Source organism: Liolophura sinensis, chromosome 6 (genome assembly GCF_032854445.1).
Source record: "Liolophura sinensis isolate JHLJ2023 chromosome 6, CUHK_Ljap_v2, whole genome shotgun sequence".
In the NCBI taxonomy this organism is placed as follows: domain Eukaryota; kingdom Metazoa; phylum Mollusca; class Polyplacophora; order Chitonida; family Chitonidae; genus Liolophura; species Liolophura sinensis.
In genome coordinates, this window is record NC_088300.1 from 40,990,406 (window position 1) to 41,062,494 (window position 72,089).

General features: G+C 39.1%; 1 protein-coding gene across 1 annotated transcript; it reads right to left on the reverse strand.

Moving 5' to 3' along the window:
- Nucleotides 1-24,139: 24,139 nt before the first annotated feature.
- LOC135467210 (growth hormone secretagogue receptor type 1-like) lies at nt 24,140-37,682 on the reverse strand. The gene is made up of 2 exons (XM_064744974.1): nt 37,304-37,682; nt 24,140-24,987 (listed from the first exon to the last, which is right to left on the reverse strand). The coding sequence occupies exons 1-2, from the start codon at nt 37,680-37,682 to the stop codon at nt 24,140-24,142; spliced, it is 1,227 nt and encodes a 408-aa protein (XP_064601044.1).
- Nucleotides 37,683-72,089: the final 34,407 nt, after the last annotated feature.

The following is a 72,089-nucleotide window of genomic DNA, read 5'->3' on the forward strand; positions in this document are numbered from 1 at the left end:
TCCTCGGTTTATGGAATACCCAATTCCCATCAACCTTTAAGGCAGTTATGAAGCCAAATTGCTTGCCGATTCTATGTATTTATTTCTACTGGATTTCTTACTAGACAGAATGAATTCAGATCCTTAGAAGGTATACACGTGATGTGTTTGTGAACTCTCATAGTGTAATAAAATCCCACAATGTACATTATTACAACACTGAGTATGGCAACGGCTACCCACATGATTGTATTGCAGGTACCAACAGTGAAATAATTATTACATTACGGGTTTTTATTACGCTGTGGGCGTTTCCAGTGCTTGTTTTACAGCTCATCAATTTCTTTTTGATGTTAGCCTAAAAACAAGTCGTTCATTTCGTCACATAACACGAGGTTATGCAAAGTTTGTCCAGAATCGTTAATCATTTCACAGTTGAAGTAAACCTTGAGAAGGAAAACATGCAGCAGGAAAACTATTTTTATCTACTTCGGGCAGGTTTAAGAGTTTTTGAAAGCATATGGTTAACTCCACTCATAAAAATATCTTATCCAACACTCGTTGTTCTAGGAGCCCTGTAGACAATAAGCCGTCAACGATGCTCGCACAGTCGTTTGCGCAGCGTAGTCTTCGATGAAGATCATTTGTATCTGATCAACATAGTGTGTATATTATTGTGTCACATGTGGAAAGTCCGTCAGTAACTTGCTAAGTGTTGGTGGTTTTCGCCGGGCACTACGTTTTCCTGCACTAATAAATCTGACCACAATCGTGTAAGTGAATAATCCTTGAAGCAACAATCAAACAAATCAGTTAAGAAATAAATACAAATATTCATAATTACATACAAATATAAATGTCTGAATAATTTGCAAGAATTTTAGACAAGATTCAGCTTGCTTACACATCATCATCACAAGACATAACTAGTCCACATGTATAGGTAAGTCAAAGATTGGGAATATACCTACATGAGTGAAAAATTAGTCCAATACTACTAGTATTACCTTAAGACTTGCATTCTTCGTGGTGCTTTCATGGCGAAATCCCCTTTAATATACATGTACATTGAAACAGTAAATGAATATATGTTTTGAATAACGAGTGGCATCTTAAATACACATTTCCCAAACACTGTTTGGGCTTTACCGACCCGGAAAAGTGACAAATATGAGAAAAAATTTACAGTAGAACACACACACACACACACACACACAATTTTTAAAGTGTCAGTTATGTTTTGCTTAAGTCGTGCTCGCGAAATAATAGACCACTAGAAATACACAATTATGTTGTATGCAGGAGATATTTGTTAAGTCGTGCGCGAGACTTCATAAAGATTTGAGGGCTGTTTGTTAAAATGGGTCGTAACGTTACCCCTTGTCGTAAATAGTAAGACGACGGATGTGCCGTCATGGTGATTAAGCCCCTTTGGGAAGCATTCCCCTAGTACGCACGAGGTAATTGCTATGTCGTGCGCACGCCTGTCATCAAAATTGCCTTCGAGCTGTGAAGTCGGAAACGTTCCTAATGAGATGACATAATGGTGGCTCTACCCTCTCAAACTCCAGACGGCGCCAACAGCGTTCCTGGTCTAAAACTTTCTAGTTGATGTCTATATAGAGCACAAACTTCACAGATCTGTACCATTTCCGCGTTGCAGCTCTGACTGATACATCTGAAAGCTTGTGTTTACCTCAGAAGATAAAATTGGCAGTTTTCTCACTTACTTACACTCATTCCATTGATTCTTTTTATTTGCTTTACTCATTACCAACATTTAGTTGTTTATTTGTATATTTTTTGTTAGTTTCCTTGTTCTGCTTTGCTGACGGCGGTCAGAGTCATGGGTGAAAAAATCTAGACAGAGCCCAGAGAAATGTTAGAGTATTTTTCCTGTTTGTCTTTTCTTAGCCGTTGCTTTTTGTTAATATTCTTGTATAATATCTAGCAAATCAAGCTAGATGTTCCTGTGCTTCCTGTGTATTAATAGAATCAAAGTGATATGTCGACATGAAATAACTCGACATATCCATAAAATTACCATAAATGTCGATTAGGATTTACTGATGTTTATCTGATGTCATGGTTGCTTTGAAAATAGGTGTAAGTGTTGATTGAGAACAGCCTTTTATGCTTGACGACTTGCACAATAACATCGTAACATACATTTATATATAGCAGACAGCAAAGCATCGCCAGACAAGTAAATTGCTCAGCTCCCAAAAACGGGGCAAAAGTTTTAAAACCGTTAAAAAACTGCATTTTAGGATTATAATGAGGTACTACGTAACCGCGACAGAAAATGAAACTCGTCGGGAAGACCACGTTGCGCTTATTTTGGTTAGTCACTAATTTAGTCCGTAGCTGTCGATTTCAAAGTCTCACGTCTGAAAGATACCAACCCTTGTCGAGCTTCATTTTTTGCGCCTTTCTCTTTGTGTACTTTAATACTTAAACTATCAAACCTATAGAGCTTTCGGCTTATTTATTGTGAAAAAAGCAAATAAAATAAGATATGCCCCCAAAAGTGAGGACTTTTTTTCTTTTTTTTTTTCGCGGTATATTTCCTAATAACCTCTCTATGCAAATTTTCCGTCAATGGTCGGTAATATTCGGAAGTGACGTCATCCATAAACGCTGCAAAACGGTATTTGTTGAAGGTTTATAGCTGGAGCAGAACTGTAGAACTGATAGAACGGATCTTATGGGCCAAACCGTTGTTTGGATCTTACGTACCAAGCCGTTGTCTCGATGGTATGAACCAAGCCATTGTTTTGATCTTATTTACCAAACTGTTTTTCTGATTCCTATGTAGCAAGTTGTTGTTAGAATTGTATGTGTCAAGGTAGTATCTAAACGTCCGGAAGTTAAGGAGTAACGCGATTGCACACTTAGAAAATAATTTGTAAAAATAGTAGCATTTTAAAACATGACTGGAACACTAAGCCTGCAGAGCGGTTTCAAAGTGCTCCCTGTTGAAATGCGTTTCCATTTGCAATCTGAAAAAAGAACAACTTTTTTCCATATATTCATCATTTCCTGACATAAAGACTTCGGGAGGTTAAAACCAGTTGGTTTAGGCATCAGCCACGCCTTCAGATGCATTTTAAAACGTCATGTAGAGGGGAAGTCCGCGTGTCTTTTGACCTTGCTAAATGGGTACCTGTGGTTGGTGTTAATAGCTCATGCACCAGGCCTCGTACTGCAATTTGCCAAGTTTTGAATTAACATTTTTTCCGCAAATTTTAATGTGGCACAAATCATTAATGATAGCGAACAGATGTTTGAAACTTGCTAATTGAATCATGACTCACAACACATTTAAATAAATTCTGTTAGCACGAGCTCTGAGAGGATGATTGAAGGGTACCTCTACCTTGGGAAATATTATAGAGACAAAGGTAAGAATGATGCCTCGAGATAGGCGCACTGGGAAAAGAACGGACATTTTATCGATGTGTCCAAATAAATAATCCCGGAGGACAAAATGTTGTGTTCAATGGCCCAGCGAAATAGTCAAATGCCATGTATGAAATAGTGAATAGCAAGTGTGATTTCAAAATTCACTTATATTGAAAACACTATTTACATGCTTGACAGAAAACCACAACACCTACAATACAGACAATGGGAAATGCTCATGTGACAAGTCACAAACATCCGCCATCATGTGTCAGTGTCTAATAATGCCACTATCTGCACCGTTTTGATGATACTCCATTGCTGTAAGTTTAGAGTAAATTACTTCCATTCCCACGTACCACTGTGGTAGATAGACAGACGGAATGACGGAGTTATCTCACCTCAGTTGTCCCACACACGGGACGAAATTAAGTTATGGTCCGCAAAGTTGTGGTAATTGGTACATATTACTACGCTTCGTAGCTCAGAGCAGTTTCATAAGAACGCATCACGATGACAGTTGTGATAACACTTTTCACGCAAAGTTAATAAACGCAACACCCCTGTGACTCTAGAGGTGCCTTTGTTAGTTGTTCCCTGGAGCAGCTAAATGGCCGTGACCGTCACAGGTGTTACTGTCCCGTGTATGTATCATGGCGACTGTGATATGTGTTACTGTCTTCTGTATGTGTCATGGTGACTGTGATATGTGCTACTGTCTCCTTTATGTGTTAAAGTAACCGTGGTATGAGATTATGTCTTGTGTATATGTCATGGTGTATGTATCATGGCGACTGTGATAGGTGTTACTTTCTCGTGTATGTGTCATGGTGGCTGTGATAGGTGTTACCGTGTCGTGTATATGTCATGGTGGCCATGGTGGGTGTTAGTGTCTCGTGTGTGTCATGGTGACCGTGATATGTGGTGACCCTGTCTCTGTGTATGCGTAACAATGTCTGTTAAAGGTGTTATTGTCTCGTTTCATGCGCCATAATGACTATTATAGATGTTACTGTCACATGTATGTCATGGTGGCTTTACTGTCTCGTGTATGTGTCATGGTGACTTTACTGTCTCGTGTAAGTGCCATGGTGGCTGTGATATGCGTTACTGTCTCGTGTGTGTGTCATGGTGGCTTTACTGTCTCGTGTGTGTCATAGTGATTTTACTGTCTCGTGTATGAGTCATGGGGCTGTGATATGCTTTACTGTTCCGTGTATGTGTTAAAGTCATGGTAACTGGGATATGTGTTATTGTCTCGTGTATGTGTCATGGTGACTGTGATTTGCGTTACTGTCTCGTCTGTGAGTCATAATGTCAGTTATAGGTGTTTCTGTATCGTGCATCTTTTAAAGTAACCGTCGTGTGAGATTCTGTCTTGTGTATGTGTCATGCTGACTGTGATACGTGTTATCGACTCGTGATACGTGTTACTGTCTCGTGTATGTGTCATGGTGACTGTGATTTGCGTTACTGTCTCGTCCATGCGTCATAATATCTGTTATAGATGTTATTGTCTCGTGTATGCGCCATGATGGCCGTCATAGGCGTTACTGTCTTGTGTATGTGTCATGGAGACTGTTATAGGTGTAACTGTCTCGTGTTTGCGTCAAGATGACCGTTATAGATGTTATTGTCTCGTGTATGTGCCTTGGTGGCTTTATTGTCTCGTGTATGCGCCATGATGGCTGTTATACCTCGTGTATGCGCCATGATGGCCGTAATAGGTGTTGTTATCTCGTGTATGTCCCATGGTGGCTTTACTGTCTCGTGTATGTGCCATGGTGAATGTGATATGTTCCTATCTCGTGTACGTGTACGTGTCATGGTACAGTACAGCCCACGCCCAACGGCATATTGGGCGCGCCCAGACCGCTGACAAAGCTTGTCCAGACGAGCGATCCCTGATCAGGGATGTAGTTCTGTACTACCTGTAGTTATACAGATACAGCAAATCGCCTAACATCAATGATCACACTTCACGTGTCTTGTTCTTTTATCGCTCTGCTGTAGGATAATCGATCAGATGCCCAACCACCACCTCTATTATCAGGCTTTCCCAGGCGCAAAACCTGGAATACAAGCCTGCATACGAATATGTCATTCAATAGACCATGTTAGGTCAGACCTGTGATACTGCGGGATGATATTTGTCCGCTGAATTCACAACAGAGTCCAGTTGAGACTTCATAGAGATGAAGAAAAATATACAGGTTGGTTTTACTATATACTTCATACATAACATAGATATATACCACCTTATCATATGGATTTAACCACATGGTTTGTAAAACTAGGGATACGGTTCTCACCAGATCTCATTCAGTAAAGCTACTGTGATTCTTGGTAGGATCAAATTTTAAATTAATGTCACTGGTAAGGATGTTCACGGCGCGTTGCGCGGTTGTCCATCCGTCAACATGTCCAATTACCCGTCCCAATTGTACCCGTGGGGACTTTTTCTCTAATGTCAGCGATATCTGGTTGAGCTGACCACCTGAATCTGTCCGTGCCACATGTTGCCATCCCCGTCAACACCCTGGTCAATGGTTTGTTAGAGAGTACGGAAATTAGTTTAGAGAGTTGGGCCTTCGGAGATGTCATTCAGCTTTTAGACGCCAAGCGACCAGGTCTGAATTGATCTGGCCTCACTACTACTACGTCATGGTGCATAGCCACAGCTGTTAGAACTAAACACAGCACCTCTGACAAGATTTTTGTTCATGTGACAACATAATTGCCAAAGCTTTATCTATGTACTGGATACTGAGAACTACTGTCTTCTCTTATTGCATTAGTACAGATTGAAGTATGATTAATGTTCAGGTATTACACGTACCGAAATAGTTTTACCTGCCTAAGGTGTGCTTTACACTGGTGCTTTATTGATCCGAATCATCAAGTACTGCTTGGTTAAAAATCTATACACCTGACCTTTTCTTGGAAATGAGATAAAAATGGCGCGAGTTTTGTTCGGCTAGGTCTTTGGTTTGATATGATAAGAGTTTGCCACTTTTTGAAGTATGATCTCTTCGATAAACGAAATACCAAGTCTGTTCAGATAAAATAATGAACATGAATTGGGCAGTGAAGGTTCAAGCAGAATCATTATTCTAATATATCTATTGTGATGCACTTGATGTTAAACAACCAGAATAGTAAAGGCCATCTACATTAACGCATACAACAACTTTTCAGCCCATGCCTAGAGACACAGTAAATCAGTTATACGTTACAATAAAACAACACAAGGAAACAAGTAACAGAGTGAGTGAGTGCTTGAATTTTAACTTGTTTTCAGTCATTTGACGACGAAGGAAACCCTTGAGTGCATGTAATGTGCCTCCTTGTTACAGAAGAATTTCCACCGCTCTTTTATCTAGTGCTGCTTCACTGGGAGGCAAGTAAGCCAATTTCCATGGACAAAAACACAGTGAAGTGGAATTAAAAGTAGCATTGAAATTCATTCATAATTTACATATACTCGCTATGCTGCCTGTTCAAATCATAGAGATATCACCGATTTCATATCACTTTTTGGATGACAGTAAGCTGGACACACCGGCTCCCTCCAGCCATGCAACTTACTGCAGTTGTATCAGTGAAATATTCTTCAGTATGATGTTAAAACACATTCCAATACTCTGTTGCCCACGTTGATTAGATTTTCTCAGACCCAACCTTAAAAGCAAAGAAAACTGTAACGTTACGAGCATGACAGATGAGAAACCATTAAACAGTGTTCACAAAAACAGTTAGTTTCATTTTTTAGACATTTATCACTCCAGTAAAGTACATTTAATCAAATGCATTTAATCATCAAAATATCATCTCGGCGCTTGAGGAATATGTTAAATGGTCAAAAGGGGAGAAAGTGGATCGTTCGGTACTTTACGATTGGCTTAACATTGTCAAAAAGAAAGTTAGTTTAGCTATACACCGTATAGACATTGATGCTCTACCTAAAGTTAAACAGGTTCTGAAGGGTCCCACTGAGCAAGAAACACTCGCTGACCTTCATAGTAAATTTGTCATCACTGTAGCAGACAAGGCTCCTAATAACGCCATCTTTATTTGCAAGAATTATTATTATCAAATTCTATTATCAAAACTATGTACATCTACAACAACATCCACATATTCTGCTACTAGATGTACTCTGGAGGAACTATTTAATAAACAAAATACCTTTCTTAAAGAAAGGCGCCCAAATATACCTACCAGTCATACAGAAATACCACAACTTTACTGGATTCCTAAAATGCATAAATCCCCATACAAGGCTCGATTTTTACCACCAAACTTTTGTTAACCCTACTTACGAGAGCGTTACAAGAAGTAAAGTCATTTTGAATAAGTATTGTTGTGTCATGACAAAAAATTCATGTGGCAACTGCAGGTGGATTCTTAACAACTCCAAACGTGTTACAGGTGTCAACTGCAGGTGGATTCTTAACAACTCCAAACGTCTCACAAAAGAACTTGATGCTCATACGCATATACGTAAGACGTATCCACATGGGATTTCTCTACTCTCTATACTACAATTCCTCACAAAGATCTTATTGAAAGAATATCGTTGTTAATTGTCTCGACATTTACTAAAACAGGTCACGTTACATGAAGGTTACCACTCATGGGATGCTACATTATTTATTGAATTACTTGAATTTCTCATTATTTAACATCTATGTGATATTCGGGGATACCCTTTACCAACAGTGCATAGGTATTCCAATTGGTTCCAATTGTGCGCCTCTTTTGGCAGACGTATACCTGTTTCCATATAAATACTATTATATGCAGAAATTACTTAAAAGAAATATCTTTACAGCTTGATCCTTTTCATTTACCAAGCGGTATATTGATGATCTACTGGCGTTAAATAACCCCCATATTGCTGAAGCGGTGAAGGAAATCTATCCGCCTTCATTGGATTTAAAGCAGACAACAGATAGTCCTGATGGTACATCTTATTTGCATCTATATCTGTACAAAGACGGACAAGGTCTCCTTTAATGCCGCCTTTACGACAAAAGTGATAATTTCAATTTTGATACTGTAAATTATCCATATTTGGATAGCAATATACCAAAGGGCCCTGCATACGTTGTATACATATCTCCCCTTGTAGCATTTGTCAGATCTTGCGTAAATTGTGATGACTTTAATCTGCGTCACAAGTTGTTAGTTCAAAAACTAGTTTGTCAAGGATACTCCGTCAAACGCCTTCACTCTAAGTTTGTCAAATTTTACAATGGGTATAACACTCTCGTTGGCAGGTATGGACAGAGCGTTCAGAATCTCTGGCGATCTGCGTTGTGATCAGCCACATAGACGGCGCTGTTATCCTTATGTAAATATCTATCGCGTACATGGCATTTAACAAGATAGATGGCGCTGCTTGCCGAGTGTAACCATCTATCTTGTAGACAGCTTTCATACAAACCAGTATGTCATGTGTAACATCATAGATGGCGCCTCTTGTAGTATGAGATTCTTACATATTAATGGGAAAGACGTAATCGTCCGTTACTTTTGAATCACAATCTGTTCGGTTAAGGTCTGTAACGCTCGTCATTTTCGAACTGTATCTAATACCGTTTAACGTGGGGCTGAGGGCCGTAAAGGCAGCCATGCTCATTACATCTGCATGATGCCTTTATGAACAGTTGCAATCAAAGCCCCACTGAGATACCTTGTTTACTTGTTATCTGCCCTGGAACTCATTCGTGGACTACGAATTTGAGCGTTGTTTTGGAAATGGATCTTGCGATTATCGACTTGGAACGCCCTTTACGGACTATAAATGATATACGAATGTCGGATATGACGCTTATATTTGAACATTTGGATTCTTTGGTTGCTTTTTCTAACCATACTAGGACCAGTGACGTCACATCAACTTTCTTTTACAATATTCTAAATGTCGATACGTACAGATCTTTGAATGTATTCGCCGAAAGGGCCTGCTAACAAACTGTTTCAAGCAAAAACATGGAAGAGACGTCACTGATACCCTCTACATCATTATAGACCACAATAAGGCCTGCTATTTTAAAATTATTTTACTCGGCTGGAAAAAACTTTCGTGGACAGTGTTTATTGGTCTTCCATCTGAAATATATTTCATTATAGGGTTTTCTTTACCTTTAAAACTAATTACTCTTAAGGCATAGTAATGATTGTATAGTGTCCCTACAACCTAAGGGAAATGAATTCATGCAAAGGACCTGGTACGGTCAGGTAGAGAATCGGCCTCAGAGAGGTATGATAAGAGAGTGCAAATTTCAAAATCCCAGCACAATTCTGTAAATTTTTAAATCAGACGTACAAAACTTGGTTGAAGCACTCATGAAAGTTCTAATGCCATAGAGGAGATGATTGCTTAGTAATAACCCTCCAAAATTGCACTCTCGAACAATTTTTCGTTCAAATGAGGCACTGTGTTCTTTATGGTCAGTATGAAGATCAACGTTAACCAGTAAATATCTTCACTGAAGCCTTCCTGTGTGTATTTATACATGCTGTCAAAATTTCGTTTTCGTTAACGTTTGTCTTCATATGTAAAAAATAAATTTTATAATGGGATCAGTTTTGTCATACGTTGGCAACTTTAAAATTTTTATTTCTGCCAGTCTGTCTGGCATCCTTTATAGTACAGTGAACTAACGATGCCAGTAAGGAAAACAGGCTGTACCTCGATGGAGAGTTTGAATCTTTGTGGGGTTCTTTTTTCTCTGGCCTCATACTTTTTGTGCGGGTAAAGATATAGGCTGTATTGCAGTAAATAAGTGTTATCATGAATTAGAGTGGATTACATTTGTTATACATGTATATGTATTTAACTGATTGGTGCATAACTGTGTTTCCAAGAACTCTTCAGAAAGTTACATTTGTGGCGCAGTGATTTTTCCCATTCTACCCTGTCTAATGCAAAAAAAGATATTTCAGTATGACTGGAGCAGGCTACCAATTTTCCGATTTTATGAGTTATGCATTGCTTCAAAGCATTCTTGTCATATAACAGGCAAAGGGAAGTAAAACAGAACTGAAAAAAGAAATAGCCTTACGAGTATGTCAACAGCTGTCTATCACAGCTATGATCAGTTTCGCTTCTTGAAGTGCACAGTTTCTTGCACTGGGGCTAATTCCGCGCCTTACAATACCAGGTCCTTTTGAATAATGTGACAGGGCCTTATGTTGGGAGCTATAAAAGAAAAAAAATGTCCTTGTCCTTTAACATTCTCCAAGCCTGTGAGCCGGTATTCATTATTCACTTAGTGTTAAGTAGCCCTTATCTCTACAGCGTATGTTGTTATTGTAGTTAAGATCAAACATAGTTAAGTGCTCTTCATGAAAACGGGGATTAAACATTCTGGGAAACCACTGCATTCCACGCGCAACAAGGGTTTACGAAAACAATTTTCGGTTTCCAGGTGACAACTCTAGGCAACACATGCATATCAGGGCTGCTACAAAGTTCGTAAAAACTTAATTGTGACCTAAATACACCGTGATATGTTTGAAAGATTTATTCTCTAAAAAGCGGTGAAAATATTTTATTCCAACTTTAGTGTCAACAGTGCACTGAAATAAACTGACATGTGAGAAAAATCCAATGTAGGAAACACGTAGGATGTAACACGTATCATGTAGGATTCTTGTGAACATTAAACGGTGAAGAATGAGTCATGTGTTCGAATCGCGTGACTGTTAGCTTGTCTTCGTTTTATCTTGCTTGCCGTATGGCGGTTTGTTTTGTACCTGACGAGGTGCTGTAGCGCTCTTCAGTAGCTGTCAGGCTCCCTTCGCAAATTATCCTATAGCCGTGTCACTGAAATATAGTTGACATCAGCGCAAACTAACAACAGAGCAAGAAACAACAAATCTCTTAGGGCTGTGCTGATAGCATGTCCATGCTAATGGGTATATGTTTTTACTTTGTCAATCTTGAATATTGTTGATCACTTTTGAAGCTTGGTGTTTATGGACACAAGATGGCTTGACAAATAGCTTTGTTGTGATCAGATGTTTTTTCCACGAGAAAGTTCTCTTGTCGGCCTGAAATAAGAGCGATAATGGAAACTTCTCTACTTGCAGCAACAACCAGAACACCATGCCGCAGATTCGAAAAACGTAATACAAATAAAAAGTATGATAATATTTGCGGTGCAGTAAGTGATTGACACCTTGTCCTTTTTGATGGTCTTAAATACTGCCGTGACTGTCGTCACTATCGTCGCTGCTCTCGTTTGCTCCGCTCTGCCTTCCTTAAAGATGCTTGCGCTATTAAAGATTGAGCTCCATGTTGGGATGGAACTGATTTTTGTCAGTTACACTTCGAGAGTCTGGTTTACCACTCTTTGCTGTATACATGTAGCTGAGAGACTAATCACGGCCTTGTATTAAAGTGAAATATTCTCGAGCACGCTGTTACACACCGATCAAACCAAAATGGAAGCACAGTCAATCGTCCATGAGGTAATGCTATAAAGGTTAACTACAAGAGACTGATCGATCCTGATAAATGTTACGACGAAAAATAACTTCTTCACAGTGCAAAACGAGTTACTTAAAACCTTAAATGAGTCACCAAAATTAATAATTGCTTACTTTTGGACTTCTCGCAGTTGAAGTGCTCATATGATGTTTGTATGTTCTATTTAGGTAAGGTATACAGTGGGTGAACGACGGTATATATTCAGCGGTCGTTGACATGGATAACTTCCAGCGCCGTCTCGTCAAATTTCGACCCCTGTCAACTTTTGGTGAACTTTGGTACCTCGTCAGGCTTGCCAACCATCGATTACTAAGATAAAATAGAAGACTGTAGCCCAAAAAGTAAAACCTGAGCAGCGGCCACAGTCGTTGATATCCGGCCTCTTTTCAGGTTACCCCTGTGAGGGTTTCATTCTAACAGTTTATGTAAATATATAAACAGCAGCAGCTAATAGATCCTCTAGCACCCTGCTTAAGCAGAGTTAGGCACAAAGATATACAGAGACAGTTGTTGTAATTTATTTGACGTCACTGGTCTAGGATTACCCTCCTACACTCATGATCAGGCTCATGTATCTATACTTGTATTACGTATATATGTACACAAATTGCCCGGCACACACCATCATGTGAGAAGACCTACCGATGGTTTTAAATATTATGGGCTGTCTGTTTTATGTTATGACTGTGAACGGTCAATACTTCAGTGGCATACACAATTACAAGCACGTTCGTATTCCACACATATATAACCTATGTCCAGTGACATTCCAACTCTCTAGTTTAGTGCCACTTATATTCATACCCATTGTTTATCTTGCCTTCCTTCCATCATTGGTTACTATGCTGTTCACGTAGATTTGCACTATTAAATTATGTCTCTACTGATTGAATTTATGATTTACGCTGTACAAGAGAAGTTTTATTCAAACAAGGGAGAATAGTTTTATTGATGGAGACAACCGGACTCCTCAGTGACAATCTGCCGTCTTTGACAAGTAAAGTGTAAACCCAAACTTTCACATAATTAGCACATAAATGTCCAGAGCGAGCTAATCGTGTACGTCATCTTAATGAAAGGCTATTGGTCTGACAAACATAAATCATCTAAGACCACCTAATGAGATCAGCGTACGTTTTGCCACGAAGAATAGCGGAGGCAAGAGAATCCAAAAGTTCCCAGTCAGAAGCAGGAAATAAACCGCCTCGCGTGCCCTACGATTTAAACGGGCATCTTAAGGTTACACAAGAGTATTGATTTCTCTTAATATTTATGTAGTAAATCTGTAAACGCTGAAGTAATCTCTGAAGTCGTACTACTCCATAACCACGACGAGTTCTTTTCTCTACAACATATAAATATTCAGTTTATCACGAACTAATCATGTTTTGCAACAGGAAGAGTGAGTGCTTAGTCGTTGAAGGAATCCTTTACGGAGCACGTGTGCCTCCTTGTAGCAGGACGGATTCCCACCGCTCTTTTATTTAGTGCTGCTTCACCGAAACGCCTTATCGAAGGCAAGACAACCGTCCCATCTAAGCCATTATACGGATTGGCTCAACCAGTCGTTGCACTATCCCCTTAGTGGTGAACGTCAAGCGAGGAAGCTACACTTTCCTCTTTTAAGGCCTTAGGTATGACCCAACCCAGGTTTGATCCTGGATTTACCGTTCCTGAAGCGGTAACTGAAAGAAGCAAAAGGCTACACAGCTTTAAACCACTGAGTTAAAGGCGTTTCCTGAGTTCCCTGTTCGGAGGGAAATCTTGAGGCCAAACGTACTGATTAGCCCTAGCGTAACTGTAAGATATTTTACTTACCACATAATCAAAGACTGAAATTACTGTACGAGAATACAACATAGCACAGTATGTACTATATCTACCATGCACATGACTACAATATGTTTACTATATGCCGCCCTCTCGGCCCTCTCAGCGTACATGCTATGCACATATATTTATTTGTTTATTTGATTGGTGTTTTACGCCGTACTCAGGAATATTTCAAGAACATGGTGGGAGTAAACCGGGCAGAGCCCGGGCAAACCCACGACAATTCACAGGTTGTTGCCAGACCTCCCACGTACGCTCGGAGAGGAAACCAACATGAACTCGACTTGAACTCAGAGCAACTGCATTGGTGAGAGCTTACTAGTTCATTGTGCCGCGCTGGAGTGTAACCCCTCGCTGTGCCACGAAGACACCCCTCCTTACATAGAGCTTGCGCACATTGACAGTTTGCTGTCAAAACTTGTCAAAACGACAAGTTTCTTTCACAGACAAAAGTTTATTTTGACATTATTATGGTGATGACATGCCGTGTTGAAGACTTGTTTGCAGATGCAAGTTTTCCTGAGTTTTGCTGAACACATAAAACATATTCCAGGTAAAAACCCACTAAAAATACGGTAAGGAGTTTTAGTAAAATAGAATAGAGAAATATACCAACCTGTGACAGTGTGTAAAGAATGAAACATATGCAGGTACTTTTAACCACCTTCAGTGGAATCTATTGTTTAAAGTGATAGAGGCATCTGCAATTATTATGCTACTTGTAAAAAATGATAGTAGGCTATCCTAAAGTCTAGAAAAGTATTGTAAATACAGAAACATATGGAGTAGATATACAAAATATACCGTACAAATACAAGTTCCTGTTGTAAGTTGTACGGTTTTTAATTGATTTACCGCCGACTTTGAGAGACACATTTTACATCACAATGCTGCATATTCGATTGGCTATCGCACCTTTACTCCGTTTTGGCTGTGAAAACACATGGCATGATGAACCGTTACAATGCAGCCTTCGTAACGACGCAATTGCTTGGAGATTTACAGTTAGAAGAGAGCTGCTGATCTACAGGAAAATGCACTGAGAATAAATCTATCATCAATTTCTGGTTGTCCTAAATGCCCTAACAACAGTATTAAGCTCGTTCTTTTGGACTTTAGCGGAGTTAAAACACATTTCCTGTGTGAATACAGATGATTCGTCTTGTTTGAACGCTGAAATACCTGCTTGTACGCCTGCATTCTGTGGTTAACCATTAAAACGTATCCATATACGGACAAAACCCAGGCTGAAGTCTAACGATTTACGTATTTACTAAATAATTTATACGGAACACATAGGTTGATTTGCATAATCTATTTTGAACTTTATAAAATCGAAACTGCCTTATGACAAACAATACTAGTCTGTCAAACAAATCCTAAATAATGAGGGAACAGTATGCTAGGCGTGGAGTACAGAAATGGATTTCGGGAAAGACGTCTTACGGGAACTTCGGAAGTAATTGTATGTTAATTTTACTACTGAACACACAATGGTGACTTTACAAAGCTTAAATATCTAATTCACTTTCTCATGGTTTTTGGCGCCTGACAGTGGTAATGTTGTATTGAAGCCTGACGGTGTTAGAGTTGTCTTGACGCCTGACAGTGTTAGAGTTGTCTTGACCCCTGACAGTGTTTAGGTTGTCTCGGCGCCTGACAGTGTTTAGGTTGTCTTGACGCCTGACAGTGGTAGGGTTGTCTCGACTCCTGAGAGTACCAGGGTTGTTTTGGAGCCTGACAGTGGTAATGTTGTATTGAAGCCTGACGGTGTTAGAGTTGTCTTGACGCCTGGCAATGTTAGAGTTGTCTTGACGCCTGACAGTGTTTAGGTTGCCTCGACGCCTGACAGTAGTAGGGTTGTCTCGACTCCTGACAGTACCAAGGTTGTTTCGGAGTCTGGTAGTGTTAGGGTTGTCTTGACGCCCGATAGGGTTAGAGCTGTCTTGAAGCCTGACAGTAGTAGGGTTGTCTCGACTCCTGACAGTACCACGGTTGTTTTGGCGTCTGGTAGTGTTAGAGTTGTCTTGACGCCTGACAGTGTTTAGATTGTCTCGACGGCTGACAGTAGTAGGGTTGTCTCGACTCCTGACAGTACCAGGGTTGTTTTGGCGTCTGGTAGTGTTAGGGTTGTCTTGACGCCTGACAGTGTTTAGGTTGTCTTGACGCCTGGCAGTAGTAGAGTTGTCTAGACTCCTGACAGTACCAGGGTGTTGTCTCGACTCCTGACAGTACCAGGGTTGTTTTGGCGCCTGACAGTGGTAGGCTTGTCTTGACTACTAACAGTACCAGGGTTGTTTTGGCGTCTGGTAGTGTTAGGGTTGTCTTGACGCCTGACAGTGTTTAGGTTGTCTTGACGCCTGGCAGTAGTAGAGTTGTCTCGACTCCTGACAGTACCAGGGTTGTTTTGGCGCATGACAGTGGTAGGCTTGTCTTGACTCCTAACAGTACCAGGGTTGTTTTGGCGTCTGGTAGTGTTAGGGTTGTCTTGACGCCTGGCAATGTTAGAGTTGTCTTTACGCTTGATAAGGTTAGAGTTGTCTTGACGCCTGACAGTAGTAGGGTTGTCTCGACTCCTGACAGTACCAGGGTTGTTTTGGCGTCTGGCAGTGTTAGGGTTGTCTTGACGCCTGACAGTGTTAGAGTTGTCTTAACGCCTGACAGTGTTAGGGTTGTCTTGACGCCTGACATTACCAGGGTTGTCTTGACTCCTGACAGTACCAGAGTTGTTTTGGCGCCTGACAGTGGTAATGTTGTATTGACGCCTGACAGTGTTTAGGTTGTCTTGACGGCTGACAGTGTTTAGGTTGTCTTGACGCCTGACAGTGGTAATGTTGTATTGACGCCTGACAGTGGTAGGATTGTCGTGACGCCTGACAGTGGTAATGTTGTATTGACGCCTGACAGTGTTAGAGCTGTCTTGACGTCTGACAGTGTTTAGGTTGTCTCGACGCCTGACAGTGGTAATGTTGTATTGACGTCTGACAGTGGTAGGGTTGTCTTGACGCCTGACAGTGGTAATATTGTATTGACGCCTGACAGTGTTGAGGTTGTCTTGACGCCTGACAGTACCAGGGTTGTCTCGACTCCTGACAGTACCAGGATTGTTTTGGCGTCTGGTAGTGTTAGTCTTGACACCTGATAGGGTTACAGTTGTTTTGAATCCTGACAATGTTAGGGTTGTCGTGACGCCCGCTGCCGTCAAAAACAGGAAGGGCGGAAAATGTTTGGGAAAGTCATTAATTTTTTGATTCTGCAAACTTTTTGTAATTTGATAATATTATTTTTGGTGATCGTGGTATTATTTCACGACATTGTAGTGAGAAGTTTAATGGTTATTACCTCGTAATTAGTAGGACTTCAGTATTTAATGTCATTCACTTTTGGTTACCCTGTCTTAGGTTGTCGTCGTTGTAATTTATGAGATATGATGGATATTTCCAAATTCGTTAATTTTAGGAGACATTGTTGATTGTTAGATTTAAGACGTTTAACTGTGTGGTTTAAGGTTATGAAATAATCCACTTGTTAAACATTAGGATTCCTGAAGATGCTTAAATTAATCATATTCTGAAGGAAAAAATCGAGAAACAGGAAAACGATATCTGAACCATCAGCGGATATTGTGGATGTAAACGTTCCTGTCTTACCAGACGACAACGTGGATAGATCTATCAGATCTGAGTTATCGTCATCCATTCAAATGCCTCTCTGTTCGGCTCGGAAGGGACTGACAACATTCACTCTGGTAGTGAAATGTGCTGAATTGACGGGTCAGGATACCCGAAAGGGAAGTGGCCCTAAAACCAGTATTTCAACAAGAACATTCTGGTAGATGGTGTAGGATGGTGGAGAGGCGGTAAAGCGCAAACAACTTGGCGGTAAAGATCCAAAACTCCGACACCCAACGCCAGGCAAAATTCCACAAGACCTAGCAAGACTAAAAGTCTCTGGACTGAGAATCCCTAACTCACTGGAAACGGATGACCATTCAGTTTGGCGTTTCGTTAAGCTAGTCCTGGCGAGCATCCAGTTTTGAGGGAACATTTGGGAGCGTCCAGTTTTACTTTGGAGAGTTATTCCACAGTGAATTCAGAACTTAGAGTTAGCTTGAGGACCCAGATCATTCAGATATTGATGACGATTCAGTTTTGATGTTTTGCTCAACTAGTCCCGGGGACTAAACCAGTTATCCAGTTCCTGAGCAACGCTATGGGGACCATCCAGTCTTTGGACAATGCTTTCACTGTGAATTCATAACTGGCTTTTGGCTAGCCTGAGGACTCCCCGATTATTTGGATTGAGTAATCATTCAGTTTGGAGTTCGGTAAGCTAAGTTCGGGGACTAAGCAGTTTCTACGCAGTAACTCTATTGTGAATTGAATGCTGAACTGAGGCTAATATTCTGGACTTAGGCATGATCATTGCATGACTGTAATAGGCTGGACTCAGTGTACAAGTGACAATCATCACTTTGAATTCTGAACAATGTCCATTATCCCTTCATGAGGGACTTGAAGCTACAAACTAAAACACAATAGTGTTTACAGAACTGTGCTTTGGCTCAGAAACTAAAACCGTTGAGAGCTTTTAGTGTATTGTCTAAACCAAGGATCTATAGTAATGTATGTTGGACATTGGAGTTGTGTTTCATATTAGAATAAATTCAGCATTCGAGTTTTGAGTTGATACTCTGTATGGACTTATTAATAGTTTGAATACCCAAAGGATATAACCCACATATAGCAGTGTCTCCAGTTACCTGAAAATCGGCTACATTATAACATTATTCAGAGATTCAGTTCTTATGGTTTCTAGTAGTTTGCTTTTCTACAGAGATCTGTTAGAGTTTTTCTATACAGCAGCATTTGATTACTATTGGTTTCACACATATACGAGTGATAGAAAAATCAGCTACATTTGTTTCAGTCGATCAACACGTTCCCCTGCACACATCTAAGCATGCCTGAAAGTTACTCGTGAATAATACCTTGTTCATGTGTCATCTTCTCAGCGTATAGACTTTTTGCCACATTATCCTCACACCGATGAGCAAACATTTCATTAGTTTGTTTCCCATATCCAAATATACAAACGATAATTGACGCATTCTCGGTAACTGATATTCCAATAACAGGTATTTCAGTTCAATGGTAATCTGACTTTTTAACCTGAAAACATCAAAATGCGATATCCGTTTCTTCGCTCAGTGTATGGATTCCTATACTATATACGAGAAATCAATTGACAGTAACATGAACGGTACATTAAGCAACTATCTGTGCGTAACTGAAAAAACGTCGAGAGCTTTCAGATGACGTTAGCTGAAATGTCAAAGATCATCATCATGATAATCGAAATGAAAGATTTGCAAATTAAAAAAGCCACTCTTCGCCATAAAGTACAAATAACCTTCTGCAAAAACATTTTAAACCATAGTTATAGCAACTTTATTGTACATTGGCCTGTACTGTCACAACCTAGCTTCTTGGCTTCTCTCAGAATAGCAACATTGATTAACATTAAAATTTTAGCTCATACAAGGATGATACACAACAATGACAGCCTTCTGTGCAGTAAATGTAGATGAAAGTGTAGTGTGGGCGATTCTGTAAAGCATAAAATCGATCTATGTTGAGATATTGCAAAGAAGTATTAGTTTATGGTTTTCTTTATATGAGAAAAATAATTCTGGCGTAAAACACCATTTAAATAAACTTTAAAAAAAAGGATATAAAAAATGAGGCCCTACTGAACAAAACTGTGTGGCTGTTCACCTGCCGTTTGCCTGACTGCCTGCATGTGCTTTACCAGGACTTATTATTACATTATATTATCGAATGCTTTGAGTGACTGCGTCATAGGAGGCGTATAATATTCGTCCATTATACATGTATATAGATTGATTCTTCCTTCCTTTCCATACATTTATGTACACTTTATTAATGTGTTTCTCAATGCCCCTGTTTTCTTTTCCTGTTGTTGGGACCAGGTCCTGTTGCTGGCCGCCCGCGTAGAAGTAAAACCTCATTAAGATAAACAAAATACAATAAAATAAAGACCTAAGTGAACGCTGTTGACTGCTTATTACCACTCAAAAACATCGCAAACTATACGGAAGCAGGGAAGTGTGGGAAAATTCCAGCCCAAGGCTACCTTGTATATAGTTATACTAGAGTCGTTCTGCGACAACTTGTCCACCATCGTTGCAGCTAAAACGGTCACTTATAGAGATTCAACACTACATTTTACTCAAGGAGAAAGAAAGCAATCGAGCTACTGAATAAAACGCATCTTGTTTATATGAAATATTCAGTGTGAAGTATTAAAGTTTGATTAAATCCTGCAAATTGTGATGCCGAACTTCAGGAAACCTCTTTCACTGTGGTGTTATAAATAAACACTTACACTTTTTACAGTGATGTCAAAATTGAACGAATGTACTTGTCCATCTCTCTTTCAATTTGCCCATATGTTACACGATTTTAAATTTTAGCAGAAAATCTAGACAAACAATTGTGTGCTTGAAAATTTAATATTATTTGGTATTAACAATACTCAGGTTTTTGTCCTTTTCTGCTTTGACGACATCTGTATGAAGACTACAGTTATATCACGCCATTGTTCGGTGGGATTTTCATACCAAAGCTCTGTCCACTGTGTTCGGATTTTAGCTGCCTCACTAATGCTTTATTGCAATAATATAGTGTGTCCAGGGTACACCGATAGCTCCAAAACTTTTAATATTTTAAATTACACATTAACCAATCACAAAACACAGTTGATTCAAAACTGAAATGCATTGGCGTGTAAATTTAATATTTTTCTAGCTTAACATAGAAAGGGGTCACGCGTGCAATACTATTTTAACTGACATATTTTGATGAGTGCCGTGAACAGATGATACAAATCTTCTTAGTGTTACGGTTCTTTTTGAATAACATTTAACAATACGGCGCAGTTGGAACAGCCTGACGGCCAATTCCCTAGAAATGCAATTCTTATGTCAGCCTTTTATATGTAGAGGAATTTAAATAGGAAAAGATGAAGAAAAACGTTTCTCCGAGGAAGAAAAGTAAATTGACATGTGAAATCTGAACCTGTATGCGGTTTCGCTTGCTGACTTTAATGGAATTGCTCAGCTACCACCATATAGGTTTTCGGTGTACAAAATAAGGTTCTTCCTAGTTCTGAATTTTTCTTCACGAGAGAAAGTCTCATTCTTGACAGCTTGTAATTAAAACTGAGATTAAAATGAAACACCAAGGATTTCGTGTTCTGCCTTTTCTTAGAACAGAGATAAAGTACCTGCCTCGAAACACGCAGCTTTTTTATGTATATTTTTATCTGCTTTGATGTCTCAATAACACCCCAGTGAAATGAAGAATGATCCAGTAAAATTACATGTAAGGTGATAACGTTTAAATTTTATAAAACCTTTGCGTTAAAAAAATGCACAAAGACTGCAAGAAATTGGGTTCCCGTGTAGCAGACCTCAGTTGAGAATTATGCAGGGCAAATCAATCGCTTTCATAAAACCGGAACATGATCTGATGTTCGACAAACGGCCAGCGTCTTTTTACATCGCTTGAGCTGTTAGGTTTTATCTCACCACATCTCTATTTTCGAAGGAAGACTCAAAGCCTCAAGAGTTCAGTGCCCAGTTAGGTCATTCTTAACACTTATAATAGCACTCCTGATTCTTCCTCAATTTTTCACCAAGCGTATTAGATTCAAAACTGATCAGTTTCGGATGCAAACAACCAACATGTATTCGTTAAACAGATTTAGTAGTTTGTTTGAAGAGCTCATTTACTTGGTTTGCCACCCAGGGCAGTTGTGAGCTGTCCATTCATTATATTGAATTTCTTTCCAACTAGCATTGCGGTATTAATCAAGTACTTAACATTTCAAATTTAATATTTCGTCTCAGTGTTGGCTATAAGTACGAAGCCCACGCTGAGTTAGATGTGTAGAAAGCGTACCCCCTCACATAGATGTCCCCTCAGCTTAGGACCGCGCTCTCTCCAGTTCTTTCTCACGCAACCATTGTTCATGTGACTGGCGCATTGGCTGTCCGGGTGCTCAGTTTACCCAGTAACTTATAATCCCGTCACCGCAAAGCAATCGCTATGATCAAAGTGAATTAGTTAAATAAAGAAATATTCTTTAACCCAGGACTGTATGTTTAGAAGTAACGGTTACAACAAATGGCGTGGACTCTCGTTTTAGACGTTATCTGAATCATTTGCTCGATTTTCCTGGATGGTGAGGTCATGTGATCTAATTTATCTCCATCAAGGACATTTAGTCGTCAATTTATTGTTCGGAATTGTTTAAAGCTCCCTGAATATTTTTAATACTTTAACATGTATAGCATATATGCATAGAAAACATTCAAAACATTTAGACAGATATAATACTGATGTACCCACCTTTATTCATCTATCTCTTTAGCAAACATAGAGGTTTGTGTAATTCCGTTGTGTTCGATAGGTTGTAACACGAATCTATTTCACCGGACTCAACAGCAGCAAAACTTTCCATATATATACAGCTTAAACAATTTTATCCCGACAAAATATCTTGGCTACTAATATCTGATTTTGTAAAGTAATTTGGCATGTGGCAGCAACAGCGAGCTGTGCAGTACAAACCACAACACGTTTACATATATCTATACTCATTTAAAACCACGAAGCGTTGATAACACAATATAGAAATAGATTTGTTACAAGGAATGGCTATATGCACAAAGTATCTAATCTCACTTGCATGAAAGTCATATCGTGTACCCGCTTCCGTTGTTCGCATGCAAGTTAGCGAGACCCGAGTCGCTATAAACAAGTAGCAGTTTTTTAATCTGACTTTTGGTGAGGTTACCATCACATGAGAGAGCATATCCTAGTAACACAGCAAACAATTCAACAGCTTGCCTAAGCTTTTGCCCAAGCTAAAAATCGTTATAGTGCATCACGTACAATGGACAGGAATACGTTGGCGCCACAATTGTTATTTGGACAGATTCTTTCAAAACAATACGTCTCTTAAAGAAATGTTCTGTTTTGTGAAGATCAGTTCCGTTTAAATCGAACTTCAGACCTGCTACCTCCATCACATAATGAAGATATATAACGTTTTTGCCCTTTAACTGGATGTCAGTTCACCTGTTCTCATTATACTGTATATTATACTGTATAATAATGATATGTTACAATGTCAGTTCATCATAAATATATATACATATATCCAGTCATTAAATAGGCACTAACTCATTCAACCGTCATTAACGTTTACTATACCAATATTTGTCCAAATATCGGACAACACAATAGTGTAAATATATTAAATGGACACATTTTGTTACAGTATAAAATGAGATCAATTGCTTTCATTGACTTATTACGGTTAGAAACTGCAAAGATGCGATGCTTAACAGGAAATCATTATCAGGTTAAATGATAGAAGGTAGGTTATAAAAGTTTCTATATCCTTTTACAAGTCTAGGCAACATTCACAGATATTACATTTGAGGAACAGATTAAAAATGTTTCAAGCTTTTAATATATATAATATGTAATAATAATAATAATAATAATAATATATATATATATACCTCCATTCACACTGAATTCATTGGAAATCACGGGGTAATGTAAAAGCTGTTGATATAACCCTCAACCAAATATGTTCGATAATATCCCGATCCTGTTTCATTAATACATAATATATGACGTCCACAAATGTCCCTAGTGAAATTCTTTACCTCATTGGCCTAGTTTTGAGTAAGAAAATAAATGCTGATGAAAATAAATTTGCTTTACACTCAGGTCATGATGTTAAAGTCATCCGAGTTCTCATGGCCGTAGAACCGTTGTATATCCATATATTTACAAACAATTATGTCAGTATATGTGAACATCGTAAGCATTCCCATCATATGCAAATCGGAAAATAGTCTATGAATTATATATAGTCCTACTGATCAGTTTGTTAACCAGTTTTTTTTTTATTGAATTCATTTCAGTCTTGCCCAGTAAATGGCTATTGCTGTCATCCAGATATGACGTTCATACAATGTCCCTAAATACACAGTCGAATCAGTAACTGTGTTTTACGTAGCGTCGTGCACAACAAAAAGCCTCACGCACTGATCATGTCAAGTTCATTAAAATACCCAGTACTCAGGTATGTCTCAGTTATGAAGTTTCCCGACAATCCACAAAGCATCCGTATCAACAACATGCACAGAAATGAGAAAAATTAGTACAAAAACACAATATAGGCGTGTAGCAGTCGTTCAGTTTGATGTCTTAATTCAATGTTTCAGAAACGATATATAGCTGGGGGTTTTTTGTGGACAGATTTGTGCATCCGTCATGAAGGTTTGTTCGTCTATGCGTTCGTGCGATACTGACACTAAAGGCCCCTGGATTCCCTGTCGCTGATGGTGTCCTGCTCACCCATTCCGTCCCCCCTGACCATGAGGTTTGACTCAAATCCGTCCAAATCGCGATAATCCTTAAGGTACGTCGATGAAAAAGAAGGCTGAGAACTCCGAAAACTGCTACTGCGTCGGAAACCCCTCCTGCCGCGCTTAAAGAACGGTAAACAGCGAACGAAAGCCGTCCTGAACTTGGTTGAGACCATGTTGTAGATGATGGGATTACCAGCACTGTTTATGTACATCATGATCCTCACAAACCAGATCAGATTCAGGTAACCCTCCAGACCGAGGGCCTCGATGTTAGTCGTGGACGTGTATACCTTCCATAGGGTCAGGACACGCACCGGTAGCAAACACACGAAAAACAGCACTATGACCGAGATAAGGATAATCACGACTTGACGTCGGTCACGACGTTCAGTGCTACACTGGCCTATCTCCATGTTCTCAGTGCGCAGTTTGAGCAATATACACGTGTACAGGGCGATGAGCACTGCCATTGGCACAAAAAACAACATTATGACTGTGAAGAGAAGATAGAAATGGTGCCAGGAATCCTGTATTCTCGTCTTGCATACTTTCACCACGGACTTGTCATGGAATATAGCTGTTTCCTCTCCTGTCAAGACTATAAAGGGTAAAGATATAGCGAAGGCAGCCGCCCATACAGCGAACACTGTTTTAGCCGTCTTTTTCTCCGTAAAGGTTGTGTGCACCGCAAATGGGTGACATATTGCTACATATCGTTCTATACTTATCACCAGCAGTGTCAAGATCGATGTGTAGGCCACAGCATTCTCCAGGAAAGGTACCAATTTGCCTGAAACAAGGACAAATGGTTATTTTCAATATGATGAACAATTAAGTCAACATACAGAAAGCGTATCTTGTATAAACAGAACACTGTACTAGCATGCGTTTACATTTGCTATCAGTACATGTACGTAATTGCAATATTTCCCCAACCAAATTAAAAGACATCAGACTCATTTGTTCAACAGAACCTGTTTTCAAGTAGGCCTACTCTTTTGTATCAGTTTACTTGAACTATGACGAATATCAGATTTCAGGTTTTTTCATCTACAGCTACATATGTCTCAATTTGTACTGCCAATCTGACGATTGAAACAATATGTGATATGAAAGACTTACAAGACAGAGAGTAAAACTAGAGCAGCAACGACAGTGTCATCATTAGCACATGCCCATGTTAGTAAATGTCACCGATGAAATATTTACGTCCCCAATATATATCTTTTTATCTGTTGGACTTCATGACTACAACAATGACCAAAAAGTTGAACAACAGACTTATTAATTGTACGTAAACCAACGACCAGTCAGAATTAAAGGAAATCTTTACTTGTGCAAAACATATGCTAGTATGTGGTCGGTTTTAAGCTTGATATGACGTACGACAAAGTAAACCTGCACAGAAACTTCTGTCAAAAACGGATAATATTTGACGCAGTTCTTGCACAGAAACTGAAAACAGATGGACAGATCCAAACCAATATCCCTCGTTTCCGCTGAACAGTGGGATAAAAAAGCTGATGCCGCGCAAACCGGTGGCAGTTTTTCTGTACCAGAGATATTGCTGAAGTTGAAAAAATAAGGATAAGTTTTATTTGATATATTTTCCAGTACATTTATTTATTTGATTTGTGTTTTACGCCGTAGTCAAGAATATTTCACTTATACGACGGCGGCCAGCATTATGGTAGGAGCCCGGTGGAAACTCACGACCATCCCCAGGTTGCTTCCCATGTACGGCTGGACTTGAACTCACAGCGACCGCATTGGTGAGACTGCTGGGTCATTACGTTGCGCTAGCGTGCTAAACAACTGAGCCACGGAGTCCTCCCTTTCCAGTACAGGATGATATCCATTTCCTTTAAATGAAGACGTGTTGATCGATCTGTAGTCATTATAACTCTTTAGGAGCCTACATTTCAAGATAAACAGTTAAACACAACACTGATGATCTTCAATCCTTGGAAAAAAGTAGTTTCACAGTGTGCTTCGGAGACATTGCATATTGCGGAGTTTTCATGGTGAAACAATTATTCTGCCAACCCCCTAGCAGTGCCTGTGTCTGAGAAAGACTTTGGGGCCATCGGGAAACAATAGCTAAAATCAAGTAAGTTTATGTTTTCATTAATTCCCTTACTTATTACTATTTTCGAATTGAGTTTGGCATTCCACCCACTTTTTGTGAAGCTACTAGCTGGTGTTAGGTCATTATTCTCACATTGTTTGATCGGGGGCACTATCTGGCTTGATTAACGGTATATTTGATTATATGTCCCAACTGAACAATCTCATTACTGCTACCAGCAGATACATCGATTCATGGTGGCATGCACATTTAATGTTGTTTTGCACTACTGCATGCAGTAACCGCGCACAAGTTCTATGAAAAAAAAATAGTTGGAGGGCCCATGCTATTTTAGAAGCTGTTTTCACGTGTAAATAATCGGCCAACGTGGCCCATGAATGCACAGCAATTGTAAGGCTGTATCCGAGGCTATCAGGGAGTTTCGTCGATATCCCAAACCTATTTATCCTTGATTGTTCCCAGAAAGATACAAAAATGGAAGTACTGATCTGGTCTGATCTGAGGTCGTGACTGAAATACAGTTCCAACAGTGTTGCTGAATTGAAGTGTACTCTGTCCTCATGGTAAACGAAACATCTAGGCGAGATTAGAATACAATCACTAGAAAACTCAATTTCTGGAACCATACTGAAGAAGTAAAAAAAAAATTATAAAATTGTCCCATTCACCGTGCAATTTTCTGACAAACTATGTTGTCTCTGTCTAAGTCACATCGTTTGAAAGTTTGAACTGTGTCTTAATATACCAGTAGTTAACACTATGTATAATTCATAACTGTAAATTAGAACAGTTTTTTTTTCAATTCGGTTAGATTAACAGTTTGCCGGTTAGGTGATTACTATCACAAATATGATAGTTCAAATCAGTAATTTATTATAGGCAGGTTTCGTACATTTAGATGGTATAAATTTTTATTATTTAAAATGTTTATTTATCGAGAGACAATGGAGCAACAGGCAAATACCCTTAAAGAGGGTAACCCTCACCATAGGGCACATCACTGGAAAATGTATGAAAAATACCATAAATAGTTTTGGATAACTTTCTCTGAAATTTTGATTTAAAATTTAAACAAGTTTTCTTGATGAACAATACAGCTATATCTTATACTACCTTTTAAACTCCTAATCCATCTGAAAAAGTTATAAATCTGACTAATTATGAATACCAGTTGAGTTTGAAATACAAGTTTATATGAGGTTATTTAAACACCGCCTTGTGACATAATGTACAAAATATGAACTATAGGGATATCTATCGAAACGGCCTCGATGCGATTGTTCAACTTCGCAAGATTATGAAACTACGAAGGAAAAACGTGGAACGCTATCAAGCCTGTGTTAGGCTTATACTACGCATAAAGTCAGAATCAAAACAAGCAAATGGCGTATATGCATTTTTCCTGGCTAAAACATCCCCACTAAAACGATGGGATGTTAATTATTCTGTTATTTTTAATTCAAGGAGAGGCTGTTAATTATTCTGTTATTTTTAATTCAAGGAGAATTCTTCTTGGACCGAGGTCCATTTCCTGAAACAGTAAATGTTCTATCAAAAACACATTTCAGCAGTTTGAAATTTGCATTTACACGTCACAATCAGGTTTTTTCTTTTCTCAGCTGAGTGGACATTTGAGAACTAGTTGAGCTTATGAGCAGAATTAAGTATCCTGTCGTTTCACTCCGCACATTTTTACATGTTAATGACACAAAGATAATTCCCAATGCGAGTACATGTCATTTCGAGCATATGTCACGTATTAAACGTTACGAGTGCTCCAGGGCTAATCTATCATACATCACGGCACAGTAAATTATCTTCGGGTTGGCATGAAATCGATGTCTGTAGGTGTTTTTCGGTCACCCAGGCGGCTCACGAACACACTTGTCTACTGCTTTCGAACTTTTTCAAGGTAAAACGTTTTTACTGAATGTGACTGGGCCGCTATTGTCATGACATTAGTTTGGAGAAACATCTTGCTTATAATTTACATGTACAAATTAAGAACCGGTAAGGTCAAACTGTTCTCTTAATGGAATATCATTTCCGTGATTGAGGCGTGTAGAGCTATATTCTACAAGACATTTCACATCATAAAACGTTCTGTCTCAGATCTGTTATTGTTAATTTACTGGCACCGGTCCATTATGGAACCCTGGTAAGGCCTTCATCGTACTGTCAATCTATCGCTCAGCGACAGAAGCGATGAAACGATGTTATATTCTTCTTATTTTAACCTGTTGCCTATTTTCAGCTGTCTGTAGAATCAGTCCTTCTCGCTACCAAAATTGCCTTTCTTTAATGATGCGTGACAAAACAAACTCTACACATGGATATGTTGTACGTCTGTACTAATGCTGGGAAAATGCGATTAGAATACTTTTTCTATTTCATAGTGTTGAAATCCATAAGACTGGATTCAACGCCAAGAACGCTTTGCCTCTGGGGACATCATAGTTATTCACAAACAAATTGCATACTGGACAACAGGCGTGGAGTGTAATTTGTTTTACAGTTGCTGCACCAATATGGGTGAGAGCGAACTCCACGCAGCAAACATTACTGTCTCAGAAAGTAGACTACATTGTTTTTTTTATAAAAGATATTCCCAACATCCAAATCTAAAACGATACTGCCGTGAGATCGTACACTGCAAGAGACAAAATATACATCGTTTATGAATTTTTTTACAAGTCGACAGCAGCTTAGGTAACTGGTGTGGCCCTTCGTCAAAACATATTGAACTCCACCCAATATTTAAAAGAAATGTAGCATTTAAATCGGGCCTTTTGCGTGTGAAATTCTAAAAGTACATGTGCGTATAAATTTTCATCTTTTGCATCTGGCCAAATAAGTGTCATGCGGCCCTGTGACAAATGAGTAGAATGAGTAAATCCATACCAGAGAAGCTTCAGTAAATATTGAAGAAATGTCTACGCTTCGCATTGGCATATGAAGTGCCACACTGGCGAATTATCCCTAAAATATGAGTGCATGTAATGGTATACAATAAGTATGCAATCTCAACAATGAAACGCAAATTCAGAAAATATGGTGACAACAGAGGCTGAGAGGAACGTCCACTTGCGACATGGTGTTATGGCTCAATTTGATTCTGGTGTAGCTTGGCTGAAAATGACAGGCTATTAAATAAATTACCCGCCTTTGAAGTAAAAATTCAGCCTATGCCTTACTATTTGGCACCTAGTATTTTAAAGTGTTTAATATGTGCATTGTATGAAATAGTGATAATATAACGTTGTACTATAGTGGGTATAACAAGAAGTGCTTGTATGTGCACAGTGTAGGTTGTCGATGGATACGTCCTGCTTACATAGGGCACGTCTCCGCAGTATAATGGGATGACGTACTGTCATGCGAGCACTCACACTCTATGGTACTGACCGGCCCAGACAGCAGTTGGTAGAGCGTCCGCTTACTTGCCTTCGGCAAGGCGTCTCAGTGAAGCAGCACTAGATAAAAGAGGGATGGAAATCCGTCCTGCAACAAGAGGGCACATTACATGCATTCTAAGGATTCCATCGTCGTCGCATGACTGAAAAATTGAACAGTTTGACGTTAATCCCCAAGCACCCACTCACTCACTCTTTGGTACTGCTGCTTGCTGAGAACATGTACATGCTGTTTGTTAGGCCTCTTCAGTTCAAGACGGCGTGTGTTTTAGCTTTCGAACATCATAAAACAGTCACTTATGTACAATCACAATAGAACAGATGAACATGTGACAATGGGAATATCCTTAAATATGGCATGAAAACAGTGAAATGGATATCAAAATGGATAAATACCAGATGTATTTGCGAAATACAAATTTGAAAGGCATATATGCAAATAGCAATTTCTGGAACATTGCTTGTCGCATGTCGCATGTTACTGTGTACTCTGTGCATCTGTCTTCCTTTTCTCCTAGCGCACTGAGCAACTGTCATCATCTGGTTTCCTATCTCCTTGTGCTGTTGGATAACTGTCACCAACTAGTATCCTATCTCACAGTGTTCTGGGCAACTGTCAGCATCTGGTTTCCTATCTCTTAGTGTTCTCGACAACTGTCAGCATTTGGTGTACTATCTCCTAAATGCACTGGGTAAGATCTGGTAGCATCAGGTTACCAGTGACATTTCACAGAATCTGTGAGACACTGCCCGCTAACCAATCAAACCATTAAGTGGCTATCACTGACATAAGGAAATGATTCTAAAAACAGCGGTTGTTACAACTGGGGAACCGCTATTCCCAAACAGACAACAATCAGTGTGCCATTTAAGAAATCTTTAACAATGCTACATGAAATACCCTTACTATCTAACGTGTGTCCCTCATTGTTCGTTCAAATGCACGTTACACATGGTGCCTGTTTTGTAAGAGTAACACAGGTTTTACAGATTGGCTGCTACTTTGCGTTTAAAACGTAGACGTCGTCCTTATTCTTCACTGGTACTCATTGATATTACCAATGGTAGGAAAACATGTTGCAGGGGAATCTAATGTACAATTCCTTCTGGACGGGGTCAGACGTGAATTTCCCCACGGAACTGTTGGAAGCATCCATAGCAGAATGCCATAAAAGCCTTCAATGTCCATCCATAATTAGTTTGCGAAAAGTGCATTGCCACGTAATGGTTTATTTCTGCCACCGTGACATAAGAAACTAGAAAATGTGCTTAAACTCTTAAGACATCTTCTCGGAATCGTCGATGCTGGTCCTCTTGGGAATCTCAAGGGTTACCATCTAATCCGTTCTTCACACCTCGTCTAAAAGGTACACTATTCCCACCACTGCACAACTCAACACTCCCGCCATCAAGCGACCAGCCATAACTGGTCAGTAGAGCTCTTGTTCTTTTCTTCTGTGAAACCATATAAACCAGGAAAGACAAGGCCAGTAAATAACCACTGTCATTTAGCTATATGAAATTTGTCTTCTTAATAGAGGCAGACTTGATCATGTTGCCTGCTCCTTTCCATAATTATACGCATAACTGATCACGATGTCTACAACTGCTGGTAAATAGTTATGAATCCATGAATGATGGAAATCAATCATCGAGGAATGGCGGTTGTCTTAGGCTGAGGATTAACGGGCGTGGCAAACGTAGACTGGACTAATGATAATACAACAGTTTTCTTTATACTTAGGGATAAAGACTGATTCCAAATCAAGCTAGAATTATATCATCGTGAAACTTAAACAAGGTAGCAAGACTATCAAAGAGCTGGTTTACAGGAGAAACATGAATTCGAAACTCCAGCTCAGTGCATAAAGGACTGTATCAGTTACCTTAATATGGGTTCCGTACTCAAGAATATTTCACTTATACGACGGCGGCCAGCATTATGGTGGGTGGAAACCGGGACTTTTTAAAATACCACCCCTAACCTATCCCTTAGCAATGATCCTAATACACTATACACTAAGTCGTAAAAATTGTAGTTTGCGGTGATTGATTACGGTTATTATTCACGTTGTCCGTTGATCAGAGATTGGTCTTGCAGCTAAATCCTATGTTCAGTCATTCAGCTTAATGTTCCCACTATTTACCTGTGCTCGTTCATGAATTTGATTCACTATGTCTATTGTTCAGTCATTTTATGCTCCTGTTTGTTGTATTTGTCCGCTCACTTAACTGCTTTACTCAATCCATTGTACCGACGACTGGATGATTGCTCCAGTTTTTTTGTTTGTGCTCAGCCCAATCATATCACCGGTTGCGTGTGACCATTTGCCAGCTGTCACACTGTCGTCTCTGCTCTGGTCTTGCTCTTTTTGTTGTACGGCTATAATTATATTATGTTTTTATCCTGTGCTTCTTCACCGAACTGAATCACATTGTCCATTCTTCATACATTGGGACTGATGTTTCTTCGTTCTTACTATCATACTCTTGTAACTGCTTTCCTCTGTCCGTTTTTCGGACGTCTGACCTGATGCGCAATGGTGTTTGTACTTAGTTGCTTAAGTAAGTCATTTATTCTTTTCCTACTTCGTTCGGGCCTGACGCCCGTAACACCACATGCCATGGCTGTCTCTTGTCATTGCACGTCATCCAAGTGATTTACTTTGTTCGTTTATCAGGCATTAAGCACTATACTCAAGTTTCTTGATTCATGCAATTTCTTGTTCAGTTGTTGGGAAAGAATACTTGTCAGCTCACGTTCAGCTCTGGTTTGTTATCTTTGTTTTCACGTTGAAGTTTGTTAAGCCCACTGTTCACTCATTGGGCCGAATCTTCATGTTTGCAGTCATTGGCGCTCATACAGGTGAGATATGCTGTCCATTGTTCAGGCATTAGGCCTACAGGATGTTCCTGTTCCATAACTTTGCTTTCACAGGTAAGTGATTTGGCTGTACATTTTGTTTGGCCATTCAGCGAGCTTCTCCTCTTTCTCGGCTTCTAAAGACTGACTTAGTCCATTGTATTATCATGATAACATTGTTTGGCTTTGTACATAAAATCTGTAAACACATCATTGTTACCGCCGTAGTGGAGTGCACCAGACGTATTTTTTCTTCTTATGACGTTAAACCCTAAGCACTCACTCACTCAATCCACTCTCTCACATTATGTCCAAGTCCATCTCTTTCTGTGTCTTCTGAAAACGTCATTGAGATTTTTGTCCTTTCTTTCTTGGCAGTAGTAATGATAGTTTTTTAGCTAATCAAAGCAGAATTCTTTGGTATCAAAATTGTGAAATATGAGATGCAAATATTTAATGAAAGTATTTAAATGTTGTATTTAAAAGTAAATGTTGGACAAATATCTCTCGGAACTATAGATACATTTGATTTACATACGAAAACATCAAGCGTTTGCACTGCTTGGAGCTCTTTCACTCGCACGCAATGTTGTGCGTGGATTATGTATTATATATCTAGTTTGTAACAATAAAACAGTGACATTTCTGACCAACAATGTCCTCTTTCACACTTTCTTTCTAATCACCGATTAATGTTTAATGTGTCAAGTAAGGCTCATCAGCATCAAACAACCAACACACGCTATCCAAAGAGATTCTGTCCGATATGTTCATTTGTTATTTCTCAGGCCAGCAGACTTGAGAATTTTACGGTCACGTCGTCTGCAGTATTAATACAAATGGACGCAGATATATGGCGGGAAGAATTAAAGGTAGCGGGATTGAAACGGGTTGTGCAGATTTAACACCGTGCAATTTGTCATTTTAAGATGGTAATCAATAGCAGGTATACTCTCTGGATCTACCCTAGAACCGTCGTTCATTGAGTTTTTACATCTACTCTGCGGCGAAAGGTTTGTTAAGTTTATCTACCACTAAAATAATGGTTCGGTATGGTAATCACTGAGATGGGTACTCTGAGGGTCACAAGGTTAGTTGGTGATGGGTTCAAATCCCTCTCTAGCTGCCTTAGGTTTTAGGTCCTGAAAGTTTGTTATTATATAGCCGGACAGGTGCAACGGTTTTATTTTCGACCTGTTCGCTTGGGTCATTCAGAGTGAAATGTTTGCTGGGCATTAGACTTAAACCACTGATCGGTTACATAAATAAAGCACTCACACCGCCAACCGGATACTAAACATGTCAGAAATCATCTTGAAATTGGAGGAGCAACACTGCATAAAAACAAACAAAATACGACAGAGAATGGGCGTAAACAATATGGTATGACAGCACAGAGCACATACATGCTTGAGTCAGGGCAAAAGCCGTGGAGTTGCATGTACACGAATAAGGTTTCCCTCGGATTATGATACTCAACGCCGATATTCTCATCAAGAGTTGAATTGTACGCGAATAGACATCCGGCTTATCTTTGGTCGTCGAGCTGTACGTAAATAGGCTTATCTTGGGTCGTGGAGCTGTACACAAATTGACTTACCTCGAGTTGTGGAGCTGTACGCAAATAGGCTGATCTCGGGTTGTGGAGATGTACGCAAATAAGCTTATCTCGGGTTGTGGAGATGTACGCATATAGGCTTATCTTGGGTCGCAGGTTAACAGCGAACTAATTAAGCTCATATAACTTTATCTAACAAACACAATGGTAAATAATCCAAGACTTACTTTGTATCTCACAGTATTATTACACATCAATTAGATAAAGGGAAGTACAACCTGCAGACGGTCGTGGTTCTCCTGCCATCCCCGTTCTGCTTCGATTCCTCCCAACATAAAGCTGGTCGCCGTCGTAAAATATTCTTGAGTACGACAGTAAAGACACCAATCAAATAAAGAAAAAAAAAGAAATAAATAAAGAAATATATAAACGGAAGTTCAGTATCGGTAAAGTAGCCAAACACTATCTAGACGTGATTTTTTCTAAAATTCTTGGCCATATTCTAAATTAAGAATGAATGAAAGAGAAGGCGTTTTACGCCATAATGGCAGTATTTCAGTCATATAATAGTGATACAAAATAAGACTAAAGTGTACCACTACACGGCGCTCGAGAAGAATGACAGTTAAAACAGCTGACTCGTTTACATATTCAGTGTACCAAGTTACGTGGCTATACATATATATGTATTTGCTGGCATTATTTTGTTTGACTGCAAAGAAAAACAACGAATTGATAAGAGCTAAATCACTTTAAGTTTACAGATTTCGTCCTCACCGACCGTGCTCGTGGATAGCAATAGTTCAGACGTGACGAGGCAATGGGTCAGACGTATTTCTGTAATATTTGCTTTAAAAATATTTTTTGTTTGTGGTTTAAATCGATACTTAAGAATATTTCACTAATACGAATGAAGAAAAACGGGCAGGTCCTGATATAAAAACCTCCTCCATTCGACAATTACCGGCCCGAGGGTCAAAGGTTGATCGACTGCTGCTAAAGTTTTACCCGAATAAACAGAAAGAGAGCTAGGCTTTTAAAATATAATCAATCATGATAGCCGTCTTGATATCATGCCATAACAAGACGCATCAAGGTCTTAAGCTGACGTGCCGTGTCAGTAATGAATTCCCGTCCGATAGTTCGCACGCTCCCGCTGTCTAATTCCCGTGATTCTGTAAAGACAATTTGTCTATTCCTTATTGTGTTTGTCTGGAGTCATACAGAAACGATTAGAGTGATGGTAGTGACAGTCACAGCTGTACGTCTTTCCTGAGGTAAAACGTGCTGACAGCCTCTTCGTCAGACACAAACGTTTAAGATCACTCTCTGTAACAAACAAAACTCTTTGGTAGCAGGGCAAATACCCTTCTGACGTTAAAAAGATTATCGATCTCATTTGTCTCATTCAGCAACTTAGACAACCTACTGTAATTTACCACTGCATATTGTGTAACCATGACAACACAAAGAGCTCATTAATTCTCCTACATAAAGGCTTTGTATAACATAGGCTAAACTGCCGCGGTGCAAATCTGGTCTTTGATTAATGGGAAATATATTCAATGCAAATGGTTATTGAGACAGGTGGTTTCATACAGGTGCCCCGTTTAGCGTTGGGGGCATAATGATAAACCCTTTGAGGCAGGTATAGCTCTACGGTCACGGGTTGGGCGTATCGAATTAGCGGAACGATATGATTTCTGCTACAAAGATTAAATCCTTTATATGTCCCTGGTGATAAATAATTGGAAATTTTCATCTGGATGGCCTGCGACATGACTTGCTCAGTTCTAACTGCCGATATATGCACAACATGAACCATCAAGACAATTTTTTACTGTGCACGATTGTGTGTACATCATTTATCTCATCTGTCGTTGATTAAGACAGAACTAAACAGCTGATTGCGTGACTTGAAAACATCCATTTCTATTAATAAGACAGCCCAGAGTTGCCGAGCATGCACACGGAATGACCCGCGGATGTTTTTTGAAATCTCCTGTATCTCGTTCATATTAACCCTTCCTTTTTTTCTCTTTACAATTATCAAATATCTCAAGCTGTCATTTAGAATTTATCAGATTCTCGTAAATGTAGAGAGTGACTTTACACATTTAGATTACGAACTGTATTAGACGTCAGATGAGTTATTTCAAGGCATCTTGGGATTTGAAATTAAACGTTTGCTTGAATGCTTGTCCTTTGCAATATCACCTGACCTAAAGAATGTTGACGAAATGGAACATGACAAAACCAAACACCATTTCTTTGTGTAGAAATCTATCTGCGGAGTAACACATTTAGTTGTAAATCATAAAAACAATATGGAAGTAGCAAATTTATTTTCATCAGCCACTGTCAGAATAAGATTGTAATGTTAGCCGTAGGCCCAAAGGTATCTTTGATATATAATTATAATTCAAAATTTCAAATTCCAACGTATTGCTAGTTATTAGTTCTCTTTATATAAACAATATAACATCTTCAGCCTATGGTTTTTATGCTGACAAGCCCAAGTCAACGGCGGACGTCAAATGCCAGTTGGTAGTTATTATGATTAGTCATTATTATTAGTTATTATTCTTAGTTACTATTATTAGTTATTATTAGTTATTATTCATTCTTCCTGCCTGAAAGGGTTTTATATCTAATTACAGGGGTTTAACCCTGGGCGAGTGGCTGTGTAGCATTTATGTTTGTTACATCAACGTGATCGCTTTAAGAACAGTTGCAATCAAAGCGCGACTGAAATACGTATATTTGTATTTGACATGGAAAGTATTTACTGACTACAAGTTTCAGATTCGAAGTGGATGTAATGTCTAAAATTGACTGTCTTCCCTGCGTGTCTGAAACCTGTTGACAGCTTCCTTCCTTACATGTTGCAAACTTTCTTTATTATTTATATATTATTTCTTACTTCTTGTCCGTGACTCCTAACATGGAGCATGTTTGAAAGCCTAAACAAAGACTTCATAGATTCAAAAACGTTATTGAAACATATCATGTACTAAGAGTTAATACCTGCGAGAAATTGCAAGAATATGTAAGAGTTTCTAAAATGTATTGTCTGGTATTAATTTCTCTGTGCAGTTAACAAAAAAACTATCCGCTTTTCCAATAAATCTATTCTTTGTTGAAAGTATATAATGTAAGGCAAAATAGTGACGATAAACTTACACATTTGAGGACCAAGAAGCCATCTGTCCTGAGCGTAGAACTCTAAAATAGCGCTTGGCTGGCAAATCAAAAGCACAAGGGCGTCAGCAGCACTTAGGCTGATTAGGAAGTAATTAGTAGAAGACCTCATCTCTTTGACGCGGCACACCACCAACATCACCAAACTGTTGCCAATGATACCGGTAAAGAACACAATTCCGTTGGCAATACCCACACATATTGGTATATATGCGGGTGTGTGCAACTCTTCGCTAAATGGTTGATCACTGAAGCTTATATTAGAGCTGTTTGTTAACGAGTCTTTCACTAGATCACTGTTATTCAATGGTTCTTCTGAACCGGATAGGTTTCCGTCCACGCCTTGGAGGCTCCAGGACATGATGATGATCAGGACGCACGCTGTACTGTGTCAAGCCGCAAAGAAAGGCTTATTGCAGTTAAAGAGTGAAACAGTCCCACATCCTGTGCACCACTATTAAAAAATAATTCGGATGGGTCCGTCTAGAATTGATACAATATCTCCTCAAACGATTGTCTTGAAGGCGAAGGGGATATAGTATATACGCATCGGTAAGTACCCGTAAAATGTGAGTTTTGTCCGATAACACACGTGTAGGCAATTAGCGTGTTCAGATTAATACGATTCATTCAAATTGTTCATCATTTTACCCTTGTAATTCACCGCGTACCCTACGAAACGGTAACACATTTAGGAGTGTTAAGTTTAGCCGTGTCCCCTTAAGGCCAGTATATTAGAGGTTCGCGTGCTCCATGAACGTGCGTCGTCTGTTGATAACATAGCAAAGATCTGTCCAGGACATACTACGGATTCCTGTTCCACTCGAGTTTCAGGCACATGAAGGGAGGCATTTCACACTAAATTGTGACTCATCTAACCGATACTTTCGAATCTTACTGGTACTTTCACGACGGAATGTCTATAGAAGAGTCTTTCTCCATGCCTGTGACATCGTCAAGTGTAGTAAAGAAGCGGTTTCTCTGCTAGACTGTCATCCGTCAGCAGCACGGCCTGTGTGCTGTGTGATCGCATCGATCCGGGCAAAGAGCCGAGTCCAATCTGTTCAACACAGCGATCTAAACTTCTCTATCCACACATCACTGGGCCCGTCCACAACGGATACCCGCGCTCTAGACAGCATAGTACAGAATACGCATGACATTAGCGATTGAGCCACCATAATGCTGGTCGCCGTCGTATAAAAGTGAAATATTCTTGAGTACGGCGTTAAAAACAAATCAGTGGGAAGGTCTGTCAGCAACCTGCGGATGGTCGTGGGTTTCCCCCGGGCTGTGCCCGGTTTCCACCCACCATAATGCTGGCCGCCGTCGTATAAGTGAAATATTCTTGAGTACGGCGTAAAACACCAATCAAAAAAAAAAAATCAAATAAAAACAAATCAAATAAATAAATAAAATACAATGTCTCAGGTCAGAGTATTTGGCCAATGAGATTGCGTGTGCGAATTCTGTGTCATCTGATTCGACTGAGGCTTTATGTCAGGTGGTGCGTCAGTTACCATATGCCACGTGCGGTAGTTTATTTTATATTATATATTATACAGTTCAAAGTGAATTACTTCAGGTAAGTTACACCAGCCTGTTGCTTGGTATACCCAGTTATTAATTGTTAAGCTTGAAACACGGGATGGAAAATCATCTTTTGAAATATACGTGAAAATACAAAATCGGTTAATAAAAGTTGCGCACTTAGTGTATATCTATGTCATCATACCTTTTCAGTGTTTGTTGACAATAGACTCCAGTTTGAACCACCCTAAACAAATGTCTTTATCAGTTAGAATGCAAAAATGGAACATTCTAAATTTACAGAAACTATATACGATCGTATTACTCAGAAAACAATATTAAAAAGAATGCTTACAGTAACAAGGAGACTTGTTAACACGAAGTATACACGTGTCTTCATATAGTCTGTTATAAGTGAGCGGTATATTTTCGGCCACCATCATTGCTAGTATAAAGATGTTTCAAATCTGCCGATCCCTGTCTTCGCCTAGGCTAATACGGGCTTGGTTATTATGAAGTTGGAATCAACTTGTATCAGAACAGAAAAATAATAAGGCGAACACACAGTCTCCATGCCAAACAAATACTCATGCTATTTTAAACCGAATTTCTTTATATACCCTTGGGAGGACACAGCCGTTACCAATTTTGATCACACAAATGGGTAGTATTTAAATATAACCAGGGAACTAGCCTTCAACACCTTGTGAATTGGTAAATATCATAAAAATGACATCAAAGTGATCATTTCTTGACCAATCCATATCTGAGGGAGGCAAGTCCCAATAGTAGTGACCGCTCGGTTGAGCCCAGACTGCACCAAGTCAGCGGGACAAATGTCACTATATACCAAAGGTCACAAGAAAACATGTTGCACGTTACAAAAAAATATCAAAGTTTCGAATTTATCGACAGCTCATTTTGATATAATAGGGATTTTGCAAACGTATAAGTTTCTCTATTCAGACCAAAAACTATTTCTACTATTTCTGGACAACATTTAAAAAACCCTGGGAAATACGTTATAAAATAATAATATTAAAAACCCCTTTATATACCTTCACATATTTGCATTCTAAGAGAGGCTTTGTTGATTTTGTTGGATTTTTTTTTTTTTTTTTTTTGATTGGTGTTTTACGCCGTACTCAAGATTATTTCACTTATACGACGGCGGCCAGCATTATGGTGGGTGGAAACCGGGCAGAGCCCGGGGGAAACCCACGACCATCCGCAGGTTGCTGACAGACCTTCCCACGTACGGCCGGAGAGGAAGGCAGCATGAGCTGGTCTTGAACTCACAGCGACCGCATTGGTGAGAGGCTTCTGGGTCATTACGCTGCGCTAGCGCGCTAACCGACTGAGCCACGGAGGCCCCGATTTTGTTGGAGACAATGACATGAAAAACTGTATTTTTAGCTCTGAATGTTATTAACTCCTCTCGAGAGAATTGAAAACAGGAAAGGTATTTTAAGATACAGTTTCTAGTGTTATGTCTAATGAAAAAAATTGTTGTCCATTCCCTTGATTGACGCAATTCATTTTTTGTTCGAGTTTCAAAGATGTTTACTGCCATACACTAAAATTATAGGGAAAAGAGATTGAATAGGAAAGATATCTGCCAAAAATCTTAGATGCCACGTCTTCACTGGGTTATCTGAGATCTGCTCTAATATTTATTTATTTATTTATTTATTTATTTGATTGGTGTTTTACGCCGTACTCAAAAATATTTCACTTATACCACGGCGGCCCGCATTTTGTTTGGAGGAAACCGGGCAGAGCCCGGGGGGAAACCCACGACCATCCGCAGGATGCTGGCACACTTTTCCACGTACTGCTGGAGAGAAAGCCAGCATGAGCTGGACTTGAACTCGTAGCGACGGCATTGGTGAGAGGCTCCTAGGTCATTACGCTCTGCCATAGATGCGCTCTATGCACGCATTTATATTAAGATCATGATCAATGTATGGAATACTGAGCTCCGTGAAATAAAACATGTTTCATACAAGGGGAAAAGTTTCCTTAAGGCGATAATAAAGCAACCTGTCGATAGATACAGAAATGTTCAATTTAAAATTCGGAATCTTTCATTTAGACACAGGATAAGGATAATCATCGTTTGAAATTGTAAAGTTTAACACAAGCTTGTTCCAAACATATATATATATATATATATATATATATATATATATATATATATATATATATATATATATATATATATATATACACACAAATAAGTATGAAATGCTCACAAGCTGTTGTCAACACAGAAGGTATTTTTACAGACATCTGCAAAAAATATGTTCACCCTTACACATGCTGACTTATATGTTGTCAGGCTTGTTCAGCGAGGCAGGACGTGGTCATACTCCATGTTACAGATGATTTATACGTTACACAGCAGTTTGCAATGTCTGGTTGACCAACAAAAACAGTAACAGAGTTCATAGAACGAACATTGCGACTGTATTAATTTATCCCATTGAAATCATGCTTCTCAGCATAGCATGCGCTGCCTTACATCACTGCCCGCTCTAAACATTAATGACCTTTTGACCGCGTTCAACAATTATGGTTGTCCACGTTTTGGACAAAAGGAAACATCGGCCAAACATTGTGTCAGAGAAACTATATTTTTGTCATTTTCATCCTACCTTGTCACAGGTACCCCAGTTATCTTTGAAGTAATATGCACGGATGTGCCACAATCAATTTTGTGGGGAGACTGAAATCTGGAGGCTGTAGAAATACAAAATGTATAGAACTTAGGTCATACATACATGTACAAGTGTAATACGTGGGCGTGGGGAGACGGAAATCTGGAGGCTGTACAAGTACCAACTGTATAGAATTTAAGGCGTACATACATACACAAGTATAATACGTGAGCGTTGGGAGACTGAAATCTGGAGGCTGTACAAGTACCAAATGTAGAGAATTTAAGGCGTACATACACAAGTGTAACACGTAGATGTACAAGTATGTCATTTTAGTACAGTTCTATAACTGATTTTTGTTTGGATGGGATGGACTGCTTTTACATCCACAAAAGTAAGCAATGGGTATAAATCACGGGTAAAGCAGTAGACACAAGTCAAATTCCCGAAGGCCAGTTTGATTCATACAATTAGCATTACAGTCTCTTATAAATATATACCGTACATACAATTGTCATGAAAATACTTATCTAGAAGTGAAAGTTGTCACCATATGTATGTAATATCCAGTGCGTCAATTCATTGCGTAGTTCACAATGAGTTAGCACCACAATAGTTTTTACTCAAAGTAAAGTTACTTGCACGCTTCTTCACGTATATTCGCACTATATTTTTTTCTTTTGTGAAAGTAAAACGCCCTTTAGGCTTCCCTTAATGAAAAACATCTGACTCAGAGTTAAGTTTCTGTTCTTGTTGTATTTAATGAAAATAGACGTGGGGGAATTGTTGTAGATCTCCTCGGCCTTAAGTAAGGTTTATCAACGTTTGGTAGAAATAGGCTAGACCGACGAAACCCGAAGTTCGTGTAACTGTCGATCAACAAGATTTCTAATTGTGCAGCTGGAGGAACGAAAGACGGAGACAACGTTGATATATTATTGCGGTGTTGTTGTTAAGGCTCCAAAGGATCGCTCATTATGCAGCTTGCTCATATCACACACTCTTACGTTCAGCAGCATTCATTTGATGCCGAAACGACACAGAGCCGAATAAAATGATGTTAAAACCGTGGGCCACCTCCACTCCCTGCTCCTCCACACTCCCAAGGCATTTAGCCTGTGGATAGAAGGTTAGACTGAGTAATGTCAAATATGACGTAAAAAGTCGCCCAATCAATTTTGTAGGCGAGCTTAAGATTCCTGCTTGCACAGTACAAAAAGCCACTTAGTGCATTCTTCATTGGATATTAACCACATTCATTGTAGGTTTTAGAGTATAATCTACAGTATTTACACAGTTGCACAGTAACAGCTAGAGCTGTCCACTTATCAGAACAAAAAAACAATAAGACACAGTTTCCATGCCAAACAAATACTCATCCTTTATTAAACCGAATTTCTTTATATACCCTTGGGAGGACACAGCCGTTCCAAGGGTTGATCACTCAAATGGTTGGTATTTAAATCTTACCAGGGAACTAGCCTTCAGCACGTTGTGATTTTATAGACAGCATAAAAATGACATCAATTTAATGTGATTATTCCTTGAGCAACCCATATCTGAGGGAGACAAGTCCTAATAGTGTTGACAGGTGGGTTTAAAGATATTGAAAAGATATATATATATATATATATATATATATATATATATATATATATATATATATATATATTGTGTTGAAAGATGAAATTGAAAAAATGAAAATTTATCTCCTCGAGTTTATCGACAGCTCATTTTTTATATTAGAGACCTTTGCAAAGGTATATCTGAGGAAGCTAGAGCTGTCCACTTATCAGAACAACAAAATAATAAGCCAAATACACGGAATACTTTAGAATCACATAAGCAACATTTCAACCATACCGTGCACAGCATCCCTTACAACACAAATGAACAATATAGACTTATCTTTATATAAATGTACCGGTGATGTTTGTGCTATGCAGAGTGAATGATACACGTGTAGCGCCAAAACAGCAGTATTTCCACAATACCGTGATAGCTGATAAAGATACAACAGCGATATTTTATAGCCCTACCCCCGCTACACTGGCAATGGTGACGAATGATAACGTTACAAGAACAGTGTTTCTTAACGCGAATGTATTCTTGCAGTTTAGCACCAACACAGCTATACTTGTTTCAGATTATGGCGATTTTTGCAATAGGAATAAAAAATCATTGCTTTGTCTTACCACAGCAGTATTTAGCTACACCATGACGATTTTCGCAATGGAAATGAATGCCAACATTGTGGCGCCATAACAGTGATATCTCAGCCACATGCAATTCTCTCAACAGGAATAAAAGATAATGACCCTGATCCACATCAGCAATATGTAAGCCACACCATGGCGACCTTTGCAATGGAAATGAATGACAACATTATGGCGTTACATTTCGATTTATTTATTTAATTTGTGTTACACGCTTATTTGAATATTTCACTTATACGACGGCGGCCAGCATTACGGTGGGAGGAAACCGGGCAGAGCCGAGGGAAACCCAGGACCATCAGCAGTTTGATGGCAGACCTTCCCAAGTTTAACCGGAGAGGAAGTATGGTGCTTCAACAGTAATATTTCAGCCACATACACTTCTCGCAATCGGAATAAAAGATAATGACACTGATCCACATCAGCAATATGTAAGCCACACCGTGGTGACCTTTGCAATGGAAATGAATGGCAACAGTGTGTCGATAAAACAGTAATAAATCAAATAAATAAATATGCAGCTCTCGCAATAGGATAGATAATCATTATGACCGTGCCAGCAATATATGAGCCACACCGTGGCGAACTTTGCAGTGGAAATGAATGGCAACAGTAAGTCGTTAAAAACAGTGACATTTCTACCACATGCAACTCTTGCAATAGGAATATGAGATAATGGCTCTGACCCACACCAGCAATATATAAGCCACACCGTGGCGACCTTTGCAACAGTAATGATGCGACAACAGTAATATTTCAAATATACATACCGTGGTAATTCCTGCAATATGAATAAAATACAATGCATCTGACCCACACCAGCAATATTTAAGTCATGACGTGGTGACTTTTGCAATGGAAATGAATAACAGTATGGCGTTACAACAGGAATAGCATGGTGATTTCCATCTCGTAATAGGAATAGAGCATAACGTAAAAAGTACCAGTGTAATTGGAGCAAACTGGTTTGCTTTACCACAGAAACAAAAGAATTATGACAAATTCCTTTGGACGTTGTGCATTCATTCCACCCTTGCGTCAGATCTGAATGTGTGTAGAAATTCTCCTTTCACACGTCTGGTGATTGATAAATTAAACATGCATTGTATGATACAGGCCACACAGATCCAGCGGAAGTGTGAGGGTCGGTATCTGGACACATCTGGTCACAATGTGGATGGTTTGTGATAGGAAACACAAAAGTAATGGAGTAAGGCTGCTTGGCATTTTACCGAAGTCAGTATTTTTACTCACTGTTCGCTGCAGGAACGGACTCCAGTGTACAGCAAGCTGCTTAACACCGTTGAGTAAAAGGTATCTAATAAAGAACATGACAATAAACCATGCTTAGGCGATGCCTGATCAAGTCATGTCTTGAAAGTCATAAAAACATAATTCAAGTCTACAAAAATGTGGCGTTAGAAAGTAGAGCAAGTTATGCATTATGTGTGGTTGGAGAAGATGTGTCTTAAAACATTTAACCCAAACATGCGATATTCTAGCTCGCTCGCTTGTGATGGTTACATGCTCGCTTGTGATAAGTTACGTAGATCGACATGGGCTTTTTTCCACAAAATAAACATAAACAAGAATCAGTGTAGGCTTTTAAGTGTATACAGGAACAGTTGGCATAAAACCCTAACTGAGGTAAGTTGACAAGAGACCATTTACCAATAATCACTCTGCTCTGGTTTTACTCTCTACTGTTGGCGATGTTAATTATTGAGGAAGGCATAATAAAAGGAATCAAACAAATGTTAGCTTTGGTATTACTAATATTACGGCAAGATATCCATATTGATGTCTAGGAAATGCCAGAATTTACAACTCCGCCTTGGAGAAACTGCTGATTTATGCGTGTCGGGGGATTTGTAACTGCCGTCTGGCGGTATTCACGTGGTTCAACGGTCAAGACACGGACCGCACAGTGAATTATGGGCCTGCCACCCGGAACTATAGTCACTGATAGAGCACAGATTGTTTAATCACTCGGAAACTGAAAGATTTATTTATTTATTTGATTGGTGTTTTATGCCGTATTCAAGAATATTTCACTTATACCACGGCGGCCAGCATGGGAGGAAACCGGGCAGAGCCCGGGGGAAACCCACGACCACCCGCAGGTTGGTGGAAGACCTTCCCACATACGGCCGGAGAGGAAGCCAGCATGAGCTGGACGAACTCACAGCGACCGCATTGGTAAGAGACTCCTAGGTCATCATGCTGCGCTAGCGCACTAACCAACTGACCTTCGGAGGCCCCCCGGAAATTAAAGATATTACAGTAGAAGCCGGGAAAATGAATGCCATGGCATATAAGTAATTAACAGAGTGAAGGGTGAAACCACGTTGTATTATAAATCATAACGATCTCAGTCTCATATTTTATCAATCAACTGTTTTTACTACACCGGTTGTTCATATATTTTGACCCACTGAACCGACAAGCCTGACGATTAAATTCACTGTAGAAAGAAATTTTCGCCATTTCTAGACCGTGTTCCTAGAACGCCTATTACGTCCATTAAGTGCGGACAATTAGTTCCATACTATTTTGATCTGTTGTTGTCGGATCATATCTGCCTGGGCAAGCACATCCAACCGTATAAGCTATAACTGTGCAGTGATAGGTGCCTCATTTAAAAAAACAAAACATGTATTTGGTTAAGATTTCCTCGGCCAGCCAGACACAGATATTCCAAGCATGGAAGACAACTAGTATCAGCATACAGTTTTACTCTGTATATGTTGAGATTAAAATGGGTTAGACAAAGAAAGTTACCGAACTTTTACGATTTGAAAGCAATTCGTTTTACTATTGCGTTCAATAAAACAAATTTCTGCAGAGCCCAATTCGTCTGTCAGCCATGTGTGGATTGGGTCAGTTGCCCAATGTTATCAAAGCTCGAGTGTTATATCATATCAATGTTTATTTATCACATCAGCTGGCTACTCTCTTCGCTTTTTAGGTCATCATTTCGCACACATAAACATGTCCGTATTTTTATTACCATGTGGTGAACAGGATGTTATCCCGCTGGAGGTAAAGTAATTTATACCCTGAATGATTTCAGCTTCAGAATATGTCTCACAAATTAAAAAAAAATTAAAATTAAAATAATTAAAAAATTAAACTAAAATAATTTTAAAATACACATGCATAGTTACTTATGAACTTTTTTCATGAATGTTTGACTCAGTCATCTAGGCGAGAACGGCATCAAATTACCTGTATTATATGTATCTGAAGAAAGACATCAGTATTGGTCCTCTACCCGTTAGCCTCCCCACCTGTCATGTAATTAAAAATCTTTTGAGAACGTCCTGACCAGGTTGCCTATTTCCGTAAATGTCCATGCAATGTAAACAGTGATGTATAAGTAGAAAAAAAGCTTTACTTACGACTTCCTTAGAGGCAAAGGTCGTCAACGATATATCGTGGAAATGGAACTGTGCTACCTGGAAAAAGAAGTAATCAGTAGTCTTCAAGGATGGAATAAGTATTATGTCAAAGTCAGGTTCGTTGTCCACAACACTTTAGGTTTCAAGGAACAGGCAACACATGTAATGTAACCTTAATTATTTCGAAAGACGCATGAATGGAAACAGACCAAAACGGTCACAGCCATTTCCTTTCGACCTTGTTTGGAAACTCTATACATGAACTTTTATTCTTGAATTCTAACTAGGTCATGGGATACACCATGTTAGAGAAACCAAAAACACGCTGTCACGTCAACCGTACCCCATGTTCACATGGCTTTGGCAAAACAGAAACAGGTGTGTTCTCGAATTACTGAAATACGTCATGCATGGTTGGTTAAAACTGATAACTCAGGTTTTCCCAGTCTGCACGATTGTGATATCTCGGTTATGCAACATTGTAAAAATAAAAAAAGTATGCTTTTTAAAATTTATGTGGAAAATTTCAATGAGTTTTTCTGAGTATTGAAGTGTTTTTGATTACATTTGTAATTACTGGAGCTGTAAGAAAAAAAAGTCACCATTTGTAGATTGATCGCGAAATATGGTTTATGATATCTCAGAAAAATTAATGAACCCGAAAGCTTTGTTCATTAAACAGAGAGTCTAAAACTGTTTGTGCATTATCAAGCCATCGGTCCATTAAATTAATAACACTTTAATTTATAACGTAATTTCCTGTTAGATTTTGAATAATGGACCATCATAAATTAAATGATTATGTAATTTACCGTGGCTTCCTTTGATCTAAAGCATGTAGGCCTACATGTGTGACGTTTTTAGTTTTAAAGTTATGAAACTTCCCTACAAAAACGACCACCCTCCTCACTCTCCCTACCTACCGATCGAATGAATCACCATGTTTTCAACAAGATTACTTTACATCTAATTTGAATAAATTTCTATATCAACGGATCAACTGGAACCTTGATATAACCCGTTTTAAAATTTGAATATAAAGGCTCCGTCCCTTATATGTCTTTTTCCTCTTCATATATTGAGATTTGAAGGTTTTTTCTGGGTATTGAAGCGTTTTTGATGTTTATAATTTTCAGCCCATGCATATTATGTTCAGATGCAATTGTTCTCGCTATACATGTTATGTCCGTTACCATATGTAAGATAGTGAGATCTCAACTTTGCTACACCGATCTCAACTCTATTATAAGCCCTTTTAAAACAGATGCATTTGGATGATGATCTCTATTGGGGTTGGAAGTACGCTCACAGACCTTCAATTGACCCGATATTTAAATTATTTTGGCATGCATGCCTGTGTACCGTTAAAGGATGCGATTTATGTGTGCCTGTATGCCTAGAGGTATCACAGACGGCGCTGTGAGCATGAAGTAATGCCACCGTTAGTTTCGTTGGGAGCTTTATTCCCTTGCAAGTTTATACGCAACTCTACCGCATGCTACGAGGCTTAGTTTTCGTGACTTGAGAAGGTCTTCCATGCGTGGTAAATTCCATCATGACTAGACGGTTTCGTTCAGTATCAAACATGACTTTTTGCTATACATCGCTGTAAATCACCTGTCGAAAAATAGCTGGTTTGTTCAACAAGCAACGCTCAGAATTTCCGAAGGCTCCAAGAAATTTTGATCAAGCAACGCCCGGCACACCGCTTTAGACTGATCAATCTGAACACTCCAACCAACAGACCACTGAGAAAAGCTACATGTGTTTCCGATGACGTCCGCGCTCTTATTTCGCTTACGTACGCAGTTTTTTTCTTGTCCACCGCCTCAACAACACAGGCGCTTAATCAACGCGAAGCTTAAGCAAGACGTTATGGGCCTAATACACATTATAGTTATCATTTTTAGAAGAAATACAAACATGTGCTCACATCATCTTCACGAATGCGAACTTATTCGTTCTTTATCTTTCAGAGGTGTAGGCCGCATTTTAGCGAAATTATATCCTCTGCAAAAAGAACACTTTGTCGCAGGCAACGTGTCCAACCATTTCTTTTATTGAAGAAATTGTATGTGGTACGATTTTATGACAAGCGATAAAGTTTTATTTGAAAAACATCTTTGCAGCAAAATATTGACTGTAAAGGGTTGGGGCTAGTCCGCTCTACGAGATAGAGCTTAAATATGCCAATGGTAAATAAGACTTTCACTACGTCTATAGTCTATAATGAATGATGAAGAACTTCTAACGTTATGAACACGAACCACAATTTCATCTTTTGTATAGTGTGCAGGACCAATAAACAATTAACACCTTTTCATTATTGCTTTAAGGTGTTTCATTAAAACACGGCCTGGGGACTTTTGCGTGTGCCTCGATGCGTATGTGTGCTGGGGCATGTGGGTATTGTTGACGGTAAGGGTGTTAATTAGAAGTTAAATCGAATAAGATCCTCAAATTTGATTATAATCGAATATTCAGTAAATTTACTTTATGATGAGTCTGTTAGGCACCTTGTTAGTGAGAATGTCAATGTTTCAGTAATAGCATTATCGTTAGTATGAGTATTGTCGCCATACACATACCTACTAACTATCATGTTAACAGATATTAGAAATTGATCAGTTACCTATACCGAATACAAATCCTCTTTGGATATGTTACAGATCCATGTATGTGATTGAACAGCGTTTGACTTCGTCGGTAGGACCGCTTGAGTCTAATTGGTCAGAGCGTCCGCCTCGAAGACCTAGGATCAAACTCGGGTTAGGTCATACCAAAGACTTTAAAATGCATATTACTTGTTGTTGCCTCGCTGAGACTGGTTGGCCCGGAGTCAGTATCTGGCTGGGTGGGATATCAAACTTGTTGTCTTTGGTATGATACTTTCAGTGGCGGCAGCACTTTGGTGGCATGGAAATGCATTTACATACATACTTCGTCAAGAGAGTACATGATCTCTGACACCGAGCTTTAGGAAAACATTATATTGTAGGCTTTTAAAGATTATTTGACTACCAGGATTGTGTTGCATTATATTGTGTTCACCAAAGAGCCTATGTTTTTATAGTTGCCTGTCACCAGCTTTATAGTGGATAAAGTTATGCACGAAAATGTTTGTGCATAACTTAGCATTGTACCGTTTTGGGACCATAACTGTGATTTGGACCCTTACCTCAGTAAGAATCAAACATATATTCAGTTAAATTTTAGTGGTGATCAGGATCGGAATCTTAACGATTCTTTACCATTAACAGGAATGCAGTCTTATGCCCTTTTGTCTGTAATAGGGGGATTTGTACCTGTTGCAGAAAATTTCCTCTCATTCAGTGCCTTGAAGTGTTATGTATTTGTACCATATGTCGAGTCAAAATGTATTGCGTGTGTCGATATTGTGAAGGTCTCAGTCCGTGTTTGAGAAACTGAAATTTAGTTATTGCTTCTGCCATTTTAACCACACATAATGAAAATTTAACACTTGGTTGGCGGACAAGGTCAACTCATTATAAGACAAAACGACTGCAAATTTGTTGGTATTCCCATGGACTAGCGCATGCCATCTTACTTATGTCAAAGGCAATTAGCAATTCTTACGATGCCTTTTGAAATTTATAAATAATGTACGGAATGTAAATTTAATTATACTTACGTGAAATGATTTACACGGCGGCTCTGTGACATCAAACACATTAGTCACAGTTCACCAGAGTCAGTGGGAGGAAAACAGTTTTGGAAAAGCTCGGTGGTGAGCCAGACAACTAGGGCCTACAGTGTCAGCTGGAATCCGATGATAGCAAGACCCATTTACAGAACAATTTAATACATTAACTCCAAAAGAAATGCGTAGAAATGATTATATAAATATTAAATTATAAAACACTTATTCGATGGCATTATGGTGGGAGGAAACCGAGCTGAGCCCGGGGGAAAACCACGACCAACCAATGGTTGTTGGAAGACCTTCCAACTTACTGCCGGAAAGGAAGCCAGCATGAGCTGGACTTGAACTCACAGCGACCGCATTGATGAGAGGCCCCTTGGTCATTGCGCTGCGCTGGCGTGCAGTCCTTCTCTGTCACGGACGTAGCGTGGATTACAGCGGATTACAGACGCCAGCCAGCCAAGCTGGCTGGTCAGTTGCAACATCCTCAACCGTTACAGAGCGACAGAGAATAATCATGCAGGACGAGGAGAGACACGGGTACATCTAACACAGTTAGGTAATATCTTTTTTATTAACGGAATTCCAAACCGAATTTGATGGTAGTATTCACACTATGTCACTCTCACTGCCTCCCACTACCTCTGCTATACAGCCAAATTCAACCAAGCTGATTTATTGCAGGATCGAAAACCTACTACCGTCTGGGATACCCATGTTTGTGTCCACAGTGTCCGCATTAGTGTATTCATCATGGGTCAGGCAAACTAGTTTTCTTTAAAGAACACACATCGGACACACTGGATAGATTTTATGCAATCTCTCGTTATAAAATATTTCAACGACATTTGTATTTATAAATTTCCATGGTATTTCTGTTCATACTTCACGCGTTTCGTGTTACCATAGCATCACACGTTTCATTTCTCCATAGTTACGTCTCACCGAATATCCCACGTAGTGCTGCAATTTTCATTGGTTTCTTCTCGCAATGTGGCCTTCATCTGAGAAGACTCCAATATTCAAATAACAGACACTCACTTGTTCTCGTTGTCAGTAAATGAACTACACCTCAACCTAAGAGTGTTGCTAAAACTTTGTCATCGATAACTACCTATTTGTACGTGAGGGCCCGAATGTAAAAGGCTGTGTTTTGTGTACTGGTAATGAATATGTATCGGCTTACATGCAATGTTCTTATACAGTCATGTACATTGTAGTTGTATCTACAACGATGACCAGTGCTTTTTTTTTCAGCCATTCCAATGTAGCCTTGATCTCAAAGCTTGTAAAGAGTAATCATGTAAATTTGCATACGAAGACGTCATCATATGACTGAAAAATTGTTAAGTGCGACATGAAAACAAGCACACTTAGGCAGAGCACAATATACCAGTCAGTAGTCGAAACAAAATGTTATCGTAAAACGCAATTTGATCAAGGAAATGTGGTAAATAATCGCCTAAAAATTCGTAGACACGGATACAGAAAAAACGGATCAACAAAATGTAATGGAATGCCTTGTCAGGTTCCTGGAGAGAGATGAACTCGAACCTAAGACCTCTTTGTGCGGTGGACATGAATGGCCTATACAGACTGGATCCAATTTAAAATACGTTTTACCTGAGACTACCATGTAACTAGTTAATGCGTCATTTCCAGTGCGTTTTCCCCATGTTCAAAATGTGCACGTTTATTGCTGCTGTAAATATCCTGGTTGGAATAGTCACAGCACACGTTACGTTCGGTACGTATCTACGGTTTTGTCGTCTCCCATGGCGTTTGAGAGCCAAGCTTCTCCGCAAACTAGGAGCATGCAACAGGGTTTGAGGCGCAAAAGTCAAGAGTCTGCTCAAACTCGGGTCAGGCAACAATTGCATAGAGAACAACAACTGTTTTCATTATAGATTTTTTGTGAATAAATTCAAGGCCCAAAAAAATCACAAACCAGCACAGTGAAGACGGTAATCTATGCTGACTAGTTCTCTTATCAGTCCATAACACTGATATGCTTACTCTAATGTTCGATAGGATTTGCACGATTAATGACGCCACTGATATACGAAAAAAAAAGGCCTGGTATAAATTATTCAGCTGGCCTGGCGCGGCTTTGTCGCAATTTATCACTGACTGCAAGCATCACATGTTAAAATATTCTGCATAATTTATGGGAGAATCTTGTTAAAACTGATGAAGTAAGTTCGTCAGCTCACATGAAATGATCAGTATGACCAAACTGCATGAGAGCATCGGATACGGTATTCAAATGAAAAATTTCCTCTCACCTAAACAGTTCTTTAGGTTAAAACAATGTTGAGTGTGACAAAAAGTGTTTCATCCATGACATTATCGTAAGTGGGAAGGTCTGTCAGCAACCTGCGGATGGTCGTGGGTTTCCCCCGAGCTGTGCCCGGTTTCCACCCACCATAATGCTGGCCGCCGTCGTATAAGTGAAATATTCTTGAGTACGGCGTAAAACACCAATCAAAAAAAAAATCCATGACATTATCGATATTCATCCCAAATATATACGAATATCTTCAAATAGCTACCACATATTTCAACCGGATGGTAAGCACGAACTTTAAGAAGATTAAAGCACACTTTGTGTACAGGAGAGGTTAGTGATGTGTAGATCTTAATGCAGCGCAATATGTTCAACTATTTCCTTTTCCGGTCCACTTTTGCGCTATATTGTGTTTGTGAGAAGAATTCACTTTATTTATTTACTTGATTTTATCTGTTTTACCCAGGCAGAGCCCGAAAGAAACCCGCGATCATCGCCAGCTTGTTGGCAGACCTTCCCACGTACGGCTGGGAAGGAAGCCAGCATGAGCTGGGCCTGAAGTTACAGCGACCACATTGGTGGGAGGCTTCTGGGTTTTTGTGCTGTCCTGGCGTGCTAACCCTTCGGCCACAGAGGCACCGTTTGTGAGAAAAAGGTAAATAATTAATTAAATAGGTATGCATGGCATGGTCGGAAAAGACTGTAAACTCATTATTTTCATACATGGCAGAATGCCTTATGGCCTTATTACCTCGTCTGTCTATCGATCTTGTAGTCAGTTAACATAAAATAAAAGGTTGGATTTACCCTGAAATTGGCTGGATTTTTTTGCTCAACGTTACAGTGGACAACGTCTGTGTTTCACAGAAGTATTAAGAAATGACTGCCAACTACAAAGTGCCTATCTCAGAAAACCTAGAAAATGCGTCTTTGGAATTGCAATCAAACTCTTTGTGTATAAAACTGTATTAATATTGTCAACTTTAGAAACTGTTGTTGATTTCGTCTGATGCATTTTTCATGCCAGGTGGATCTAGCATGGAAATTGTGACAATTTGGAAAAAACCGGTATTTTCATGGCTTCATATACCACAAATCTGCTCCAATTTGCTACCCCATGCATACAGTAGCGCATTATTCATAACATAAACATTTGGTCATCGTGAATTCATTCTTCCACCCGTTTATTTATAGACTGAGGATCATTGGTGAGATTCCAGGCTCTTCAGTTTTTGTTTACAACCTTTTCTTTAATATCGTGGTTTGGTTTTTTGAGTATTCATCCTAAATTTACAGACAGAAAGTTGTGAAACTGACAGAAGTTATATTAAAAACTTCTATGATGTGCACACTACAATTTTCTAAAACGTTTAGGCTGCATCTTTCCTCCTACAGTAACTGATAAAAAAGGCTTTAAACTATAAAGTGTTGCAGTGAACGCTTTATGCAAGATACATGGGGATTGGGCAGAAAATCTGAAAAAGCAGATTTTTTAACAAGCTAAACTTGTATATAGCATGTTACATTCACTGTCTTCGGTTCCTCTGGCCAACTTTGTAATTTACAAATCGGTCCCAACACTAAAAGATACACAAGGGTGAAAATGGCTATTCATTTTACAGGATTGTAGATTTTCAGACATCCAGGACAGTATACTATAAAAGATAACACTATAAAACTGTTCTACTGGACAAAGTATATTATTTACTAACGTTGGGGCGGCAACCTATCGCCTTCAACAGAGTAAGGTGTTCAACAAAAAGAATTCCTATTTACACTGAAGTTACATACAAAATCAAAGTGAACAAACCAGTATGTACAAGTTTCATGGTGAATACTGTTCACGTTCATGGTTGAAATATACAATGGGTCTAAACAATTTAAAACAATGAGACAACAGGAGCCGGTATATAGTGACCGAATTTGAATATAATATAATTTTACATGAATGAACAAATTTTACCATGATGAGGTACATTTGCACAAGATAATTAACATTTTTTCAACACTGTGTCCCAGGTGTGTGATAGGTTAAATCTGAGTCCTTAGTTCACCGCATTCAGTCTGTCACAGGTGAGATAATTAGCTGCTCAGTGGCGGGCAAGGCTACGCTATTTCGATAACCTCAACGAAATGGCCTGGCTTAACATACGGCGATAGGCTTTTTGTGTTGTTTTTATCTGATACTTTGTGTTTCTGGCTATTCACTGGAAATCAATCGTTTGTGGCAGAAATATAAGATAAGCCTTGTCCACAAGCCACACACATGCATGTAAATCATGAATCTAATGCAATTTGATTACAGTAGAGAGACTGGACCTGATTTTGGTCATCATTCTTTTTATTTCCGTTCTTCCTGCATTGACAGGTTTCGTTGTTCTCAACGGGTTAAACTGATAAACGACATCGTACCGACTCCCGAACACTTACTGCTTAAGCTTTTTTTCCTATCGAGAAACTTTCCCATATCACACGTCATCCCCATAGATATTGACGACGAATCAGTAGAAAGCGGATATTATCTAAAAAGAAATCTTAGCGAAAGCAATATCTAACTCACCAAGAATTAAGCTTCAATATTCCGGACTGGATCTATAGAGGTTTGTGAATCATTTTTGAACAGGTACATTTCATCAGATAAAATTCAGCATTGTTGATTTAAAAGCGTTTGTGTAAAGGTATCGCGAAGTGTTATCAATGCACATTTCCTCATGCAGCGTGTGAAACTGTGAATAATTGTATTCACTAGTGTTACTTGGTGCGCTTGGCAACTACTTGAGTAATGTGTCCTCACGAAGATGTCACTAAAAAGATTTTACTTGCCATAAATATTGAATAAAGAACAATCTGATCTTATCGCATCAGCCAAATGGGGGCTGAAACAAGCACATGCTATCGATGCGATGATCTCTACCACTTAGCCCATAATGCTACTCCCAAAAAAACACAGGAAATTCAGACGGAAAAGAAAAGATAGTATCATTACATATTCAAAACTTGGAACAACTAACCGGAGCTAATGTCTGAAAGGCTGAAATTTGCGGTGCATGACTAGCCAAGAATATATTGTTCGGTATTTCAAAAACTGGACAGTGACTACATCACTGGTCCAAAACACAGTCAACGACTCCTGAGTGGCCGTGCACGTTCGTTGAACACCGTTTGTCCATCAATTTCGAAAACTTTTAATGACCTGTATCCTTCTTGGCTTATATACTTACGCCATTTGTCATTCATACTTGTATCACATCAGTATGATCAGCTGACAGCTGGATCATGTTGGGAACTTTAGGGTTTATTGTATGTGTTGTTAATTTAGCAAACCAGCTCGCCTATGTCTTTTTTCCGTATTAGTACCTTCATGTAAAGTGTTAAGTCTTGATATTCCATACTCCAAACCTTGAAGTTGTCTTTTTTGAAAACCATAAGGCTGTTCAACTTCCATGGAAGTAAATGACGATCTGAAGTGCCCTGAGGTTTTCTTGCCCATTTATAAATGCTCACTATATTATATATATGACTATCATAATCACCTATGTGTGAAAACTAGAAGTGAGGCTTCACAATATCATTACACTTAACTCCCACATACACCACTGCCCACTGGCAGTAATAGCCCGGGTGATATGTTCGTAATGACATTATATTAGATATGAACATGTAAATCTAAAACTACCGTCCCTCGTCAGCATCCTGAAAAAACTTCATCTTTTCCTCCTCCCAACCAAACCGACGACAGCTGGAATTTAACCATATGCAGACGTCATCGGTGAAGTGTTAATCGTAGAGGGCTACCAGATTTCACGGATCGAGGCTCTCGTGTAGCAGACCCCAAAAGCACGAGTTATAACTGGATGCAGCACAGGCAGTGTGAAATAATCTTGCTTACGACTCAAAGCCTCCGTGAAATAAAGTGTCAGGAAACAGAAAAACAAATCAATAAAATCTGATAACTCCAGGGTTGTGTTTGGGGAGAAAATGGTTTAAATTATTTAGATTAGCCTACAAGGTATGGTTACATTCACTTGGCTGTAAAACGTACAGTAAAGTTACTTTGCCATGAAAAAAAGCGACATTTAAGACATTTCAGACGATTTAGGTCTAAGTGTTAACTGATTTCAATTCATTTCAAACAGTAGGCCTACAATGGGCCCAGACATACCCAACATTTCTGCAACCTTCACGAGTAACATAACAGATAGCTAAAATGCTCACTAAAGAATTTATCAGATTTAAGTGTATGAATGTCGATATACAAGTTTGAAATATAAAAAAAAACTGAGAGAAAAAATAAGAAATTGGGATAGGCTACGGAGAAATTAGGTGAACACAGCGTGACGTCAAACATGGGTAAACCGAAAGACTGATAGTGGAGTGTTCAACTTCTGTGAGATACGAATGTATAACAATCATGGTAGTTATAATTTTTTGGTAGTGGATATTGAACTTAATAATCTTGCAACCGGAAAATATGAAAAGCGCATGGGTTGTCCCAGTAGCCGTTAAAGTCACAAAAGATGTCGTTTCGTCAACTGCTGCGCTGAATTTAGCCCGAGTGTTGTAACTCCTCATCCTGGATATCCGAGGCTGATAGGAGAACTCTTACGGATTTCTAGACTTGTCTGGGTTCTCCTGTGGACGAAACAGGCAAGTCATATATGTATTAATACATGTGCATGGTCAGAAATATACAGAGATAGCCCGAGGTACCAGTGATATTTTTTGTCAAAACTGCTACCTTAAGCTCCAAGTTTCTGGTACTTAATTGTAAGCATTCTACAAACTATAGGCATATTTTGCTTTCTTTGAGGATGTTTTTGACTTGCAGATACCTTATTTTCGCCTAGATGTTGAAATTATTGTGACTTGCAGATGGCTTGACAGTTTCGTTTGGAGGGGTCACGCGAGTACTGTGTGATGTAAACCTTTCACCCCAAATGAACGTGACCACTCTCGACCAATGGGAGCCTAGAATCTACTCCATGTAGAAGTAAAATTATTTATTCATTCACATGAATTTCAATCGGGATAACGTACTGAAGAATATTTGGCTTATATGGCAGAGTTCAGGTTTATTCTTATGGGAAACGGTAGATATTTAATACAGGAAACACCTGACCTATCAAATCGCCATGCAAAATTAGAATGCGGAATCAGGATGTGGAAGTCATAACTAGTCACTGTCAAATATTACCCTTATTCATAACATTAACCGCTTAAAAATTATGGTGTGCACCAAATGAGTTTCCATAAAATTTTTTTCATAAGTCTTGCCATAAAATATCGTAAATTTCTGTTTTCCCGATCTTTTCTGTTACCATGTGTTGTGTACCCTTAACAATACTATACTATCCGAATAATATATGAAACATCTTTGAAGCAATGGACTTAAATGGACACAGAATCGACGCTGAATGGCTGAGAGCGGGTTAAATCTTGAAACCTTGGTCATGCTTGAATAAATATACCAAACCTAAAATTCAGCTTAGAGGCATGGCATAGCCTGGACTTCCTCACATCAGCCAATCAGAATCGATTCTGTATACCTTTTAATCAGTCATAGTAAACGGGGAGTTCGATCTTTTTACGACCAGTAGAGAACAAGGACAAGGTAAGGCGTTTGACAGCTAGAAATGACATAGTTTCCGGTAGAGATACGATCGGTATGCAACTAATAAAACCTAAAGCAATCTATTTCCCGACCTAATACCTCGAATCTTTAAAATCTAGTGTTCCTTTATGTTTCATTCTAATCAGTACAAGCTGTGCGCCATTAGGCACATGATTCGACAAAATAATATGGAGAAGTTCTACCAATCCAGACACGATTGACATCTCTTCCATTTTACAGACTTACGCGCAAGCTGTATCTTATCACATTAACACGCAGTTTGCAAAAGTGCACAATAAATTTTATATTACACAACAGAAGAAACTCGAGACAAGCAGATTATTACCTCTTTATTTCAGTGATAAGTCATGTGACATCTTATTTATTCAAAGCCTAGGGATCTTACATTTAGGATGGATTGTTCTCTCTATAAATCAGTCTGACACTCGCATTTATACGCGGGATATAAGGATAAGCTGATAGTGTGTAGCTTGACAAAGTCAAAGGTAAAGATGGCGTGTTTGTGCCACTCGAAATTTTAACATTACTTATGTACAATGACTCAAAGGTTTTATCCTTAAAAATTATCATTACCAACAAAGAATTTACAGTTACAGTATCTTGGAAATTACAAACAAATTTACCAAACTTATAAATTCAATTAAAATTCAATAAAGTAATAAAGAAATTTAAATATTGAACTGACATTGTCGGACAGCTCTTCTTGTCAGGCAAACTGGTCGGATTTTAAAAAAGATAGGCTCTTATGCGCGCCAACTGACAGTGGAGCGCCACTGTGCTTTTGATTGTCGACCGGCTCGAGATCAAGACAACAGCAACAACAGCCCAAAACAATCAACCAGTTCGTCCAAAATGTTAGAAAACTATTATTCTGTTATTGCAGTATTCCTACTTCTGAACAAGTAGATAAACTTACTGATCAGTGGGTTTCCAACAACAAGCATGATGGGGAGTTCATTTCTGGGGGACATAACTGGCATAGTCTGGGAAAAACGACGGTTGACATGTAGCCGCTTGACGCCGGTTTTTAACTATTCGTGTCACGGATAATATGAAGCATCGTGTTACGGGGAATTCCCCAAGTCTGCCTATAACGGAGAATAAGGCTATATTAATCAGCGGATGATGGAGTAAAAAATATCCAGACAGGCCACTGATATTATGAGCGAATGCCTACTTGATTACGGAATATAATCCCATGTTGTCGTCATTTCAGCAAGCAGGGTTATATTATAAGGCCAAAGGGTAATAAGTGACGATGTGCAAGTCAGACAGACTTGGTTAATATCACGTTTTAGTTCAATAGGATGGAACATACATTGTACGTGTACGTATTCCCAGCAGTCATGTTGTTGTTGCTGTATCCCCAGCAGTCATATTGTTGTCGCTGTATCCCCAGCAGTCACAGTGTTGTTGTTGTATCCCCAGCAGTCATGCTGTTGTACTGGAATCGCTTTTCTCCATGGTCACTGCAGCTTCAGTTACATTTTGTATCGGGAATTAAGTAAACCAATCAAACACCGAATTTGTTTCCATCCACATTTCTCTTCCCGCTTTGACGGGTATTTTGATCTGTAATGGGTTGCGTTTTGGACAACAGCCTTGGGAAGTCATTTAGAGATTTCTGATTCCACACTTTTCTTGTGAGGGAGACTGTATGAAAGATTACGTTCTCTACTGACGAACTGCTATTTCTAGTTATGAATGTGGTTTAGCAGTAGATATACGATTTGTAATATTTAAAGGCATCAACATTGAAAGCATTACGTTTTTACCTTTCTAATTGTAAGCGGTAAATCGCACATTTTATATATGCTGTACTTTACCGTTAGTGGGTTGTGCATGATGTGTTAGGCCTCAGTGCTGGTAAAATGTGAACTAAACCTCCGGCCATTTTATTCGGCCATACGTGGGAAGGTCTGCCAGCAACTTCCCACCATAATACTGGCCGCCGTCGTATAAGTGAAATACTCTTGAATGCGGCGTAAAACGCCAGTCAAGTAAATAAATAAATAAACTTCATTTTACTACGTGGAAGGGAATATTCTCCTTTCCAGTGTTAAGTTGCAACGTTGCTGGAACCTCTTGTAATTTAATTTTTTATTAATCATCTTATAACACGTACTGCCAGCTTAAGGGGGAATTCCACCTTAGTTGCCGGCTGGTATAATTCTGTCTGGACGCTAAACAAACTCCAGAACGTGCATTGTCATATGCTTAAACACTTCACCTGGCTGAGAAATGGACAACTACAGAAACATCGACCAGTCGTATCTACATGTAACCCTGGGTCTCACACATTACAGGGCTACCAGTACAGTTCCCTCAATGTAATGTTTGTTTTTATTAACACTCCACAACACTCGGATGAATTCTGGAGCAATCATGATTCTTCTGTTACACAAACGTTCTATTTATAGCTGGACCATATGGAAATGAGCTGTCGCGTGTTGCTGAAGAGGACAATGAGCTGATGAGCTGGCATGTTGACCCCACGCCATTGAGTATACAAGTCAATTCACATACGAGTTAGGCGTCCTGTAGGTGCTCCACCGTACATACACAAGCCTTTGTTCACCGCATTCAGTCTGTCACAGGTGAGATAATTAGCCGCTTGATGGCCAACAAGGTTACGTCATTTCGATAACCTCAACGAAGTGGCATGGTTTAACTTGCAGCGATTGACTCTTTGCGTTGTTTTCGTATTTGGCTTTTTATTCTGACTGTTTACTAAAAACCATTCGGCAGGAATATAAAGTAAGCCTTGTACGCCATAGAGATTTCTGCCGAAATACGGATACATCTGAGATACATTCAATAAAATAACTTTCTGATTAAAACGGATCTTTATACAGTAAATTAAAAACACAGTGTCTTGTTTGAACCATTTTTGGTGGGTTATTACTAAGCATCAATCTTTTTTGGCCATATAACTTTTAAGGAAGTTTCGACCAAGCTTTGTTGTAATTTTGCTTCGGATACTTTCTTATCATATCTGTGTGGGGCCGATTCTCCGCTTTATCGTGACAGGTCCTTTTGTTGAGTCCGGTCATTTGGGACTGTTTTTGTGATTGGTACTAAGATTATGTCCCGGAATTGACTTGTATTAGTGCCAGTGGACCAGCGGTTTTCCTTATGACGTCTACAATTTTACTTACTGTACGGAAACAATCTCAGTTAATGGGTAGAAAATCCCAGTTTGGCATCCCACTCAAATATTGCAATGCTACAAGTTTCTTGTAAAGATGTTGCATGTATGCACGTGTGATATTCGCAGTAAGAGTTAGAATCTGATTTAACGGCTTTACTAGGACTGTTTATGTCATACAGTTTTGACCCTAATTGTCACATGGGTGTCGCTTACAGACAGATGTTTTGATATTTATTTTCTAATTACACACATATGCGAAATTATTTTTTTATATTTAGAATAAAGGTATATTGTAGACTGCTTATGCGTAAGTATTTTGTACAAATGTGGGAATACTTGTATCATTTTCATTTATTACATATATGTACACAAGTTTTCCCATTTGTGGAAATAAACCGACACTATCAATTTTTTACGTAAAAATACTCCTGTTGAGTGCCAGGAAGCATGCGAACATCAGTCGATGCTGATTTTCCGTCTTCTCGGTTTCCAATAAAGCATGTGAAATGTTCATCATCTCTAGGCCCTGTTCTCTGTACCACCGAGACATTCACCCTGGCAATTGTTCATATCATACACACAAAACCCAACAGTAAACGCTAAAACCGTTGGGTATGAACGGGTATTTTCTTTTGCAACAGCTGGGAGGTGATATTGCGCTTTTGAGAACCAGAACCTCATTACGTGAATGTTGAGCGTTACCAGGTTCGGTACAATAGCGTATTCTGCGTATGTGCATTGTAGCCACATATGAACAAATGGTGAGCTATCCGTATATCTTACTAGGAACCATGAATCAAATCTAGGCACCAAAAACAGACGTTTATATACCAATTTTTTCAGTTACATTAATAAACTAACCTTGTTAGTTTCCTTCATTTAATTAGTTTACAATGAACAGATAAATCGCGGAAACATAGCCAGTAATTCATTGAAATTCCCAATCATTTGTGCAAGTAACATTTTGTAGTGATCGTATGGATAACACCCATGCCATCAAAAAACTCGCGGGGAGATATTGTATCCAATTTTATCTTCAACTCTCATGTGTTTGTTGTCAAAGCCATCATAGAAAATGCAACAAATTGTTTTACAACACGAAAATTTACACGTCCACACCAAGGACACAACCTTGCCAACTATGATTCACATGGAACAGGTCACAAGATTCACATACGGCTAGAAATGAGTCGCACACAACACGAAAAACATGTACAAGATATAAAGCGTTTGTCCGATTACCACGTTTTGGTTCAATTACTCATTCTGCACACTTTGGAAAATGAGTTTCATGCAGAACCGTAAATTCTTCTTTAGAGCCATTTCTGATTTTGAAAAGAGATTTTCAAATGATTTCAGTAAAAACAAACGCTTTGAAAAATGGATTTTAAGAACAGTAATAGTTCGTGCCTGTTGTTAACGCCTTTAGCGGTTCTTCTAAGAGCCCTGTAACATGTACATGTAGGTCTGTAAAATCATCCGGTGTACGGTATTTGATCGTTAAGAAAGCAGCCAAGCAGTTAAGAAAAGAAGCCATACAATGTTCTTGTCGAATTTATATGTCTGTAAGCCTATAACTCACAGCACGATGCTACTAGTAGATTTAAATATTTCGAATTAAGAAGAAAACCTACGGCGTACACAAATAGAAAAGTCTTAACCCAGGACATGCATACGCCTGTGACGATGGCACATGTAATACAGGCAAACGTGGGACGAGTTAAGTGCAAGCAAATCAGGGACGACAGAGTAATAACTGGCTTCCGGTTATACATAAACAGTGAAATACGTCCACTCGTCATGGATCTAATGGATTGCACCTCTGCTGAAGTGTCAACACACACGGTCCATAAAACACGCCCTTCTGTTCCCTCACCACATATATCACATTGCTGTGCAAGACCAAACATCGGCTATATTATCTTTGTGCTGTACACCAAGCGGCAGATACTGCGTTTGGATAAATAGATGAACATAATTATAAGATGTTAAATAAGGATGGTACAATTAAAATAAAGACTCCGTGAGTTATAAGTAAAAATATTCATTGAGCTCAAAATCCCTTTATTTGAGAAATCTCGAACTGTACAACCAGTATAATTCTGACGAAAAACCTGTAACAGAATTTAATCGACTTAAAGGGACTATGTTGAGACAACATTCACACATTTTAGTTACTGGATTTAAAAAAGAAAAGAAATGGATTGGGCTTGTTCATCTTTAGGCTTGCGACTTCTGTCTAGGGGACTCTAAAGTCAACGCTGCCCCTGGTGCGTTGACATCATCCCAAGGTCAACAAATGGTTGGGGGTCACCTGAAATAGGACGTAATTATGAGTCTGAAGACAAAGTGGTCGGCCAGGAATGGAATAAGTCGTAAAAAACGAACCCCATTCATTTAAAATTAAATTTAACTTTCACACATATATAAGTTTTCAACACTTGACTAAGACTCATTTCATTGAATAAAGACAGGAAATATCCAAGACAATTAATTATGATGTGTTTTACGAAAACAGCTGGGCAAAAATATAATTATTTATAATGACTAAATAGAAATAGAACTATATCAAGGGTTGGAACCTCCTATCAGCTCATCCATACAAATATTCCGTCCTATTGTGCCACGGATCATGTAATCAGATTATAATCTATGTTCCAGTGCCTCCTCAACACAGAATTCGCCCACAAGCAAGCAATTATTTATAAAATACATCATATATTTGCTCTTTCTGTCAACTTGATAGTAATGTGAATAATGTATAACTTGTGACCTGCCACCTATGGTATTCAGTACAGAATGTGAAATGCGTATATTCCATGCGAACTGCAATTAATCTGTGTATTTCATCCGCAGCCATTGCGATTGCTTTGGCAACTTTGTTTTGTCGGACATCCTTGACACTGCAAACGATTGCATTACGCGCACACTGAGATGAATGTAAATGAAGCATTAAATGTCTACATTAAATCGTTGAACAGATTATTCCTCACGCATTAAATAGCATTATTCAAAGATTCACTGGCGGGTAAGGCCAAGCCATGACATGACATGAAGGTTTGTGCATTGCTTGACTCACCAAGCATACATGTATGTAGCCAAATACTGGTGCACTTTTCATACATGACCATCAACGATGTTCTCACCCTTGGCCCTGGAACTTGATAGTATTTCCTGTGCGCTTTGCGATCCCCACCGAGTATGTGAGATTGGATAGCCTTCTCCAAGGCATAGGAGACACCAGCATGGAGAGTAAAACCAGATGCAGCGTGGAAACTGTTATATATGACTATTTAACGTTTTCATATACTGTTAGTCTGCGGACCTTTGTGTTATATGTTATAAGCATAACAGGCCCTGTTATATATGTACAGCGCGGACCTGGCCGAAAGCACCTTGTTCAAGGCTCTGTTTATTTAACTGGCTGTTCATTGGCTGTTAATTCTGTGTCTAAGAATAGTTGAATCTTCGCGGTTTCCTAAAACCATAATGCTGGCTGCCGTCGTATAAGTGAAATATTCTTGAGTAGGGTGTAAAACATCAGTCAGATAAATAATAAACCATTTGTCAGTCAGTACACTGTCGTCGCTGTTCTGGTTAAACTATCTATGCTTTAAGTCTTATAAGCATGTTATCTCAGTGGACTGTGACTTGTCGTGTGCAGCGGTTCTGGTCACCCGATCACAGTGTCAAACTTGTTAATGTTAACAGTTTACTGCGCTATTTTTATGACTTATTCGAGGGATTTGCATTTTTAATAATCACAGTTATCTTTTTCCTATGACTTCAAATTTAAGTTCTTGCAGAGTATCACAAATTTTGACGAAAGTCTAGTTTGTAAAAACCAGCATGTATTCAGTTTGTTCACCAAAAATACCGAGGCACAGTGACTAAGCAAGACTATTAGGCAAGAGAAAACGTTGGTGTGATTGTTCGTTAGCGGGTTATGTTTAAATTTTATGTTACTCTTTTCGCTAAAAGTGGGTTACAGTATGACCAGTCGTTTCAACAGCTATGAAAATATATATGGTACATGCACCTATACAGTTATATTTATGATAGTGTAATGATTTCCCAGCTCTCCCGCTGTGACCTGCTTCGCTCGGAGTCCCGAGCAGGAATGAACTGCGCATGGCGGGTGGGGGAATTCCTGTGATTTTTGATTGGCTGGTGCACAGTCTGCCCAAGCGGTATAAATAGCGGCAATTGGTTGGCAAATTCTAACCAACGACGGAGTGCACCTAAACACTCTAGGCCAGGAACTGTTCTACCGGTCTACGAAACGTGCTGTCTGCGCCGGCATGGGAGGCCACGAATAAAAATTGGAGATAGAAAAGGAAATCAAGTAAAGAAGAAGACAGGAAAAACAATAAGGAGACCCATGGAACCAAAGAAAATTAACACCAGGGAAACGAAGACCAGAAACATGAAAGACATCATAACAATAGGACTATCTCTTGCTTCAACTAAGTGGATGAGGCCTGACATCCTTGCCCCTCAATTATACTTGTCGCACCTGTTACAGACACAGGTTTCCAGTACGCTGGTTTTTCCTGGACGGCGTCCGGTATATGTGGCGGGAGCTCTTGGTCTCCACGTCACAGAGGAGGAGGCAAGAGAACAAAACTGTTAACCAATAAATAAAAGCTCTACTGTTGTTTTCTCTCTGTGTAAATTTCTGTATAGGCAACTCATTGTAATTCTGTAATGTAGATCTATGTATTTCTAACGTAACGATAACGTAAATCTCTGTAAATAGCTTACTATTTATCCCCTTTCTGTTAAATAACCATGGCAGCATTTTAACCTATACAATAAGCTATATACATGCTACCACAAAAAGGATTAATTCCAGTAATTGACGCATGTACATATGTAAATAGTATACCAACGCACTGTCATTATCTATCCAAAATAGATCCAAAATATGTCACTGCAAAAGAAAAAACAAAAGAGGCCTGTGAAAATTTAAACGTTATTGTTAAGTCATTACAAGGGCATACTCCGATTTGGAAAGTCAACTTGATAAAGTTAGGTAAAGATCGCCACAAACAAATCGGCGATGTTGAATGTGTTAAAAAACTATCAGGAGTGGATCTGCTTATTCGATGTAAATCCCCCGACAGGCTATTCAGCTCTGTTCTGTCACACTTCTTCCTGGCGTAAATGTTGTATGTTCCCCACCTAGGTCTACTTGGCAATGTAAAGGGGTTAAATATAGTGTTGTAGAAGCAAAAAGGCTAACAAAGGGTAAAGAAAAAGAACCGTCAACTTCTATATTGCTGGTGTTTCAACTGCCGTTTTGCCTAGCAGGGTTCATATCTGTTATCAACCCTTCAATGTCAAACAGTTTATTCCACCTGTTATACGGTGTTATAATGTCAGCTATATGATCATGTTTCCAAACACTGCCGGTACAAAACAAAATGTCCCCGCTGAGTTGAAAACCATACGTATGAAAACTGTACAAATAAAGAAACTCCAAAATATAGTAATTGTCTGGGGGCACACAGTACAAGTAATGGGGCTTGCCCGGCAAGGCGAGAGGCGACGCAAGTGCAGTACGTCAAAACAGTGAGAAAACTCTCCTATTCATAACCCTGGTGACATGATAGATTGCTGTGCAACAGAGATTTTGTGGGGCATGAGGCCATAAGCAGTCCTTGCACAACTCAAGAGAATTCTTTAGAAAATGCAAATCAAGCAGAATGTGCGCCTACAGAACACTCCGGGTTACACAATAGAAATGTTCAGTCCGTGGCTCGAGCCAGTGGAGAAAATGAACGAAATCCCGTGCTCGGCAAACCTGATCCAACACCTGTTCCCACCCAATGAGCTGCTCCCTGCCAGTGAAGACTTGGGCCTTCGCTTTACAGACTGACTGTGTCAGCTTTTCTTTAGACAAGTTTCTGGCCTTTTTGCTTGAGGTGATTCTTGATTCATGAAATTTGTTAGCAGAACTGACTAGAATGCTGTGCAACAGAGATTTTCTCTATGTCCAGAAAAGTTACTTTATTGAATTTGTATAACCCATGTAACAAACTGAGTATGGTAGATTTTGAGTAAATATTTTCAGCTGTTTCAGCAAGTATTGTTATACGTGGTGATTTTAATGCACACAGTTTGGTTTGGGGTGGGAAAATTAATGATTCAAATGGAAAACTGGTTGAAAATGTTATAGAGAAATATGATTTGGTTATTCATAATGATGGAACTGGAACACGATTTAATCCAATGTCTGGGGAATTAACCCCTTTAGATCTCACGTTATCCTCACTTGACATATCGTCTGATCTGTCATGGTTGGTTAATCAGAACAACTGTTGTGGGAGTGACCACTGTCCAGTTATCATTGGTGTTCGGGTAAAAACCAAATTCAGTGATATAGGGCAACAACTTAAATGGAATATTGAAACAGAAAATTGGGGGCTATTCCACAACAAATGTTGGTCTCAGTGGAGGAAGTTGCTAATGACAATATTGATATATTCAATATTTGATATATATAATACGTCAATAACTAATGAAACCATTCCTCGGACGGAAGGTAAGTTTTGGAATACCGAGTGTAGTGATGCTATTAAAGATAGGAAAAGAGCAAAGAGTCGTGCATTACGTTCTGGTAAAACAGAGGATATAATCGATTATAAGAAGAAAAAGCAGCCGGCCAGCCTATAAATAAACAAGCACAAAAAGACCATTGGCGAAATTATTGTTCCAAACTAAACGAAGATACATCATTAACTCAGGTTAAGAAAATAAAAGGCCTGAATTATGACCCTGGATTTCTTGAACATAAGAGTAAATTTGAGCTAGAAAATGACCATATATATATCAAAACGTTTGCTTCGATGAATTACCTATTAATGATGAATTTTCTCTTCAGGAACTTAAGAGGGCACTTCGGCAGACAAAAGAGTCGTCCCCTGGCCTGGATGGAATTAGGTACACCATGTTGAAAAATATGCCAGATAATTTTTTAAATCTCATTGTAATGCTTATTAATTCTGTGTGGATGAAGATGACCTGACCACTGTCATGGAAACATGCATTAGTAGTACCAGTGTGCAAACCGGTAAGTTCGCGTCACAGCCATCTTCTTACTGTCCCACTGCACTGACGCCCTGTATTTGTAAGATAATGGAGAAGATGGTTAACTACAGGCTGCTATGGTATTTAGAAAGTAAAAATATGATATCATCGGTTCAGAGTGGTAGAAAAGGTAGGAGAACCTTAGACCATTTTGTTCAGCTAGAACATTTAGTGAAGTGTGTGATGGCTAACAAAGAATACGTTGTAGCTGTTTTCTTAGATGTAGAAAAAGCATACGACATGGTTTGGAGGAAAGGATTGTTGTTTAAACTGAGTAAAATTGGTATTGGTGGACGTATGTTTGGGTGGATCAAAAGATTCTTATCGGACAGAGTTATCCGAATAAGAGTTGGTTCTTGTCTACCCAAAAAAGACACTATCACAAACGGAACACCCCAAGGCAGCGTTATATCACCTACACTGTTTAATGTTATGATAAATGACCTTCCTGAGCCCGTACCATCCATTGTCAACAAGTCCTTATTTGCAGATGATAAGGCCGTCTGGTTTGCAAACAGAAATCTGAAACATGTAGTTAAAGTCATTAATATCACGCTATCAAATATTTTTCAGTGGGGGAAGCTATGAGGTTTTAAATTTTCCTCTTCTAAGTCAGAGGCCCTGTTATTTACTAAAAGGAAAATCACATGTGATATATCATTTAAGGGGCAGATTACAATATTAAATACACCCAGTGTCTTAAATTTCTGGGTATGTTTTTGACGCTAAGCTTACGTGGAAGAATCATATTGATGCAGTGTTGGCCAAATGCCAGTCAGCAATTAATCTGACGAAAAGTGTATCTGGCACTTCTTGGGGGCGGATAGAAATGCATTGGGTAAACTTTGCAAATGTTTGATTAGATCTAGGTTGGATTATGGAGTGGAGGTGTACAACTCTGCCTCTCGTACACTGAAGTTGAGGCTTGACTCTATACAGGGACAGGCTTTACGTAATGTACTGGGTCCATGAGGACTATCCCATTACAGGTACTGCAGGTCACAACAGGTGAACTCCCATTATGGATTAGACGGAAAATGACAAGTTTTAAGTATTATTTGTCTCTGTTAACAAGTCATAATAATCCTACCTCTGATGTTTTAACTGTGACTTGGCATTCTGAACTATTAGAAGTATTGAAACTCAAAGACCAAGAAATATTTAGTGTTCGCTCTCAATCCACCCGAGATGAATTGCAGCTTGATTATTCAATTCTCCAAAAGGACGTAAGATTTCCATTCCCTTCATGGAAGCTGAGGATTCCTTTTATATCTACAGAGCTCCATTCGAAAGTAAGGAAATCTGGCCCTATCAAAAACACAGAATTGTGTGCTAAAGATCATATTCGATCAAACTGGTATGATTATCTCCACATTTAGACAGAAATGTCCAGAATCTGGAAGAACATCCGTGGCCTTCTGTGTCCCTGAAATCAAGTATGAAAAATCTTACCCTTTATCTGATCATGTCACTGTCTTCACCTCCGAATTGGTTGCTATACTTGTGGCGTTAAAATTTGTAGAAGAATTTCGTCCCTTAAAATGTGTAATATTTATTGACTCTCTAAGCTATTTGCTGTGATCAACCATGCTGGGAGAAATGCTAACAATGTTGTACTACACTGTTTTACTTATCTTTTCTATCAGAATATTTAGGTGTGCCTTGAGTGGATTCCAGGCCACAGTCATATTGAAGGAACGAGAGGCGGATCGGTTGGCGAAAGCAGCGTATAAGAAAAGTGGTGTAGATATCCGTGTAGATATGTCTGTCTCGGAAATGTTTAGTGTTTATCGAAAACAATTTTATGAACTGTGGCAGCAGGAATGGGAAAATAGTGCCAAAGGTAGATTTTACTACAGTTTGTTTCCTACAGTAAGGAATGCTTGGGTGTCAGTTAAGGGGAGGTGACAACAAGTGTTTTTGATGAGATTGCAGTCGGGTCACGTTCCCTTGAACTTTTATCTCTATAGAGCTGGAAAACATCCAACTGCGTTTTGTAACCACTGCAATCTTTTAGAAACTATCGATCATTTTTTACTTCGGTGTCCATATTATGGACAGATTCATAATGACATATTAAGACGGATTCCGATTTAAGGTGTGCAATAACTATCAGTAGCGACACTTTTCAGAAACCAACAAAGCTCAAATATTTAATTTGGTAGTATTTTTGTCACAACAACGCTCGGTGAACGTGTACGATCACTGACGATATAATCTTTACATGTTCATTTTATTTCAGTGTTGTTGTTGTTATCTAGGCATCGGCCTTCTGACTCTCGCATAGGGCTGGCGGGTTATATCTTGGTGACGAGCATTGTGTAGATGGAGCTTGTTAAGGTCTTCTATGTTACCAATTGACGGACCAAAGCTCAGCACGTTACAATATTGTTTATATTATATGTGGCAGCATGGAAACAGACTCTGCGAGGCTGTAAAATCACTAAACTTGCTTTCTGATTTCACAGTTTGGAAAACACACAGATTTGTATGATTAGAATTCTACAGAGCATTAATGCCTATTTTGAATGGATTCTGAAATATGTTTTACACTGACCAATGAAGGCTGTGGATGTCTACATCTCCCGGAGCCATATGCGGTTCTATAAACCGTAAGGCTATTTCCTTCTTTTACAGCTTAGAGGATAACTTATCTTTATTGGACCACAAGTCACAATAGTACAAAACTCCACCGAGACCATAACATAGTTCAACAGCCCTGTGTTCCGTGTTCGTTTTATAGTGCCAAACTGTATTCAGTGTATAACAGGCAGTCGTGAACTCCAATCCATTGTGGTCTTATACTAAGATGTGCATATTTCAGACTATGTTTCGTCTTATTGAAACCGCTCAAATAGGAAAGCATAAAAATATTTAAGAATTTATCCTGTTCCTCTATGGTGATATAATTTCACGTTTTCCATTTAGGTGAAATATTTGTATGACAGAATTGTTAGCAATCGTTAGGCTTACCTGTTGAAAAAATGGACGATATAATATTGTTTGCGCGAACATGTCAACAGGCTATATCATATTTACCAGAAGTTGTGTACACGAAAGGTTCCTTATTCTTATTTTGCAATGGTGTTTGCAGACAACGGTTACAAGCTTCCAAATGTGCTGGCTACGGTTATA

Bases quoted from the DNA above. Each gene is read 5' to 3' on its own strand.
- LOC135467210 (XM_064744974.1), bottom strand. From the start codon at position 37,682: ATGTCCTGGAGCCTCCAAGGCGTGGACGGAAACCTATCCGGTTCAGAA. The intron at 24,988-37,303 runs GTAAGTTTATCG...TCCTTGTTTCAG, and splicing joins GCTTCTTGGTCCTCAAATGT to GCAAATTGGTACCTTTCCTG.